Genomic DNA, 66,231 nt, shown 5'->3' on the forward strand with positions numbered 1-66,231 from the left:
ATCCTCTCATGGGGATTGTCATCTCTGAGAAACTCTCCAAGACCAACCATTCCATGTGGAAGGCGCAGATCCTCGCCGCCGTCAGAGGGTCGTGTCTGGTCGGCTATCTGACTGGTGCCAATGCCGCACCTCCCGAATAGATCGATGGGAAGGATGCCAGCGGCAAGGACACCAAGGTCGTCAACCCAGCGTACGACGTCTGGTTCGCCACCGACCAACAAGTCCTGAGCTTCGTCCTGGGATCCCTGGGACGTGAAGTTCTCACTCAAGTCGATGCCAAGGAGACGGCAGCAGAGCTTTGGTCTGCGATCGAGGCAATGTACTCATCGCAGAACTGTGCGCGGGTCGTCAACACTCGACTCGCCCTCTCCACGGCTCAGAAAGGGAGCCAATCTATCACGGAGTACGTCGGCAAGATGCGCACACTCGGAGATGAGATGGCCGCTACCGGCTGACCTATCGAAGATGAAGAATTGGTCGAGTACATCCTCACCGGACTTGACATGGAGTACAACCCCGTCGTCACCTCCATCCTTTCCAGGAAGGATTATGTCTCGGTAAATGACGCCTACCAACAGCTTCTTGCTTTCGAAACTCGTATGGAACTCATGACAGGAGGCAATGGATCCTCGGCCAATATGGCCAATTGAGGACGTGGCAATGGTCATGGTCGTGGCGGTGGCCGCGGCCGTGGCTCTAGACGTGGTGGCGGCTACAGCAACACTGCATCCAACAATTAGCGCCAAGGCAATGGAAGCGGTGCTGGTCGTGGCAACTTTGGCCGCGGCAACTACTCCAACAAGGGCGGCAACTCCAGCAGTCGTCCTCTGTGTCAGGTGTGCCTGAAGATAGGACACACTGCCGACCGGTGCTGGCATCGGTTTGATGAGAACTACGTCCCCGAAGAGCGTCATGTGGCTGCTGCTGCCGCTGCCTACAACATCGACACCAATTGGTACACAGACACAGGAGCCACCGATCATGTCACCGGCGAGCTAGAGAAGCTGACGACTCGGGAGAAATATCATGGCTCGGAACAGATCCACACCGCTAGCGGTGCAGGTATGCAAATTAAACATACTGGTCAATCTACAATTTGTACCCCAAATCGTAATCTCCATCTTACCAATATTCTACATGTTCCCGATGCCAAAAAGAACCTTGTTTCAGTTCATCGTCTTGCCTCAGATAACAATGTCTTTTTGGAATTCCATCCTAATTTCTTTCTTGTAAAGGATCGGGACACGAGGAGCACTCTGCTTAAAGGGCCATGCCGCAAGGGGTTTTATCCCATTCCATCCTCGTCAGCGTCTAAGCAAGTTTTTGGAGTCAATAAACTGTCCATCGATAGGTGGCATAGTCGATTAGGACATCCTGCTAGTCCCATTGTTGAGAAAGTTCTTAAGAATAGTGAACTTTCCTATTTATTTGATTCAAACAATAATTCAGTGTGTAATGCTTGTCAACAAGCAAAAAGGCATCAGCTTCCATATCCTAAGTCTACCAGCATATCTACTCAGCCTTTGCAACTTATATTCTCCGATGTTTGGGGTGCTGCACCAGAATCTGTTGGTAGATATAAATATTATGTGAGTTTCGTTGATGATTTTAGTAAATTCACGTGGATCTATCTTCTGAAATTTAAATCTGAGGTCATTCAAAAATTTCGAGACTTCCAACACTTGGTTGAGAGGCTCTTTGATAGAAAAATTATAGCTGTCCAATCAGATTGGGGGGGTGAGTATGAGAAACTTAATTCCTTTTTCACTAACATTGGCATCTCTCATCAAGTCTCCTGTCCACATGCCCATCAACAAAATGGTTCTGCCGAGCGCAAACACAGACATATCGTGGAGGTTGGCTTATCCCTCTTAGCGCATGCTCACATGCCCATAAAATTCTGGGATGAAGCTTTCTTGACTGCCACATATCTTATAAACCGAACTCCTAGTAAGATCCTTGATTACTAAACTCCCCTTGAGCGCCTCTTTCATGTGAAACCTGAGTATACCTCTCTGCGTGTTTTTGGATGTTCTTGCTGGCCGAATTTGCGCCCATATAATCAGCACAAGCTTGTCTTCCGATCTAAATAATGTGCTTTCCTTGGATATAGCAATCTCCATAAAGGATTCAAATGTTTGGACATATCCACTGGAAGAGTTTATATCTCTCGTGATGTTGTCTTTGATGAGAATGTTTTTCCTTTTTCAAAACTGCATTCGAATGCAGGAGCTCGCTTGCGCTCAGAAATTCTCTTGCTTCCTCCATCTTTGCTTAATTCATCAGTTGAGGAACAAACTGTAGATGATCATATGTTTAATGATGCTTGTAACAATGTTTCTGGTACACAAAGTGGTGCTATGCAGCAAAATGCAGGATCCGGTGCTCACAGCGAAGGAGATTTGCCTGGTTTTCTGCGCACATCTACATCGGGATCAGTTCCTACCGGTGATTCTATTGATCCTAACACGCCTGAGATGCTTCCGACCGACCAGCACCCTGCGCCTGTCAATCCTCCTCCGGCCCAGTTAGGCGGCGCCACGCCAGGGGGGACAACAACAACGCCAATAATGATGCCTGCGCCGGAGACGTCTGCGACGCCGGTCGAACCGGCAGGATCCTCATTGGGATCGGCGCCTGATGCTTCTGGTGCACTGGATCCTGCCGTGGGATCTTCTACGCCACCATCGTCTGCACTTCAGAACAAGCTGGTCGCCCTCGGACACGACTACAAGCAGGGATTCGCAAACCCAAGGTAATCACTGACAGACGAATTCGTTATGGATGTTCTACGTCTACTGGTGAACCACAGTGTGTTGAGGAAGCTCTGGGCAGCAAGGATTGGAAGGAAGCGATGGATGTAGAGTACAATGCCTTGATGAGAAATAAAACTTGGCATCTGGTTCCTCCAAAGAAGGGAAGTAATGTCATTGACTGCAAATGGGTCTTTAAAACCAAGTTAAAGGCAGATGGAAGTCTTGACAGGTACAAGGCCAGACTTGTAGCAAAGGGGTTCAAATAGAGGTATGGCATTGACTATGAGGATACATTTAGTCCAGTAATTAAGATGTCAACTATTAGAACTATCCTTTCTATAGCAGTGTCAAGAGGTTGGTCCTTGAGACAACTTGATGTTCAAAATGCTTTTCTTCATGGTATATTAGAAGAAGAAGTTTACATGAGGCAGCCACCAGGTTATGAGGATGTGACTAAACCTAGTTTTGTTTGTAAGTTGGATAAAGCTCTCTATGGCCTGAAACAGGCGCCTCGAGCTTGGTATGCTTGTCTCAGTACTAAGTTGATTAATCTTGGCTTCAATGCGTCCAAGGCTGACACATCACTGTTCTATTTTAACAAAGGTGGGGTTACTATATTTGTGTTGATTTATGTTGATGATATTATTGTAGCTAGCTCGACATCAGAAGCTACTACATGTTTACTTCATGATTTGAGGACAGAGTTTGCACTTTAAGATTTGGGAGTATTGCATTATTTTCTTGGTATTGAAGTAAGCAAAATACAGGATGGTATTCTCTTGACTCAAGATAAATATGCTTCAGATTTGTTGAAACGAGTAAATATGGCAAGCTGCAAACCTGTGAGTACTCCACTTTCCACTAGTGAGAAATTGTCAGCCTATGAAGGAGTTCCTTTACATTCAGAAGATGCTACACGGTATAGAAGCATTGTGGGTGCCCTTCAATATCTTACTCTTACTAGACCTGATATTGCATTTTCTGTTAATAAAGTATGTCAGTTTCTTCATTCGCCAACTGATATTCATTGGGCTGCTGTGAAGCGAATACTAAGATATCTGAAACAAGATACAAAGGTTGGCCTCAAGGTTGTTAAGTCTGCATCAATGCTGATTAGTGGTTTTTTAGATGCTGATTGGGCAGGTTCCCTAGATGACAGAAGGTCTACAGGGGGCTATGCAATTTTTCTTGGGTCAAATCTTGTTTCATGGAGTGCAAGAAAACAAGCTACTGTGTCTAGATCGAGCACTGAGGCTGAATACAAAGCTGTTGCTAATGCTACGGCTGAGATAATGTGGATTCAGACTCTCTTGAGGGAGATCGGCATCTCAAGTCCTTGCATGGCAAAGCTATGGTGTGATAATATGGGAGCTAAGTATCTATCTTCTAACCCGGTGTTTCATGCTAGAACCAAGCATATTGAAATTGATTTTCATTTTGTTAGAGAAAGGGTTGTGAAAAAATTATTGGAGATCGATTACATCCCTACAGGTGATCAAATAGCCGACGGCTTTACAAAAGCTTTGTCAGTGCGGCAACTAGAGAATTTCAAGCACAATCTCAACCTAGGACGGTTGTGATTGAGGGGGGCTGTTAGATAAACAAGATCTGTTATGTAACTATGCGCATAATATTTGGGAGACCGGCTGTTAGTCAATGTTGCTGTTTGTTGTAGATTAGTTAGATAAGGTTGTTGTAGTTATCTTGTTGTGTTGCAACAACCAACAGCCGGCTCCTAATCTTATGCGTCAAGATGTAATCCACGCATGGGGAGATTCCATGCCTATATAACACGAAGCCGCCGCAGCCTAGGAGGCACGGCGTTCCACCCATCTTCCGTTCCTCTGATTTTCACATAGTACGCATGGTTGATTAAAGCCTTTTTTCCCATGATATTTAGAATTTGAAGGTTCATGAAAATAGAAGGCAGATGTTCTCCTCGTCAGCTGGAAAGGACGCGTCAAATCCATTCATTCGTCAACGTCCCCTTGTTGCTAGGGACCCATCTGAGTCCTCTGTGCCCCCACCACCATGGGCCAGTGACTGCATCTACCCCATTGTTCCAGAGGTACTGTTTCCCATACAAAACTTGATAGTTTTGTACTTTTATATTTCAGCAGCCACCTTATTTTAGTTCTATCACATGCTATGCTAGCTGTAGGTTAGCAACAAGGCTTCTAACATCACACTTGAGTCCATTCACAATCATCTTAGTTTCCCTCTATTTCACTTGGTATTTACATTGTAGTGTCTTCTACCTTGGGAGTAATATGGTACAAAAGAGATACTTTTCTATAGAAGTCCTCACATCTGTCAAGTACATAGCACCACTAGCAACTGGTCAGGAAACTTTAGAAAACCAATCTGGCTTGGACAACTATTTTGTGCCTGCAAATGTAAACAACCAACAAGCAGATCCCCATCCCAACCCAATCCATGCACATCCCTACCCATCACTTCCAGACGCATAGCAGCCTTTGCATTAGCCCTGTTTACACAATTCAATGTTATCAGATGCATATACTTGAGGTGAGTATTTTCTATGTTGCCATTGTGATGGAACAGCCTCAATGCTTACTCACAAAATTTATCAAATAACATTATGCCAGACACGGGCTAGTCCAATGGGGGTTCATCTTACTGTCTGTATTGTTGTTTTGGCACAAATGTTTATGTTGAGACAAACTATTTCTTTTCAATTTGTTCTCTACGGCCGTGCTAATGTCGCTCTCAAGGTCTCGAAATTCTCACGTTATTAAAGAAAAATAGAAAAATAAAAATTATCAACCACTGCCATTACAATAAATAGCCTAAAATACCCGTGTGTCTAATTAAAAATTACCCACCAATATCATTATAAAAAATTAAATATAAAATATCATTTAGCTATGTATCAGTTACAAATATATTATTAATAAAAACTAAAGCCAAATACAATCAATCAATATAAAAAGAAAATAAGAATAATTATATGTATAATATTATTAAAGCTCAACAAATCAAATTGTTATTATAAGTAGATCATATTTGAATTGTTTTAACCAACAATAAGACATAATTTACGATAATGAACAGGATGATGTATGATAACAAATAGTATAATCTTTAAAAAATAGTAAGGATATAACGACATGCAAATTTTTGAATTTTCAATCCTAACCGTACAAATACGCGGGCCATAAAAAAATAGTATAATATTTAAATAAGAATAAAACAATATGCAAATTTTTGAATTTTCAATGCTAGCCGCGCAAATGCGCGGGCTATCCCACGTTAACCGGAGAAAAATAAAAATTACCCACCACTGCCATTATAATAAAATTAACCTAAAATACCTTTATACCTGATTCAAAATTACCCACTAATATCATTATGAAAAATTAAAAGTAAAATAACATTTAGCTATGATCAGTTACAAACATATCCTATTAATGAAAACTAAAGCTAACAACCATCAATTAAAATAAAACAAAAATAAAAATAATTTTATACATAATATTATTAAAGCTCAACAAATCAAATTGTTATTATTGGCGGATCATATTTGAATTGTTTTAACCAACAATAAGACATAATTTACAATAATAAACATGGTGATATATAGTAAAAAATAGTATAATCTTTAAATAAGGATATAATGACGATGATCGGTAACTTGCTTCGTTCATGGTCGATTTGATTTCAAGACCATCGCCAACAAACGGAGTCTCCACGTTCGCTCTCAAGGTCTAGAAATTCTCAAATTATTAAAGAAAAATAGAAAAATAAAAATTATCCACCACTGCCATTACAATAAATAGTCTAAAATAATCATGTGTCTAATTAAAAATTACCCACCAATACCATTATAAAAAATTAAATATAAAATATCATTTAGCTATGTATTAATTACAAATATACTATTAATAAAAACTAAAGCCGAATACAATGAATCAATATAAAAAATAAGAATAATTATATGCATAATATTATTAAAGCTCAACAAATCAAATTGTTATTATAGGTAGATCATATTTGAATTTTTTTAATCAACAATAAGACATAATTTACGATAATGAACAGGACGATGTATGATAATAAATAGTATAATCTTTAAAAATAGTAAGAAAACAACGACCTGCAAATTTTTGAATTTTCAATCCTAACCGCGCAAATACGCGGGCCATAAAAAATAAAATAATTTTTAAATAAGGATAAAATGACATGCAAATTTTTGAATTTTCAATACTAGCTGCGCAAATGCGCGGGCTATCCCACGTTAATCGGAGAAAAATAAAAAAATAAAAATTACCCACCACTGCCATTATAATAAAATTAACCTAAATACGCTTATACCTAATTCAAAATTACCCACTAATACCATTATGAAAAATTAAATATAAAATAACATTTAGCTATGATAAGTTACAAACATATCCTATTAATGAAAACTAAAGCTAACAACCATCAATTAAAATAAAACAAAACAAAAATAATTTTATGCATAATATTATTAAAGCTCAACAAATCAAATTGTTATTATTGGCGGATCATATTTGAATTGTTTTAACCAACAATAAGACATAATTTACAATAATGAACATGGTGATATATAGTAAAAGAATAGTATAATCTTTAAATAAGGATATAACGACATGCAAATTTTTAAATTTTAAATACTAGCCGCGCAAATACGCGGGCTATACACCTAGTATTAACTATTGACATATCTCATATGCAAGTAGTGAAGATTCGATTAAAATATATTAATCCAAATATCGAACCAATCCATGATAACTGACACATAGTAGCATGCACGATAGTATGGCACAAAGTTGCACACAATATACGTGACATAGTCATACATGATAATTAACTAAACTCAAAGAGAGGCTAGGGTTAGGGTCAGCTTGAAAGGCTCGGCCAGCCAGGAAGCCCGCGAGCTGTTGGGCCCGGAAAGCATGTGTTGAGCTGGGTTTCAAATATAGTAATACCAGCGGTAAATTACCGGATAAATACGGTAATTTTCGAAAACGGTCGGTAGAGGCTGAAATCGTTTTCGCTTTCAGTTTCGGATAAAAATATCATTTTCATTTTCGTATTTTCGGTAGCCATTTTCATTTTTGTTTACACCAAAATATCGGTAAAATCTCGAAAACGGGTTCCCGGTAGCCGAAAATTTTCGTTGTCGTTTTCAACCCTAAGTGCTGGGAAGGGTTCTGTACTGTACTACTATTTGATTAGAACGTGGGACCCACTTCTATTCCTAACCCACACGTGACATATCCAAAGAATGAATGGGTTGGGTTTCAAATTTTATTTCCCACTTCATTAATCCATCCCTCCGTATCCCATCACATATTCCTTTCCCTTCCCAACACACCATCCAAATGCCACCTCATCGACTATGTGACTATACGCAACACGCAAATTTTCTATTTGTTTTCAGAGATTTTTTTAATCCCTATCACATCAAAATAAATTTTGCCATTTAGAACTATCAAATAAAATCTGTTTATAACACTTTTTGCACAGATGGATGCTAATTAGCGAGACTAATCTAATGAGTCTAATTAATCCATAATTTGCTACAGTAACCATTTGATAATTTTGGATAATATACCTTATTAGATTTTTCTCGGGGTTTAGATTTAAGGTTCTGCAATTAGTTTGGTAATTAGACTCAATCTAATACTTCTAAATACCAAAATTTTCTTTGATGTAATATGGTCTGTACGCATGCAACCCATAGATCTTGCTGGCTTGCTCAACTCCGCGCTAGCTAAGCGCCGCTCCACAAGCGATTTGACGTTCGTGCCGGCACCACACCTACATATAGATAATATGTCTGTTATCCTCTTACCATATTTTTAAAAATTATTCTATTTTATTCAAAAATTATATGCCCATAATATTGCACGGGCTTTTACCTAGTGCCTAATAATATCGATATGGCTATTGTCTGTTGCTCATGCTACTTGAGAAGATCTTTTGGACTATCCATACAACATTCGTATGGAAAAATTTGACCACAACATGAGAACTTTCAAAACGTCAGATAATAAACCAAAGATGAAAATATTCGCATGAATTTTTTTTGACATATCATTCAAATTTTAAAAAACATCTAATTATAGATCAAATGTAAAGATCAATTGGACGATTTTATGAGAATATGAGACTTACAGCTAAATTATACTGGTTTTACACAAAAAAAACTAACAAAAAGTACAAAATTAAATACATGTACAAACTATGTGCACAAACCGTAAAGATACACCATTGTTCAAAATTAAAAGTTCACAGTTAGTGTTGTATCTTATCATTAAACTTAAAGTTGAATGTTCTACACAAAAACTAACATCATTTATAGTTTTTTTTAAAAAAACAAACATGGTTTACTTACAAACTACATAGGTTGTACAAATAAATAATATAGCAAAGTGTGCAATTAAGCATGGTGGGTTGTACAAAAATTTGGTTAAATGGCAATTTTTTTCAAACTCGACTCCATGTCTTATTAGATTAAAGCAGGCTATTTAACCTAAGCATCAGACTTAATTTTAAAAAGCCTATGGATGTATCAAGCTAGCTTCAGAGATATCCCAACTAGAGCATACAAAAAGAGACATAGGAAGCATCAACTTGTATGATCAAGCCATAGTCATATTGAGATAAGCATGAGTGCAGGAGTGGTGAACCTCTAGTTACCTGAGTGTACTTATCGCCAACGTGGTGGGTGCCCAGGCACTCGTCCTGGAGCGTGCTGCGTCCCGCATCCCTAGCTGGCTCTACGTCTGCCAAAGGAAGTCTTCCCTTTACCTATCTTGGCCTACCGTTGGAATAACCAAACCAAAAGTAGAGGATTTTCTACCTCTAGTTTCCAATGTTTCTAATGGGGACTTTCCTCCTACCCAAAATAGTGATCAAACAGATTGAAAAATACAGGAAACAATGCCTTTGGAAGGGGTTCAGACATCAATGCAAAGGGACCACCAAAAGCAGCATGGCATATGGTATGTTTACCCAAAGATGAAGATGGTATAGGAGTGATTAATCTGAAAATACACAATCAAGCTCTCTTGCCGAAAAATCTGCACAAATTCTTCAATAAAGTTGATACTCATTGGGTACACCTAGTATGGGAGGAACATTACAGAAATGGCAGGCTTCCAAATCATATCAAAAAGGGTTCTTTCTGGTGGAGAGACAATCTTAAACTCTTGGATACTTATAAACGAATTGCATAGGTCAATATCCATAATGGATCAGGCTGCTTGTTTTGGTTTGATATGTGCGGGTGGGGTGGGATGGGGGGGGGGGGGGACAGGTGCACACCAACAATACCCAGAGCTATTCTCCTTTGTAAAAAAACAAACTTCTATCTTTCCAAACAGTCTCCCAAACTGAACCATTTCACAGACTTTTCCATCTACACTCTCTGAAAAAGCCTTTGCACAAATGGAAATTCTGCATCAATTGTTAAATAACCAACCACTTTCAGAGACTAGTGGCAATATATTTGGGGCAATAGTCAATTTTCCTCCAAAAAAGTCTATCTTCATCTCACTGATCATGCTCAAATTGCTCCGGTTTTTAATGGCTATAGAACTCCAGTTGTCAAAACAAGGGCTAAGTATTTTTCTGGCTGCTTCTTAAAGATCGCCTAAGCACCAGAAATCTACTTAGAAGAAAAACTATGATACTTAACTCTTATGTTTGCCCCTTTGCAATTACTTGCTGGAGCCTCATTAATTTGCATATCTCTTCTCAATTTTCAGTGTTTGAAGCAATCGACAGCTTTAGAGTTCAGCTGCACACTGGACTTAATTTTCCTACTTTGCTGGACTATCTGGACCTGCAGAAACGATGTCATCTTCCAACATCAGCTTGTGTCTCTCTTATCATGCAGAGTTAAATTCAAGATAGAACTCACTGCTTTTGCACCATGTGAAGCCAAACAATAAAGAATGCTTAGCAAAATGGATAAACAACATTGGATAATCTTCCTACTTAGTTTAATTTTCTTTCTTTCTTTGTATCTTGACTTCTTGAGTCCTGTTTGTAAAGACTTTTTGTTCTTTTCCTTTTTAATATATTTATAATCAGGAGGGGACGCTCATCCCCTCCTATTGCTTCAAAACGAAAAGAGAGTGCAACGTGAGGCCATACAAGATATCCCAAAATTCTCAACACAAGTTCATGGTATACTGGGTCAACAAAGACACAAGTAGCATGGAACTCTTCCATAAACACCACAAATGAAACCCTAAACAGTTCCGCCTCCGCCAAACGAAGCCTCACTCGAAGCATTTTGCATCAAGTAGGGTGTCACCCTCCAAGGGCTCCTGGTCCTCGATCATGGCTTTGACACGCTCCTTCTGGGCCACATCAGAGAGGTCAATCTTGGTCCACTCGTACAGCTCTATGTCATAGACCACATCCATGACAAACTTAGGTTATATTTAGTTCCCAGAAATTTTCCTATGGTACCCATCAGGCTGTTTGCAGCGGTAGACTCCAAAATTCACCCCCTAAAACAATATTTAGAGGCTCTTTCAAAAAAATTCACCCTCCAAATAACATTCTACTGCAACAATGGCCTCTAAATTTCCACCCAAAAAGAATATTCCAACTCCTCCCACCCATCCCCGCGGCCGCACCCTGAAATTTTCCACCGGGCTGCCTCCGCCCCGCCGCCCCGCCGCCTCCACCTCGCCGAGCTGCCACCACCGGGCCGCCGCTGCGTCGCCGAGCCCTCGCTGTGGAGACAGAGCGACGCTAGCGGGTCGTCGTTCGCCGGGTCGCCGTCGCGTCCAAATCCGCCTCGGAGGAGGCGCCGACGGTGGAGGAGATGGCCGACGGCGCGCGGTTGGGCGGGGAGGAGGCCGCGGTGGGCTGGCGGTGCGCGGCTAGGGCGAAGAGGAGGCCGCGAAGTGGCCGACGGGGTGCGCCTGAGCGGGGAGGTGGCCGCTGCCTCGCGCCTTGCTGTGGCTGCCAGAGAGAGGGAAAGGACAGGACGCGCGGGAAGGGGAGGACGCGCGACGCGCGTCGATTTGGAGGAGCCTGCGCGAGCTTGGAGATTTGGGGGAGACAGAATGCGGACCCTATTTTGGAGGATCGATTGGAGGGTACCTGTCACACCCGGTTTTAAGGACAAAACTGAATGCATATCTATATGTATGCCAGGATCAAGTTTCATACATATAGAGACATTATAAGTGAATAATCAGTAACAGTATCACGAAAAAGAGAAAATAAAATAATTAAAAGACTATCAGAGTTATCCAGCTTATCCTGGAAATGAAGGCTCCAAACTTCACAGGCAATCGACTGGGGGTTGTGTACGCCTAGAACTCAGCAACATCTTCAAAAGACTTCACCACAACTTTCTCCTTCTGAACAGCAGTAAGCAAGGGTGAGTACACTTATGGTTGGTACTCAGCAAGGCCACAAGAAATAACCAGAATGTGATTTATATCCATCTTTAAGTTTATTAATCATGTGAGGGTCCAAGCCGCTCTTGACCATGAGCTCTGCTAACTGGTTAGATTTAACTCTGCAGAGGTTGTACACTTTCACCATAATTCGCGTAAAAGTTCTGAAGAAGTTTGAACCCAACCACGCAATGTGCTAGCTAGGCACAATACCACACTTCCGAGGTGTGATTGCATAGGGACGCTACGAGGCCTTTACAAAGATTCCCTAACCCATGACAATCCGCTAAGGTTTCAAGCCAAAGCGGTCATAACACTGCCCTAATGAGGTGGTACCTTGCCAAAGTACCATTAAACAATACCAATTGCCCCAAGAGGACCGAGCTATACCCCGTCGATGCATCCCTTCTTGCCCTTTCGGTAAGATTGTCACAAGCTAGAGTCTCTAATTAATCAGCCAAGACCAGAGCCATATAGTATTGTGGTTGTACTGTTTTCTTGGGTAGTTCTCCATGTTCCAATTAAATCATATCATCTTGTAAATAAAAGCATAGATAGAAGTATGGTTAGGGTCACTTGCCTTTTTCCAACGAAAAGCTACTCTTACTGCTCTTCAGCTTTTGCTCACTTGGAACTCTTGATTCTTCAACCTTCGAACGGAGGTCCTTCTACTCGGAGCAATCATGGGCAAACATACAAAGCAAATAACAAGATACAACTAAGAACATTACACCAAACAAAAGAAAAGCTTTAAAAGATCGCACTAAAAGATAGGGCTCGTTGCTATGGTTACGAGAACACAAGAAACGCAGAAAATGGAGCTACGGTTGAAAAGATACAACTACTGAAAGATTTGTGTTATAAAAGAAACAAAAGAACTTTACTTTATTTATTTTAATTAGAAACCACATGTGAAGGACATTCAAAAGAATTATCCTTGATTATAATTAACTCACATTATATTTGAATTTATAAAGATAAAGTAAAACTTAGTCAAATTTTATTTAAGTATCTATGTATAAATTACTATTTTAAACAATTAATTAGAAAGAAACTGGTGAGAACATCTAAACGCATAACTTTATATGAGTGGTGTCGAACTAAACTAATTAAATTACAAACACATTTGAGTTGATATTTAATCAAGTTAACATAAATTATGAAAACTGGAGTAGAACTCTAATTTGCTTTTAATTAGAAAAGCTAAATGAGAAATCATTATTCAAATCAAATTTATATTTATTTTTAAAACAAGAACTACGACACAACGACGCTGCAACACGATAGCTTACGCTAAAACAAAGCTAACGCAGCAAGAATGGATCGAAACGGATCTAAAACGGCGATTCTACGCAAGAAACCAGCTGCAGGGATCTAATCGCGATTAAACGTAGACTACGAGGGTTAGCTGCTGATTTTTACAAGACACAAAAAATAGTGCTCGCAAATTCAGCAAAGGTTAGGATTGGATCTGAAAAAAAATAGGGATCGGCCTTGGCTCAAAAGACCTAATAGATCTAGGGGGTTATTGATAAAATTTACAGGACACATGAATTAAGTAAAAGATTATAGGCTTCTCTAGGGGGTTTCGTGCAAAAGCTTGTGGATCTCAAGGCCATGGCGTACACGTTTCTGGTGGTTCCCGTCGCTGGTGTTTTGGGGTTGGGAGGCTATGGGGAGGAGGGGGAAAGAGAGAGGAGGAGGAGAGGAACTCGTTCTGGTGCTCACCCATTGCAGAGAGGTGTCGTGGTGGCCGGATTTTGTCCGGGACGGAGTAGACGGCGCACTGCATCACGGCGAGCTCCTGGAACCGGTGCTGCTGGGCATCAGGGGATGTGCGCAGGGGGAAAAGGTCGGGGCGACATTCTGCAGGGGCAAGGCGTGGCAGGCAGCATTCATGGCAGGGAGCGGCAGGACAGGGGCTGCACAGCATGGCGCATGCAAGGGGATGGAGGAACAGAGCAGGCAGGGCACAGGGAGGGGAGCAGGTGGCGCAGGTCAGGAGGAAAAGAAAAGGGAGGCGCAGGAGATCAGGAGGGGTTCGGGTGTTTATATAGGGGTGGTCGAGAGTTCTTGGCTTGCGTGTCAAGGGAAGAGTTCGGGTCGGACTCCAGGTGGGAGACGCGGGACTGGTTTGACTGCGGAAAAAAGAAAAAGAGAAACGGACCGGACTGCTGGTTTGGGCCAAAAAGGTTTTTTTTCCTATTTTACTTTTTACAAAAAAAATTTTACAAATTTGATTTGAATTTAAACTCCATGAATCCAAATTCAAATCAAACCACAAACAATAAAACAATGCAAAGCTGCATGAATGCAAACAAACAGCCTCATTTAGATTTAGAAAAACAACCAATTTATTATTTATTTTTACTAAATTCCTTGTGAAGAAAAATAAATGTTGCGAAAATTTTAAAATTATGAGAAAATTGTTGTTTTATTTTTAATTTTAATCACATCCTGAAATCCAAAAATTTCAGGGTGTGACAGAATTACCCCCTTAAAAGAAATCTCGTCCCGAGATTCACAAGGCTAGCAAGAGACAAAGGTTTCGGTGGATAGCATCCAACACATATTAAATTTTCTTCTTGGTCTTTTCATCTTACAATACCTCTGCAGATATGCTTCTATATTCTCTGCAACTCACATCAAACACTTTATGGATACTCAGTCTAACTTCTACTTTAACCATCCATTCTTTCCTCGGCTTCGTTGGCCCATCTGTTGAAGTAGTTCCCTTGTATCTTGATAAAGTGATTTGAATAGAGCTTGGTTGTTTTTTTCTGGCTTGGAGTCTTGTATCACCTCTCAAGTCTTCATGTACTTCTGTCATTAATTATCATTTTCTTTTTCACACCAACTGGCGAGGTGTCCATCTTCTCCACACTTGAGGCAATATAATCGAGTATTGCGGGACCTGGTCTTCTTATGCTTTGTTGGACAGCTATCGGCATAATGCCCTTCTTTACCACATCCAAAACACACTCTTTTAGCATACCCATTTCGACTTTCTCATTTTGTGGGACATCTATTGGCATAGTGGCCTTTTTCACCACATTTATAGCACATTACTCTTTTAATACGTCCATCCCGACTACTTTTCTGCTCCTCCACAACTCTTGGTGGAATGGCTTGTACATCAGGATACTTTTTGGCAGAGGGGTCACATGGAGGTTGAACAACTTTTGGCTGTGGTTGATTGAAACTAAGTTGAGTACCGTTATCTGCTAATGGTTGTGGTAACTCCTTATTCTCTTGGCTTGTTTTACTAATTTGTTTCACAGGCTGCTTGCTTCTTTTAGGCTGATATTCTTTGAAAGTGATAGTCCAGTCCTCGAGATTTATAGTCGGATTTCTATCTTCAGCTTGAGTAACTCCTTCTAGGTTTGGAACGTGCATAGATAACTTTCTATGATAACGTTGCCTTGCTTCTGCTGTCATTAAGCTATCTTCTTGTAGACACCGACGACCATAATGCTCACAACATTGGCACTTTTCTGAAATCTTACTAATCTCATGTTGTTCCTCCTTCTGTGGCTTTGGTGCTTCATATTTTCTCTTACGCTTTTCATTGTTCCATACTTCAGCTACTTGCCTCTTCACTGGTCCGGTGGGGAATTCTGCCTTGGTCATCTCCATGTCACCTGAGGTTGGTGTTTTAGACTGCAACCTTCCTTGTAAGTCACGAGCTTGCATAGCTAACAGCTTCTCTTTATCAAACGGTGGCAGACCGGTTGGGACTTGATTATCACTGCTAACAGGGTTGTGGCTCCTAGGAAATGAGGCTTGCTCTGTAACATGTTGTTGGATATTGACCCTGGTTGGAACCATTGCTTGTACTCCCTGAGTTTGTGCTGGGATGTTGAGGTCTTCTTTCTCCTTTCTGCTGGGACTCACCATCTAGTTGCGTGGTAAGGATAAGGTAAGTAGAGAGAATGAAAAAGAAAGATCGAATTAACAAGGCAAAATCCATGATATCCTCTTCAACTCTTGGTGGTCGCAACTTAAAGAAATCAAGGTGGAGGGGAGAAAGACATGGGGGTAACAAAAAGGAAAAGAGAGCATTCTTGTCTTCAGTTTCTTTCATTTGCCGATCATTGTAGACGCTTGAAGACTTCTACTATTACTGTCAGTGTTGTCATGAACTTCTTTCTTGACATCCTTTAAAGGATTAGGTAGAAAGATAAAGATAACAAGGAGGTGGGAGGTACATAAGAACCCATCTAGGCAACCGATGTCATTGTAGGTAGAAGACCCACAATACACCAACAATCATTACAAAGATACGAATCAGACAAGGCCATAAAGTCAAGCATCATCATGCAAACACTGAATTTCACCGGTCAACATAGTCAAAGACGATGCTAAACGTTGTTAGAGTTAGAAGGGGTTCTCCTAAGCATGGTTATATCTTCCAGCTTCTCGTTGTTGACGACACGTGTATCCTTCAGCTTGTCCAGTATTGACTCCACCTTCGTGATTGTAGTGGTAGTGAGAGTGTCACAATCGTGCTCATGCTTGATTCTTTGGTGGTGCTCTGAATTCTTCGTCCAACATGAGCAAAAATGTTAGCAGGTGGTACAGTTTCCAACTGCTTCGACTTGACTCCTCATGATGAACTAGTAAACTCCATTCTTCAGACGACTTGGACTGGCATTAGGATATGTGGCACGAATAATCTAAACAACTTTGAATCAGAAGAGATATTTTGAAATCCAAGTCAAGAGATGAATTCAAAATGATATTTATTTGGAAGAAGAGGAGAGGCTCAACGGAGAAAGCTAGATAAAATAAAGAATAGAAAGATATATCAACAAAGATAAATTTATAAGAAAATCAAGGAGTGTCCAGGAGAGAGAAATATAAACGGAAGGATTGAGGGTGTTAAGAAACAACAAAGGGTAATTGACCAAGAATTGATTATCAAAAAGAAAATTTATCAAGAGGACAATGGGTCAATAGAAAGTTTAAGATTTTTTTTACATTTGCAAACGAGAAAGTGCAAATGATAAGATAGATAGGTGAGAAAAAAGATTGTCAAGGTTGATTGAGAAAAGAAAATAGTTAGGGAGAGAGAATATTCAATGGAGGGGGTCAAAGAACAAGCAGGAATAGATTTGATATCAAAAGAAACCTTAGAACATGGCTATTGCTATCTAGGCTTACGTCCTACAGTCGATACAGCTCTGATATCACTTCTGTCACACCCGGTTTTAAGGACAAAACCGAATGCATATCTATACGTATGTCAGGATCAAGCTTCATACATATAGAGACATTATAAGTGAATAATCAGTAACAGTATCACGAAAAAGAGAAAATAAAATAATTAAAAGACTATCAGAGTTATCCAGCTTATCCTGGAAACGAAGGCTCCAAACTTCACAGGCAATCGACTGGGGGTTGTGTACGCCTAGAACTCAGCAACATCTTCAAAAGACTTCACTACAACTTTCTCCTTCTGGACAGCAGTAAGCAAGGGTGAGTACACTTATGGTTGGTACTCAGCAAGGCCACAAGAAATAACCAGAATGTGATTTATATCCATCTTTAAGTTTATTAATCATGTGAGGGTCCAAGCCGCTCTTGACCGTGAGCTCTGCTAACTGGTTAGTTTTAACTCTGCAGAGGTTGTACACTTTCACCACAATTCGCGTAAAAGTTCTGAAGAAGTTTGAACCCAACCACGCAATGTGCTAGCTAGACACAATACCACACTTCCGAGGTGTGATTGCATAGGGACGCTACGAGACCTTTACAAAGATTCCCTAACCCATGACAATCTGCTAAGGTTTCAAGCCAAAGCGGTCATAACACTGCCCTAATGAGGTGGTACCTTGCCAAAGGACCATTAAACAATACCAATTGCCCCAAGAGGACCGAGTTATACCCCGTCGATGCATCCCTTCTTGCCCTTTCGGTAAGATTGTCATAAGCTAGAGTCTCTAATTAATCAGCCAAGACCAGAGCCATATAGTATTGTGGTTGTACTGTTTTCTTGGGTAGTTCTCCATGTTCCAATTAAATCATATCATCTTGTAAATAAAAGTATAGATAGAAGTATGGTTAGGGTCACTTGCATTTTTCCAACGAAAAGCTACTCTTACTGCTCTTCAGCTTTTGCTCACTTGGAACTCTTGATTCTTCAACCTTCGAACGGAGGTCCTTCTACTCGGAGCAATCATGGGCAAACATACAAAGCAAACAACAAGATACAACTAAGAACATTACACCAAACAAAAGAAAAGCTTTAAAAGATCGCACTAAAAGATAGGGCTCGTTGCTATGGTTACGAGAACTCAAGAAACGCAGAAAACGGAGCTACGGTTGAAAAGATGCAACTACCGAAAGATTTGTGTTATAAAAGAAACAAAAGAACTTTACTTTATTTATTTTAATTAGAAACCACATGTGAAGGACATTCAAAAGAATTATCCTTGATTATAATTAACTCACATTATATTTGAATTTATAAAAATAAAGTAAAACTTAGTCAAATTTTATTTAAGTATCTATGTATAAATTACTATTTTAAACAATTAATTAGAAAGAAACTGGTGAGAACATCTAAACGCATAACTTTATATGAGTGGTGTCGAACTAAACAAATTAAATTACAAACACATTTGAGTTGATATTTAATCAAGTTAACATAAATTATGAAAACTGGAGTAGAACTCTAATTTGCTTTTAATTAGAAAAGCTAAATGAGAGATCATTATTCAAATCAAATTTATATTTATTTTTAAAACAAGAACTACGACACAACGACACTGCAACATGATAGCTTACGCTAAAACAAAGCTAACGCAGCAAGAATGGATCGAAACGGATCTAAAACGGCGATTCTACACAAGAAACAAGCTGCAGGGATCTAATCGCGATTAAACGTAAACTACGAGGGTTAGCTGCTGATTTTTACAAGACACAGAAAATAGTGCTCGCAAATTCAGCAAAGGTTAGGATTGGATCTGAAAAAAAATTAGGGATGGGCCTTGGCTCAAAAGACCTAATAGATCTAGGGGGTTGTTGATAAAATTTACAAGACACATGAATTAAGTTAAAGATTATAGGCTTCTCTAGGGGGTTTCGTGCAAAAGCTTGTGGATCTCAAGGCCATGGCGTACACGTTTCTGCTGGTTCCCGTCGCTAGTGTTTTGGGGTTGGGAGGCTATGGGGAGGAGGGGAAAAGAGAGAGGAGGAGGAAAGGAACTCGTTCTGGTGCTCACCCATTGAGAGAGGTGTCGTGGTGGCCGGATTTTGTCAGGGACGGAGAAGACGGCGCACTGCGTCACGGCGAGCTCCTGGAACCGGTGCTGCTGGGCATCACGGGGATGTGCGCAGGGGGAAAAGGTCGGGGCGACCTTCTGCAGGGGCAAGGCGTGGCAGGCAGCATGCATGGCACGGAGCGGCAGGACATGGGCTGCACAGCATGGCGCATGCAAGGGGATGGAGGAACAGAGCAGGCAGGGCTAAGGGAGGGGAGCAGGCGGCGCAGGTCAGGAGGAAAAGAAAAGGGAGGCGCAGGAGATCAGGAGGGGTTCGGGTGTTTATATAGGGGTGGTCGAGAGTTCTTAGCTTGCGTGTCAAGGGAAGAGTTCGGATCGGACTCCAGGTGGGAGACGCGGGACTGGTTTGTGCGGATCGAACTGCGGAAAAAAGAAAAAGAGAAACGGGCCGGACTGCTGGTTTGGGCTGAAAAAGTTTTTTTTTATTTTCCTTTTTACAAAAAAAATTCTACAAATTCGATTTGAATTTAAACTCCATGAATTCAAATTCAAATCAAACCACAAACAATAAAACAATGCAAGCATGAATGCAAACAAACAGCCTCATTTAGATTTAGAAAAACAACCAATTTATTATTTATTTTTACTAAATTCCCTGTGACGAAAAATAAATATTGCAAAAATTTTAAAATTATGAGAAAATTGTTATTTTATTTTTAATTTTAATCACATCCTGAAATTCAAAAATTTCAGAGTGTGACAGTGCCGCTGCAGCTCACCGGTAGGCTGAAAACCGGTATTTTGGAGGAGGGTCCTTTACAGGGTAACCGTTGCAAATAGCCTTACATCAAATTTTTAGACACATACATGAAGCATTAAATACAGTTAAAAAATAACTAATTATATAATTTAACTGTAAACGACGAGATGAATTTTTTAAACCCCATTAGTTCATTATTAGATATTAATCGTTAAATAACGAAGAAAGCGCTACAGTACCAAAACCCAAACAACACTCATCCGCCCTTAACAACGAAAGCAGCGACCTATGACACTGACAGGCGGAGCCCCCATGTCAATAATGCTCTGCTGACTCCGTTTTCTATTTTCCCCACACGAGAAAACTGGGACGTTGCCACGTTGGGGAACCGACCAAAACAGATTTCTGATAAGTGGGCCCACCTCGCGACCTATAAAACCTCCTCCTCCTCTCCCTTTCCAACTCCACCATTTTCCTCGTACGAAAAAATTGGAAAAAAAAAACTCCTTCCATTTCCTTTTCCGGAAAGCGTAACGAACTCCGGCGACCGCAGCCGCCTGCCCGTCATGGTGGAGACTCGCCGGGGCTCCGCCGCCGCGGCGAACCCGGGCGGTGGTGGAGGCGGCGGAGGAGGACGCGGCGGAGGGAACGCCGGCCGCGGCAGGAGCAAGCGCCCGGCGCCGTCGGCCTCCCCGGTGGCCTCGCCGACCAAGCACGGAAAGGTGAGCACGAGCTCCTCGCGTCCTCCTCCCCTCAGCTCCTCTCGGTTGGTGCTGATGCGGGTTAAATGGATGACGTAGGCTGGCGCGGAGGATGAGGCGCCCGAGCCGAAGGAGGCGTCAGCCACGGCCGCGGCTGCGGCTGCGGCGGGGAAGAGTTCGGGGCCCTCGGAGGTGAATGGGACGGGGAAGCCGTTGCCGCAGAAGCAGGGGCAGCAGCCGCAGCCGCGGCGCCCGTTGGCGAGGTTGCTCGCGCAGTACCCGCAGGTGCGTGCCTCGTGCGTGGGTGTTTGACTTCTTTGGTGATTCTGCTTTTGCTTCTCGATGGTTCTTCGGGGGGTTTCCTGGGGGGTTTGCGTGTTCTTCGGCGTGGTAAAGTACTCCAAAGTCCAAACACAGCGACGTTTGCGCAATTTCTTGATGGTTCTTTGGGGTTTGCCTATTTGCAGTTCTTGTGCTATGCTAGATGTTGCTTCCGGTAACTGCACGTGCTCTTGAGGTTTGTCAAGGACAATGTGTCAATGTGTCGCTCTGTGCAGTTTCTTGCATGTTCTTGCAGTTGTTCAGCTGTTAGGAATTTCGTTGAGTTTTTGAGGGAATTAGGCTGTACACTGTAGTATAACTTTTAGTTCTTCCGCAATGGTAGATGTAGTTGCATTTGTGAGCATGTCCCTTCCGATTCATGACTTGCTTTTGACATGTGTTTTTGTAGTTGAAGGAGATGCAACTCTCGGCTGAAAATACTGATAGTGTAAATGCAGATTACTCTTCGTTCTTGATACTTGCAGTTTAGTTTGCAACTAAATTTTATAGTTCTCTGTGCATCACTTAACGATTTTGACTTTGTATGTCTGCTGCACGGTCGCTTTTGTGTGGCCATAATTATTAACATCATTGACCGTTGGAACTCTTAAAATTATCACTTGTGATTCATATGAGGCTTCCAGTAGAAAGTCAATTCTCCGTGCGAAGACCAGAAGCAACTCTCTATTTTTCTTGTAAAAAAATTTGGACAAAATATCTTCATGGGCTTCTCTGCATTTCAAGTGTGAATTAACCTGTAAGTTCTTAATCAAGGTTCAGAAATCTTGAGCTACCCTTTTGCGGTTAATAATCAGCTAAAAGTTTCTCACCCTTTTAGCATTTTGTGCCTTTCCTTATCCAGTCATAATGCTCAAATTGTTCTTTAACTGATATTGGATATCAAGCATATATGATTGCAGACTGCTCATGTTCCTATCTGGGATGACAACTGTTGTCTTTGTTTCGATGACCAAGCTGTTACCGGAAATCATTGCATGTTGCGACATCTTCAGGTTTTAAATGCTTCTGTAGATTACATTGTTTTGTTTCTTCGTTTGCATAAATACTATTGTTTTTTGTTTCAGCAAGAAGGTCCTTGTGAGTTAGAGGTCACAGGCCAAAATGTTTTGGTTGTTGTAAATGGAGCAGACATCATCCCAGGTACCAAAGTTCCCCCCAGAGGAGGGGATGAGGTTATGTTCGGTCGAGGTGCCAAGCATGCCTATGTATCCTTATTAATTATTATCAAATTTGGCACTATACAAGTCTGTCTCATTCATCTGTCCTTTCTTCATATATTTGATTGCTGATGGGTACTTCAGCAACTCTAGAATGAGCCAGATTTGTTAGTTTAATTTGCTATCCTGTAGTGATCCATAACCTGTGGGCAGATTTTTGAGCATCCTCTGAGGGATACTGAAGTTACTAATGCAGCGCTGATTGGTACTCAAAATTCAGCTGACACTGGGCCCACTATATTAGCATCAGGGTGTAGCAATCTGAAGGGAGCGTTAGTAGAATCTGGTAAGTTTACAATTAATAAGGTACAACCAGTTATGATATTGTAGGACCAACTTTATCTGAGGTCTGACTTAACTGGTGAATTCTGAAGCTCCAGAAAATCAGAGCAATTTCAGGTGTCCTAATCCACCAGTCACTTTACCTCCCAGCGGATGGCAAACTTTTAAGGATGGGCTGAAACAAGGAATTCTTAACCCAAATGATATTGATGTAACCCTTGATCATTTCCCGTATTATCTCAGGTCATATTCTAATTCTGGATAAATGTTTTGTGGATTCACTTTTACAGCTACCTGCTATCTGCCAGTCTTTCCTCTTCATGCTACACTCCTACATCTGAGCATTTTCCTGTTCAGATTTTTTGGTCAGATCTCAATATTTTTGGGCAAAATACTAGGACCAAGCAATTTGTCTGTATATCTTTGGTGCTAAATTGTTCAGCTTCTGTTTTCTACTCATTAATCTGCGCTCATTTTTTGCAGTGAGAGTACAAAGGAGATACTCTTGTCATCTGCATTCCTACACTTAGAGAAGAAGTTCGGGAAATCCTTACCAGAAATTCGATCTCTAAATCAGCGAATTCTATTATCTGGTCCGTCAGGTAGTTTTTGCATTTGTTTATTTTATTACTCGATTGTGACAAATTAATGTCCTGTAGTTTTGTTAAGCTGTTATGCCTGTCGGGCAATTATTTGGTGTTTTCATTTCTGTACATCTCTAACTATTTGGCTCAAACATGCTTCTAGGGTCTGAAATTTACCAGGAAAAACTGATAATGGTGCTTGCAAAGAATCTTGATACTAGACTTCTCATACTTGATTCTCTTACGCTGGTTAGTATAAGTCGCACATGAGTTCCCTTACTGATATGAAGTCAAAGTTTTCACAATACCTTTCAACTTCTCAGTACATCAGAAGAAATATATAGATTATTGATTGATAGATAATTCTAGCAGACATCTTCCAACAATGCCAAGATGGATGATGCACACCTTGTAGTTCAAGAGATACTGAGGGGACATCCAACATAAACACTTTCAGAGAAGGTTACAATGACCTTTTTTCTCGTTTTTGTTTATTTTCTATTTATATTTTACTCACACTTTAATTTACCTTTACATCTATGTTCTTATGCAGGGGATAGGGTCGAGTATATTTGTAATGGTTCCTTAAATTTGATACCAAGGTATTTTATTGAGAACTATGCTTTCTTGTTCCATTTAACCTAGCAATGATGTGTCTTAGATCCCTGTTTATTATTTGTGATTTCTATTTAATTGTGTGTGTTCTGAAGGCGGGGTTCATTTGTATCATGTAGATAACAAACACTGGAAGCTCTTGTCTTCTTGACCTTTGACACTCTCGAAATCGGAATACCTTTGAATCTTTTTCTAATATAAGTCAAAGCATTTGGAAACTCATCACAAATGGGGTTTCTGCTGACTATCTTTTGAGATCATACTATTTCAGAAGTCATGTTGCATGAACTTAAATCGACATCATAGTGGATTTGATATGTTAGACACTGAAGATTGATATACCTTCTTGTGGCGGTCATACGATTATATTGTTACTAAAACAGTTATTTTCACATTCTTATAATTGTTTGGTTGATTCACAGGGGCCCTGCTTATGGTTCTCGAGGCAAAGTTGTGCTTGCGTTTGAAAAAAACCGGTTGTCTAAAGTTGGAGTTAGATTCGACTTTCCTATCACTTAAGGTAATGATCTTGGAGGTTTGTGTGAGGAAAATCACGGCTTCTATTGTCATGGTTAGCCTGAACTTCTTAAGCATGTGTACTTTAGTGACTTATTGATGCTCTTCTCGTCTTATATGTGATTTATCGTTTAACATTTCTGCAGCTTTTCAACTCCGTCCAGATTCTTCGGGTGGTGAAGAAGTTGATAGTGTTGCTTTGGGGAAGTTAATTGAGGTAGAGGTTGTTATAGATGATCAGTGTGTCTACAATTTATTTTCTTGCTGCTGGCAACAATATGGTTCTTGGATGCCTTTCAGGTCATTTCAGAAGAAAGTGAAAGCAGTAATTTGATTGTGTTACTCAAGGATGTAGAGTCATTAGCCAAATCTAGTGAATTACATGCATCATTGAGAAGTGAACTTCCACATGGTGTTCTGATAATTGGGTCTCACACTCAGGCAGATAGCCGCAATGATCAGGTATAGCTGTGCACTTATTAGGAACAAAATGAATTTTATACCACAAGTTGTTAAGACAGGATAACGTCGGACAAAATGCTTACATAAGTTGCAATCTTAAAGGTTATTTGGGATTGTATAATTTTTGAATTCACAAGTTGGTGTAAAGATATATTCCCACGCTTTCCTCTTTCTGTCAAAAATGCTAACATAGTGCTCTGGACTGTTTTTAGTCACATCCTAGAGGACTTCATGTTCCACGGATACTTAGTGGCAACCAGGCACTACTTAACATTGCCCAGGTAACATTATCACCCATTTGCATTATTCTGTGGGTATATAACGTTTCATGACATTATTAAGACTTTTAGGCCTGTTATAGTATTTGCATTTGTAGTACTATCACTATCAATTAATATTTTTTTTCTCAAAAGCGCAGGAGAACTGCACATCATTATATTAAGAAGATTATCAATTAATATTTGATCCATCTTTTGAACGTATGTTTCAAAAATGCAGGAAATCTTGGGAACTGAATTGCATGAGATAAGCAGGAGTGCTACAAATTCAGAGGAGCATCTAAATAATCTGTTCCCTAATAAAATTTGCATTAAACTTCCCCAGGTATTGTCATCCATAAGCACTTCAGTTATCCATCGTGCTTGTACATAGTACATTATCTAACCTGGACGTTTTTTCGTATGCTTTTCTGGCAGGATGAAGCACAGCTACCAGATTTGAAGAACACAACTACAACATGACACTGAAACCCTTAAAGCTAAAACCAATGTTCTTAATATTCGTAAGGTAAGATGCAAGTAAGGCATTTCTTTATACATATTGACTGGAACATTTTGTTGGAGCTATCAGCTAGGCACGTGCAAAATCTTGACACCGTACACAGGGAATGTCGTTAGGTTGCTATAATTTTCTAAAAATATAAATGTTTCCATTGTATGTTGAGTTGTGAAACTAATTTTCCTCCAAATGGCCTTCCAACTCTAGTCATGTTTTTTAATTCCTTTTTAAATTGTTATTAATGGCCTTCCAAATCAGGTCATGGTTTCTTTAAATATAATGAATGGTTAGCCATCAACTATCAGATTAATCCTGGACCATTTGATTAGATTTGGATCACTGGATGGATGAGATTAAAATGGACCTGCCACAGAAAATTAAATGGTGCCTTTATAGTTTAGATTAGATGTAGACTAGGTCTATCATGACCCCCACACTTAGTAGTTTTAAAAGAATTTTGTGATACTTCATACTGTATCAAACTAATATATTCCTTTTGTTACTAACATATGTTCTTGAAATTGTTGGAATTATGGGCTTGGCCCATTTATTCTAATCAATACAATAAAAGAATTTAAAGCCCACTATTAAATACTAGGGAATCAATTGCTTAATTCCGTACCGAGATTTGAGGAGGATCTCAACCGACTTAAAGGGTGGACTTCGTGTACACCACTTGTGAAGCCGGTAAGAGGAGGTCGGTGAACCACACGCGCGCGCGCTCGCTCGCCTCGCCGGGCCGGGCCGAGGCCGTGGGCATGGGCGCGGCCGGACGGGCGGTGCGGTGCGCGTACGCGTACGGACATGACGTGTAGGTGCGGTGCGGTACGGTGCGGTGTGATGTGCTGTGCTGAGATGAGAAGAACGTTTTGCTGTTAAGAACATTAAAACAGAGAATAAATGTTGACAGTAATGACTGGAGAATCACACCAGTAACTTGCCGCTCATCAAAGCTCTTTACGACGTCCAGGTTCGTTGAACCTGAGGCACCTCCACGCCTATATAAACCACCCCTTCCTCCTCTCATCCTCACACACTTCAGCACTTGCTTCAGGTACTCCTGCTTAGGAGACCTCTCCCTTCTCCTTCTGCTGCTTTCTGCCGTTCCCATCGCTAGCGCTGCGCGCACAGCTCTAGCGAGAGCAGGCCTCCGGAACCTCTGCTCGCTGAAGGTCCTGCACGGGACGCGGGCAATCAAGTTTTTGGGTAGCGTCTTGACGCGACTGCTCGCTCCCTGAACGACTACTTCATCTGCTTCCTGGTGATCGTTCGTGGGACTGCACTGCGAACCTCTTCCTGCATCGACATCGTTCGGCTACTTCAGGCAAGGCCAGTCGAATAGCATGTCTATTCCAACTGGTAACGGCGCAACCAGTGCCTCCGGCACTGGTCCCGTCTTGGGGTACACTCTAAACCTATTCTGGTTTAACTTTTTGTTCATGCTTATTAGTGAGAATAACATGAACACATGCACATATCTTATTCACACATTATCACTCATTAGTAATATTTGGAATTAAAATATACCGAAAATTGGCTAAATTGGCTAGTTTTCTAACAATCCAAAAACCTGATCTTGTTAATAGGCTTTCGGTATCTAGCTTTGCTGCATCAATCAAACCACCACCTTTTGATGGTTCAAATTACAAACGTTGGCAAGAGCGGCTTATACTATGGTTAACAATATCGAGAGTGATCCATGTAAAAGAGGGTAAGCCTAAACAGTTCACTCCAGAGGAAGGGAGTGCGTTCGATGAGGTTGATACCCTCTTTCGAGACTTGGTCATTAGTGTTCTCGGTGAAAACCTGGTGGATTCCTATGTCCGGCTGCCAACTGGCAAAGCGTTGTGGGATACTCTTGAGGCTCAATATGGAGTGTCTGACGCCGGCAGTGAGTTGTATACAATGGAGCAGTTCCTTGAATATAGGATGGTCGAAGACTGTTCTGTGGTGGAACAGGCTCATGAAATACATACTCTGGCAAAAGATCACAAAAATTGTAGCAAAGAGTCCTCATGTGTGTTACTCAATAAATTTGTGGCCGGAGGTATTATCTCTAAGCTGCCACTTTTTTGGAGGGACTTTGCTACTTCTCTAAAACACTAAAACACAAGAGACAGGACTTCACCATAGATGGACTTATTGGGACTCTTGATGTTGAGGAGAAGGCGAGAGCAAAGGACATACGTGGGAAAGGAGTTGTTGGTGCTTCTAGCGTCAATCTTGTTCAGAAGAAAAACTCTCATAAGAACAAGAAAAAGCCACCGCAGAACCAACCAAAGACTAAGCAGACAACCACCTTCAAGAAGAAGAAGAAGAAGGGAGCTTGCTATGTGTGCGCTAGTATGGAACACTTTGCTGCAAAGTGTCCGAACCGCAAAGGCAACGACTCCGCCAATATGGTCATTAGCGAGCCTGGAGGAACATCGAGGTACGGTAATTTATTACCTACAGTTCTTTCAGTTTTTTGTTCACCCGAATGGTGGGTTGACACTGGTACTAATATTCATGTTTATGCTGATGCTTCTTTATTTTTTCTTACCAGGACGGCGAGACTTCCTCCTTACTGATGGGGAACGGATTGCATGCGCGTGTTCTTGGTGTTGGTACGGTAAATCTGAAGTTTACTTCGGGGAAGACCGTGCAGCTGAAGAACGTGCAGCATGTCCCCATCATCAAGAAGAATCTAGTCAGCGGCTCTCTACTGTGTAGAGATGGTTTTAAATTAGTCTTTGAGTCCAATAAATGTATCTTGTCTAAGTTTGGTACTTTTGTTAGAAAAAGTTATGAAAGCGGAGGCTTGTTCCGTCTTTCTTTGTCAGATGTTTGTAATAAAGTTGCATACAATGTTATTAACGTTGATGAAACAAATGTTTGGCATTCGAGGCTTTGTCACGTTAATTTTGGTTGTATGATGCGCTTAGCTAATTTGAGTTTAATTCCAAAGTTTACTTTTGTCAAAAATTCTAAGTGCCATGTATGTGTTGAATCAAAACAAACTCGCAAGACTCATAAGGCCGAGGAGGCGAGGAGCTTGGCACCCTTAGAATTAATTCATTCCGATTTGTGCGAAATGAATGGAGTGTTGACAAAAGGTGGTAAAAGATATTTCATGACTTTGATTGATGACAATACTAGATTTTGTTACATCTATTTGTTGAAGTCAAAAGATGAAGCTTTACACTACTTTAAAATCTATAAAGCTGAAGTAGAAAACCAACTTGAGAGAAAGATCAAAAGAGTTAGGTCAGATCGTGGTGGCGAGTACTTCTCAAATTTATTTACTTTATTTTGCGAGGAACATGGTATTATTCATGAGAGGACGCCTTTCTATTCACCTTAGTCAAATGGGGTTGCCGAAAGAAAGAACCGCACTCTAACGGATTTGGTTAACGCCATGTTAGATACAGCGGGACTTTCCAAGGAATGGTGGGGTGAGGCTATATTGACTGCATGTCATGTCCTAAACCGTGTTCCTACAAAGAATAAAAAGATAACATCATTCGAGGAATGGGAGAAGAAAAGGCCAACACTTTCATACTTACGTACATGGGGTTGTTTGACAAAAATGAGTGTGCCAATAACCAAGAAATGTAAGCTTTGACCTAAAACTGTGGATTGTATCTTTCTAGGTTATGCTATTCACAACGTTGATTATAGATTTTTAATAGTGAAATCTGGAGTACCTAACATGCATGTTGGTACTATAACGGAGTCCAGAGATGCTATATTTTTTTAAAACATTTTTCCTATGAGAGATGAAACAAGTTCATCTAGGCAAGAGTTCATCGATGATGATAGTTCTGCTGAGCCGATAGAACACAATGAACATACACTTGTGGAAAATCCTGATGAGGATAACAATGATGCTCCGAGAAAGAGCAAGAAACAAAGGACTGTAAAGTCTTTTGGTGATGATTTCATTGTATACCTCATAGATGATACACCCAGAACCATTGAAGAGGCATATTCATCTCCTGATGCTGACTATTGGAAAGAAGCAGTGAGGAGTGAGATGGATTCTATTATGTCTAAAGGAACCTGGGAGGTCGTTGAACGTCCTTATGGATGTAAACCGGTTGGATGCAAGTGGGTGTTCAAGAAAAAGCTTAGGCCAGATGGTACTATTGAAAAATACAAGGCTAGGCTTGTGGCCAAGGGTTATACCCAAAAAGAAGGAGAAGATTTCTTTGACACTTATTCACCAGTTGCCCGATTGACCACAATTCGAGTGTTACTTTCCCTGGCAGCCTCTTATGGTCTTCTCGTTCATCAGATGGACGTTAAGACGGCTTTCCTCAATGGAGAGTTAGAATAGGAGATCTATATGGATCAGCCGGATGGGTTTGTATCAAAGGATCAAGAAGGAATGGTTTGTAAGTTGTTGAAATCTTTATATGGTCTCAAGCAAGCGCCTAAGCAGTGGCATGAAAAGCTCGACAGAACTTTGACGTCTACTGGCTTTGTTGTGAACGAAGCTGACAAATGTGCGTACTATTGTAAGCATCTAGGCCCTCAAGGTATGTTTCGGTGATTAATGACAACCTATTATTGTGACTAATGAGTTTGTGCAGCTTAATAGATCATTATCGCTCATTTGGTCATATGTCAAAAGAGGCCCCTCAATTTCATTATCCAAAAAGGCGATCTCGGTATTCAACTCATATATATGTCAAGACAAAGGATCTTTCTAGTCCTAAGTGTCATAAGATTGAGAAGAACACTTAAGTTAGTATAGGTTTTATAGTTTTGTAGTGATCGCACTATTAAGAGGGGTTAAGACCAAGTAACTTGAGCATGGACATGGTCAATCAAAAATGGATGCACACTATGGTCACTCAGGTTCCTAGAAGTTCAAATAAGTGGTTCTCAACTTATATGTCAAGAATATTTGGATTTCATTCAAGACTCAAATCAGAAAAAGTCTTTAACACCGGTTTAACCGACGCTTTCATTTTTCTATACGTCGGTTAAACGAAGTCAGCAGAGTCTGGACAAGTCAATACACCGGTTAAACCGACGCGTTTGAATTGAACGTCGGTGCATTAGTCCAGAGTTGGTTTTTCCAGGGTGTTTCAAGGTTCTATACACCGGTTAAACCGACGATGTTTGAATTGAGACGTCGGTGCAATTGACCAGTGAGATGGTTTTTCCAGGGATTTCTGAAGTTGTACTCACCGGTTAAACCGACGATGGTTTTTGAGTTAACATCGGTGCAGTTGTCCAGAGACTTGCTTTTCCAGTTGATCAGTGGACAACTACACTCACCGGTTAAACCGATGATACGTCGGTTAATCTGCCCAAGTTGTAACGGCTAGTTTTCAGAAGGGGCAGTTTACATTCATCGGTTAAACCGACGCTGGCTATTGGAGGATCGTCGGATTAACCGGCGCTACGCAGTTTTCTGGCAGCTTTTCTCCAACGGCTCTATTCGTGTGAGCTGCCTATATATACCCCTCCAATGGGCCATTTTGCCACTCTTGACACCAGGCAACATCCATACACTTATACAATAGTCAAGAGCCACCTTGAGCTTCATCTTCCATCAAATTGATCATTCAATCATTCAAGAAGCAAGGCTAAGGACTTGAGTAGAGAGAAGCTTGTGTGCATCCGTTCTTGGTGATCGGTTCTTGCTCAAGTGAAGGCCCTAACTTGTTACTCTTGGTGATTGGCATCACCTAGGCGATCTTGGTGATCGAGGTGTCTCTCGCGGAGCTTGCCAAGGATTGTGGGCGCCCGGAGAAGAAGATTGTACGTGGCTTGATCTCCACCACGCCGGGATGGTGAATGGAGACTCTTAGTGAGCGTCCTCGTCTCGGTGACTTGGGAGGTGACAAGACTCTTTGTGAGTATCACAACGTGGATTAGGGGTGTGTGCCAACACATCGATACCACGGAAAAAATCCGATCGTCTCTTGTCCACTCTCTTTATTCAAGCATTTTCTTTATGCAATTTATTCATGTGCTTGACTTAGAGATCATAACTTAGCTCTACCTTGCTAGGCTTTACTTCTCTTTATATCTCTCTTAGCTTGTGTAGGTAGCTTAGTTATCCGGTTGGTGAATTGGTGCCTTACTAGCATTGCATAGGTTAAGGTTGCTTTATTGTGTTTTAGAAATTGAAAAAGGCCCAATTCACCCCCCCCTCTTGGTCCATCGATCCTTTCAACTATCGCTATGGTGGGGCTGAAGGAGTGATTTTGTGCTTGTATGTGGATGACATACTGATCTTTGGCACTAGCCTTAATGTGATTAAGAAAGCCAAAGATTTTTTATCTCAAAGTTTTGAGATGAAGGATCTGGGAGAAGCTGATGTTATCTTTAATATAAAGCTAGTAAAAGAGAGCAATGGTGGGGTGATTCTTACACAGTCTCACTATGTGGAGAAGGTGTTAAGTCGCTTTGGTTATAGCGACTATAAACCTGTCTCAACGCTATATGATGCCAGTTTAATTCATAGGAAGAACAAAAGGATAATGCGAGATCAGCTGAGATATTCTCAGATCATTGGTTCATTGATGTATTTAGCTAGTGATACAAGACCTGACATCTCGTTTGCTGTAATCAAACTGAGCCGGTTTGTTTCAAACCCGGGAGATGATCATTGGAAGGCTCTTGAAAGAGTAATGCACTATCTAAAAGGGACAATGAACTATGGAATTCACTACACCGGGTACCCAAGGGTACTAGAAGGGTATAATGATTCAAACTGGATTTCTGATGCTGATGAGATAAAGGCCACAAGTGGATATGTGTTTACACTTGGTGGTGGAGCTGTTTCCTGAAAGTCTTGCAAGCAGATCATCTTAACGAGGTCAACTATGGAAGCAGAACTCACAGCATTAGATACCGCCATTGTTGAGGCTGAGTGGCTTCGTGAGCTCCTTATGGACTTGCCGATAGTTCAAAAACCGATACCGGGAATTCTAATGAACTGTGACAATCAAACGGTGATTGTCAAGGTGAACAGTTCAAAGGATCATATGAAGTCATCTAGACATGTGAAAAGGCGGTTGAAATCTATCAGAAAATTGAGAAACTCCGGAGTTATAGCCCTGGACTATGTTCATACGGCTAAAAATCTGGCAGATCAGTTTACAAAGGGTCTTTCACGAAATGTGATAGACAATGCATCTATGGAATTGGACTTGAGACCCACGTGAGTCATTCTATAGTGAAAACCTGTCATATGTGATTGGAGATCCCGTGAATTAGGATGGTGAAACAAACTAAAGTCTGACTGAGAAAAGAGAACCTTTGTGAAAAAGGCTCATTCCGTGTATAAGGTGCATTTCTCTTCTAATCTGTATGGCAGGTTGGTCTATACCTTAATGTGTTCCAGGTGGTTTCTTTAAAACAAATGAGTTGTTTTCTTGAAACAAAGATGTTGTCCTACAGAACATCTGAAAGGAACACACCTATATGAGTCTGACTACTGGTCATGGTCTATGAGAATTGGGTATTCTCTAAAAACTCATGAAGAGCCTAGAGTATGACTTATAAGCTCTAAACCGCAAGGATGCTTTTGCAGCCTAGTACCAGTGTAGGGCTCTGGTCAAACTTGTTTGCACAAGACTGGCAACTCAAGGCATATTCCATTGTACAGTTGTGAATAAGTATAGTTTTTGTCTTAGATGGAAGTTCAACTTAACAGTCTTTGTCAAATACTGGTATATCAATGAGGGAATGAGGGCATTTCTAGTGTGGCTTAAATTTTTTGGTGGGGATTGTTGGAATTATGGGTTTGGCCCATTTATTCTAATCAATACAATAAAAAAATTTAAATCCCACAATTAAATGCTAGAGAATCAATTGCTTAATTCTGTACCGGGATTTGAGGATCTCAACCGACTTAAAGGGTGGACATCATATACATAACTTGTGAAGCCGGTAAGAAGAGGTCGGTGAACCACACGTGCGCGCACTCGCCTCGCCGGGCCGGGCCGAGGCCGAGGCCGTGGGCGTGGGCGTGGGCGAGGCGAGGCGCGGCGCGGCCGGACGGACGGTGCGGTGCGCGTGCGCGGCCGGACGTGACGTGCAGGTGCGGTGCGACGTGATGTGCTCAGATGAGAAGAACGTTTTGCTGTTAAGAGCATTAAAACAGAGAATAAACGTTGACAGTAATGACTGGAGAATCACACCAGTAACTGCCGCTCATCAAAGCTCTTTACGACGTCCAGGTTTGTTGAACCTGAGGCACCTCCACGCCTATATAAACCACCCCTTCCTCCTCTCATCCTCACATACTTCAGCACTTGCTTCAGGTACTCCTGCTTAGGAGACCTCTCCCTTCTCCCTCTGCTGCTTTCTGTCGTTCCCATCGCTAGCGCTGCGCGCACAGCTCTAGCGAGAGCAGGCCTCCGGAACCTCTGCTCGCTGAAGGTCCTGCACGGGACGCGGGCAATCAGGTTTTTGGGGAGCGTCTTGACGCGACTGCTCGCTCCCTGAACGACTACTTCGTCTACTTCCCGGTGCGAACGAACGACTACTTCGTCTGCTTCCTGGTGACCATTTATGGGACTGCACTGCGAACCTCTTCCTGCATTGACATCGTTCGGCTACTTCAGGCAAGGCCAGTCGAATAGCATGTCTATTCCAGCTGGTAACGGCGCAACCAGTGCCTCCGGCACTGGTCCCGCCTTGGGGTACACTCTAAACCTATTCTGGTTTAACTTTTTGTTCATGCTTATTAGTGAGAATAACATGAACACATGCACATATCTTATTCACACATTATCACTCATTTATACCATGAAATTGCTAGTAATATTTGAAATTAAAATATACCGAAAATTGTCTAGTTTTCTAATAGAAAGCTATTTCGTTGTAAGCCATGTTCTGTAATATCACGATGAACTGGCCTTGGAATTTGAAGAAACACATGCTAGAATATTACTAGTCCCTGATAAGCTGATACCTTTTGGTCACATCTTTCAGCTGTTCTTTCCATCCCTGCTCAGAAGTTTGGACCTTGTGAGCTGTTTAATACTGATATGGCCCTCACAATGTTTTTTCATTGTAGTTTCTGACCAGCAGAGACATTGGATGCAATGATCTTGAAGAATTATCTATCAAAGATCGATTACTAACTAATGAAGGTAAGCTGTTTCTTCCAATGTTGCTCGTGGACCCATGTTTTTGTACAATGATATAGAAAAATTTTACATTGTTCCAATTTATTTTAGATGTGGATAAGATTGCCGGATCTGCTACTAGTCATCACCTTCAGCACAATAAACCCCCAACTGATGGCAAAATGATATTTCAGATCGAAAGGTAAAATACAATGCTAATGTTGTATCACACCCCAATATAAACATCAATAGGTCCTTTCTGTGGAATGCTAAATTAGTGTCGTGGATACAGCCTCAAGCATGGATTGAATATGTTACAGAACACACATAGGGGAAGTAAGAGGTCAAACAATACACTAAAGGTGACTTCTCCATTCCTCTATCTAGCTTGTTAAAATTCCCTGATACTCAAATACAGTTTTTTTTTTCAGGATGTAGTCACAGAGAATGACTTTGAACAAGTCCTTTCAAATGTTCTGTCACCTAATGACACTGGAATTACCTTTGAGGACATTGGAGCCCTGGACAATGTGAAAGAGACACTGAGGGAATTGGTTATGCTCCCTCTACAAAGGCCTGAACTGTTCAGCAAAGGGCAGCTAAGAAAGGTGTTTGCCTAATTTCGAAAGGGCAAAGCTGGTCTGACATATTTGTCTGCTAGTTATTGGTTACATTTGGAAGTGCTACCAACACATTTCTTTCTGGCAGCCTGTGAAGGGAATACTGCTCTTTGGACCTCCTGGAACAGGTAAAACAATGCTTGCAAAAGCGGTAGCTACTGAGTCGGGTGCAAACTTTATCAGTGTATCAATGTCAATCATTACCTCAAAGGTACTGTTCAACAAAAACAACAGTTAGTGTTCAGTTTTCACACCTTTTGTCAGATGCGCGATTAACTCTGATGCAATTTATTTTATTTTCCTTCAGAAGTTTGGAGAATCAGAGAAATATGTGAAGGCTGTTTTCTCTTTGGTTAGCAAAATATCTCCTGCAGTAATATTTGTCGATGAGGTGTGATGAGAAACCGAGAAGATGGGTTGTTCATTATTTAATATTGTTTAAGTGTGTTGTGCACTTAGTATAACACTTGTGACAGGTTGACAGTATGCTAGCAAAAAGAGGAAGCCAAGGAGAGCACGAAGCGATGCGCAAGATTAAAAATGAATTTATGGTAAATTGGGATGGTCTGCGCACTAAAGAGCAAGAACGCATACTTGTTCTTGGAGCCACAAATAAGCCATATGAGCTTGATGATGCTGTTATTCGAAGGTTTCCTCGCAGGTAAGCTTCTAGATCCCCTGAACTAGATATATTTATGTCCTCTGCTTAACTCTTGGCACTGATTCTTACTGACAGAATAATGGTGAGCCTTCCTGATGCATTGAATAGAGAAAAGATTTTGAAAGTCCTACTATCCAAAGAAACGTTGGCACCAGATGTGGATCCTAAGTCAGTTTCCAATATGACTGAAGGATATTCAGGGAGTGATTTGAAGGTATATTGGTGTGTACTCTTGAGTAATTTGAAGGAGTTGGAAACTTATATCCCCTCTTCCCCGCAGAATCTCTGTGTAACTGCAGCGTATTGCCCATTCGTGAAATTCTTGAGAAGGAAAAGAAGGTGCACATAATCTCCATCCTTTTTATGCATGCGCCCCCCACCCCACCCCCTTTTGTACAGGAGAAGAGCTCGGCGATAGCTGAAGGTAAAGGTAGGCCTGAGCCTCCGTTGTATGGAAAGGAGGACGTTCGGCCACTTCGAATGGATGACTTGAGATTTGCGCTTGGCCAGGTGAAGGAATAATGTTTTTACCTATTTCTGCCATTATATTGAACACTTTTGTTACCCTACTAAGTTTCTTTTTTCCCTTAACTGCATGTTGGGCGCATGATAACCAGTTGATCGTTTCACTGTAGGTGTGTGCTAGCTTGCCACCTGGTTCAGTATCCATAAACCAAATCGTACAGTGGAATAACAAGTTTGGAGACGGTGGATCAAGAAAGAAGGAAACACTGTCCTACTTCATGTAGTTGAACATAGAGAACAAACAGCATGTGTACAGTTGCTACTTGCTATACCTCCCAATGCAAGTCGCCATGCCCCGAAGCAGTCAGGGTTTTTCTCTGCTAGATACAGCAGCAGCTGCCTCTGACACTACCCTGTAATTAGCTTGATTAGCCTACTGAAGTACTCGTATCTGAGTGTCAGGATTGATATGATTTTTTGATGTATCATTGCCCCCTATACCTCCCTTCCTTCTTTTTTACAACCTTTCTACTGCTGTTCTGCGAATTGGCTTAGGCGCCCTTGTACATGTAAAGAACAGAAACAATGGAAATGTATAAGAGATCACAGCCAAACGGTTTCAGATTGATTGATTGTTGCAGTGATCGCCTTCACATATGTAATGGTCATGCCCATTATATTACAGACAAATTTATAATTCATTTAATTTTTATATCATATCACATGACACGCACTAGTTGAGATTGTACTGATCTTATTATGATGGAGGATTACCACCTGCCATGCTGTGACAAGAATGCTGGGGGCAAACGAAGAACAGGTCGGGAACCTGAGTAGTAAAAGGAAGCACTAACATCCTCACTCCCCAGGGCTGTAGGAGGCGGCGTATGCTCTTCTTGCTGGAGGAAGATGGCCCTTCAGTGGAGGATAAACTCCCAGGAGTTGGGGTCGGGGATCCTGCACATCATCTCCACCACGCACCGGCTGGCCCGCCGCCGCCGCCGCCGCCGCCGCCGGGAGTCCTACCGGTAGCAGCAGGAGAAGGAGAAGGGCCGCCGCCATGGCAGAGGCAGAAGCACCGGTGTTGTTTTGTCGTCCGGCCATGGCTGTTCTTGGTTTGAATCAGTTCTCCATTCTCACTCATCTGTGCTGCAATATATACACACACACAGGACAGGGCTCGTGATGTGCTTCGAGCTGGTGGTGGGTGGACGATCGAGCTGGCAAAATTTAAATCCTGGAGGATGGATTCCAATTGATATGTGATGACGACTGTGCTGACCTGGTTTGGGGAATGGCTAAAAATAGACTTCAATTACTTGCAGTTGCAAAGGGAAAGAGATTATTACGTTGACAATGGAAGGATAATCTAGCATGATATGATTATTTACCGGACAATAGATGCATGTAATTGCTGCACCTGTAAATAAGGCCTAGGAGTATTTGCTTTCTTGCAAAGAGAGAGAGAGAGAGAGAGAGAGAGAGAGAGAGAGAGAGAGAGAGAGAGAGAGAGGTGCGTTTGGTTTCTGAGGTGAACCTTATCAGTTTTCAGCCTCAGGTTGGACAGAACATTTGTTTGCTGGTTGGCACCGAAGGAGTTAATACAAAATTCCCTTAAAAAAAGGAGTCAAAAAACACCTGTAATAATAATAAGGGAACAGAAATTGCGATTGTTTCAATTTCTTACTAACATGATTACAACAACAACATAGCCTTTTTATCTCAAGCGAGTTGAGATAGGCTCTTACTAACATGATTGCAGCCTAAAAATATGTACAATAATAATCTGTGAAAACAAAACCCTCATTGAGATGATGAGGTCGGTAAATACCATACTAATCAGGTAAGCAGGTTAGCATCATACTAAAACGACCATCAGACAACCTAAGCTCATCAGCCAAAACGAGCTGCCATGAGTGAACAGGCTAATTCTCATCGTCCGACTCAAACCGCTGAAGCCGCCGGACTGACTCCAGAACACCCGGAAGGCGAGAGCCAGGACCAGCAGTGCCCAAAATCGACTTCACCTTAGGCACGCTCATGGAATGCAGAGGCGGTGTCGGTGTGTTCCGGTTCACCTCCTTCAGCACCGACCTGACAGTGGCTCTCGCAGATGCTTCGACCTCTGCTGCAGCCGCACCGACTGGCGTCTGCCTGGCCGGGGACCTGGCGGTGCCGCTGGGGCCGGCCTCAAACTTGGCGGCCGCCTTGCCCTTCCCTTTGCCGGCCTCGTACTTCTGCATGTCGTACAGGAGCTCCCGCTGGAGCTGCTTGTCGGCCACCAGGATCTCCTCAATCTCGTTCTTGTAGTCTTTGAGCAGGGCACGCAGGCACTCCATCAGGCATCCTGTCAGCGGGCTGTTCTTGCTCTCCAGCAGCCGCTTCAGCTCGATGAAGATTGGGACCGCAATCTGTATCAGGTTCTTCTTCGCGACCTGGGTCACCACCCTTCCCTTGGCCGCCAGGAGCGCGTTGGCTGTCCCTCCACCTTCGCCACCCTCCTCGTCCATCTCGGAATTATCTGTGCAGATGTTGGGGTGGATGCGCATCTCCTTGCAGGCCAGTATTTGCAGAGCATCCTGTTGACAAATGGAAAAGTAGCAAAATGTAAAGCTATCTAGCTCTCGGAGACATCTAACAACATACTAAGCATATACCACAAGAGTGAATCTAAAACCCAGGATGCATTTGCATATTGCATGTCGGTCAAGTGCCAAGCATGCCATAAGCAGTTCTCATCATGTCAAAGATTGCATCTAGGTATTTGATTTTTTCAAAAAAAATAATTAGGTACTTGCTCTCCGCGATATTTTCTCAGTTCATCATAACTTCATATTGGCATGAAATCATGTGATCCCAACCTGAAGTACAGCCCTTCCACTAGCATCATCAACACTGAGTAAGCCATCACAAACAGCTGCCAAGATCTCAGCACATAATTTGGCTGAGGTGGCTAATAGGTGCTCTGGTGCCATTTGTTTCAGCAAAGAAGCATAAATGTGCATTCGTTTTGACCTCGATCTTTCATCAGTGCCACTGCAACAAAAATGAGCATTAGAAAATTCAGCTAGGGATGAAGCATTGTTCCTGCAAGTACAGTTTAGCTTGTCTCACCGAATTGCGAAAAGGGCAGGTCTTCTGTCTGAACTTCCTTGAGACTCGCTATAAGCACCATGTTCAGTGCAGTCATTTAGGACATATATAGCTTCAATAAAACTATTATATGCAAGGAGTGGCGCTTTAGCTGCAAAATTTACATAGATGTTAGGCAGTGACTTGAAACAAGAAAAGGTTAGTATAAATAGTAAATACCTTTTAAGATGTTGCCAAAAAGGTAGTCAGCCAAATGCCTTATCTTCTCCGACTCATCAACTAAACATGGCAGAAACCGAAGGAAGAGAACTCCTCTCCACTTTACATAGTCCCTCTGGATAAAAATAGTAGTCTCAATAACCATGACCTAATATTCAGATCAATACGATAAAGGAGTGATTAGCACCTGCAGCAACTTGGAGAGTAGAATAAATGTTTGCCTCCGTACTACTTCACAGGGGTCACGAAGTGATTTTGTTATTTTTGATATATAACTGCAGAAACATCATAAAAGAAAGCTCGGTTAGAGTTCACGTCCAAAGAAGGCTTTATCTTTTCGAAAACTAAATACATGAAATATCTTCTTTATTCATCTGCCAAAGTAGCTCATAGGATAGCGTTGACAAAACTCATTTACTAATGATGGACAGTATTACTCCATTAACATTGATACCTTTTTGCAATACCATCTGACATAAGTTCAAGCATGTTGCTAGAATTTTGAAAATATGGGGGGAGTTTTTTCAATTTTCTTTTAAATAACAGGCACGATGGGAGTTACAGAAACTAATATATGATCATTCATTGAGACCATAACTTACAGAATGGTCGAATACAACAATAAGAAAACACAGGGAAACAAATGAGCCATGTTTCATTCACCAAAGATTTGTAAGAATCATCTGATTGTCTGAACATTGTAATGGTGGGGAAGTTTAAATTATAATTATAATGTTTTGTAAAGTGTGATTGTGAAAGGAACCTTCTTTTTTATTGAGAGAGAAAGTGAGTATAAAAAGGCACATTATGATTTATGATATACAGAAACATGCATATCTACTTGCAAGAAACAGTAACAAATTCTGGAAGGATAGTGATATTAGTATCAATGGTTACTTGAATATAAAAAACGAAAAGTAAGCTCACCAGTCAACCAATGCGGTATAGCGGACATAGAAGTCTGCCATTGCAACCATGATGTTATTCCGAAGGGTAGCCATATCACTCCTTTCGAGCTCCTGATTCATCAATGCAACATTGACTGTCTATCTGTTACGAGTAGTCATAACTCATACAATAAGCACCGAATACATACCTGAACAAAAATTGGAATGTATCGTTTGGCCACTTTGTCATCTACAAGGCAAATTTTTGCCAATGTAACCCACGATTGTATATATAACGATGGAACTAACTCTTTAAATGAAATTGTCCCACCAACAAGATCTTTTGGCCTAGGCTCAGAGTTTCCAGAAGTTATGATTGTGTGCAGCAAAGGAGTGATCTCTTTCACATTGGCAGTGGGGCAAGCTAGGATCAGTGATCCAACAGTGAACACAGCAATAACTGCTTCTGATGTTGACTTTGATGCGGATGTCTGCTTCTTTCCCCTGCTTTTGCTACTCATAGGAGTAACGAAACTGTGACCCCTGGCTGATTCTGATGTCTCTCTTATGTATTGGTCAAGGATGTCAACAGCACTACGGATTAGTTGCTGTGCCCACTTTAGGATCAGTGCAGCACCCTCCTTTGTTGTTTTTGCTTTCCTTTTACATAAAATTTTCAGCGATTTTACATGGGCATCAACCTGTTTATTTATACATAAAAAGTATGAAGATATGGACATGAATTAATTCTGTTAAGAGTGACTTTGGTGCAGAAATTTGTAGACACTTACACAACACCACAGAAAAATTTGTATCAAGGAAAAAGACAATATGAATGCGTGATGAACATTGATGCAGAACTATGGTCTATGGACAGGAAACAAGTGGATAATCAATGACCGAAACAGCGAAGGTTCTGGATAATCTTGTATTCTTGTCATTAGATTGCAAACAGGTAACAAGCAAGCTTTCCAGCAATATATTGTGATTGCAGTAAGGTTTCAGCCAAGCTAGAAGGATCTCCCTTCCAGAAAATATCATTGATTATTATAATACCCACACTGGCAAGCACAGTAGATCTAAAGTTATGCCTTTTTACAACCATGTGGAATCCTGATCTACGTTCAAGACCATACCAAATGTCATAATTTACCAAAAAGTCTTCAGAACAGTACATGTTGCCAAGTCCCAACAGAGTGGGCAAAACGATTAGGGCACACTTCATAAATCCTAGCAGATTTAATCTTGTTTCACATGGCAGATTAAGTGAGATCTGAAGTTGTTAAAACATAATACCATGCTAGTCTAAAATTTAACTGTAGCAAAAGCACATTAATTTGTACTAGCCAGCAATATTGTTTGAATCGACTAACTGATTACCTCACTCAGGTTCATATCGAAATTCTCAATCCTTGTGAGCAAGCTGTGTGCCAATTCTGCTGCAGGTTCCACAGGTAGCTCCATGGAGACATTTGAAATAGTTTGTAAGAGTGACACACGATTAACTGCCCAGAATGCAGAGTTTGGTTCCACTTGAGAACAAGCTTTACCTCCGTTATCTTGTCCAACATTGTCAAGGAGTTTCCAGTGGTGGGACAGGAACTTCCAATTAACTGATTTTGGTGCAAATGATGAGACCTCAGAAAGAAGCCACCAAGACCCTAAAGGTGCAGTCCAATTCTCAATCGGCTTACAACTTCTCAACCACAAGGATTCGGATATTGTTATTATGTTCTGCAGTGAACTAGCAAGCACTGGTTTCAGCTTCTTCTTCTTCCCAAGGCTTGCACATATCTTCTTTATGCACGGAGCAACCTCTCCATCGCAGATGCTTTTCAGCAAATCCAGTGTCCCTTCAGGAAAAACTTCCTCCAGCTTAATGGAATCATCGTCTAGGTTCAAATTGGCAGCTTGGCAGATCCTGTTAAGTACCAGTTCGAGAAAGAGGTTTTCACATTCCTCCTGGATGCTTGTCTCACTATCAATCACCAGAGGAGGCACAGCCTGAAGCCACTCTTTCATCACTTTCTCATCTGGGAATTTCCTAAACACCTCCGAGATGGCTGTAAGAGCAGCCTTGCGGATGCTGACTAATGAATCAGAGCATGCGGCTCCCATTGCACAAAGTAGAGACTCATCAACAGGTCTCCCAATCAGACCGATTGCCTTTGTGATGAGCACAAGCGCAGCCTTCCTCACAGCAGCCTTATCATCGGTGCAGCGTTGTCTCAGCAATTCCCCAAGCCCCATGTTCCCAATCCTCATCACCTCCTGCAACCGATCAACCTCTACACCTCTCTCAGACAAAACAACAAGCGCCTGAGCTGCATTTGTTAACGCCCGAGCTCGCACCCCTCCCACGCTATCAGAGCACCTCTCCACCAACACCCGGAGAAACTTCAGCCCCCATGAGCCCTCCTCCAGATCACAGTCATCCCCATGAGATGGCAACAGGACCGGTAACATAGCAAGGACCAAATCCACAGCAAGCAGCCGCCCCTTAGCCTTGCCCTTTGACATGTCCACCACGTACCCAGCAAACCCATCCCTTTCCTCTGACCCCAATGCCCGCACCACCTCGAGTATGGCCTCCACTGCCAGTGCCCTGGCCTCTGCCTTGTCCGGCGCCATCCCAGCCAAGTACCTTGGCAGGTACCCCACAGACTTCCTCACCACGTCCTCCCCTTCTTCAGCACCCAAAGGCACCAACTTCGTCACAAGGAACTGCACCGCGCCCACCCGTGCCGCAGATTTCGCCCCTGACAGTACCACCGGCGCCAGCGCACGCACCACATCCTGCACCGTCTCGGCGTGGTAGTCGGATCCAAGGACGGCGGCGAGGACATCGAACGCCGCGAGCTCCGCGGCGGTGTCGACGAGTGAGCGCCGCGCGTCCGGGTGGGCCCGGAGCGGCAGGCGCCCCGCGGCGTCGGCGAGCAGGGAGAGCGCCCGCGGGAGCAGCGACAGCGCCGCCTGTGGGGCCGCAGCCGGCTGGTGGCGCTCTTTCTTGCGCTTCCGGGGATTGCCCCGGCCGCCGCCGGAACCGGAGCTAGGGTTGGCGGCGCCGGCGGCGGAGGCGGCGGCGGTGGCGGCCTTGCGGATGGCCAGGAGGAGGGAGAGGAATGGGAGCGGGGAGAAAAGCGTGAGGAGCGGGGAGGCCGGCGCGAGGAGGAGGCGGAGGTACGCGACCGCGGCGGGGAGCGGGTGCGCGGAGAGGGAGGCCTCGAGCGGGGGGAGCAACGAGGACGCCGGGATGCCGGCCTCGGCGAGGCGGGGGAAGAGGGATGCGACGGCAGCCGGGGCGGAGGAGAGGTAGGTGATGGAGGCAAGGGACAGGGACGGGGAGGTGGCGGAGGAGGAGGAGGCGCGGCGGTGGAGGGCGGCGAGCTCGGAGAGGACGGCCGGGAGAGAGCCGGAGGCGGAGGGGGCGGACAGGGGGGAATCGATGTAGGCCCCGGCGCCGGCGCCGTCGAGGTCGATGTCCATCTCGTCGGCGTCCATGGCGGCGACGGCGAGATGGGGGTGGGGGTGGGGACTGCGAGTCTTCGAGGGAGGAGGGAATTTTGAAACAGAGTCGGATCCAACACGATTCACATTCAACGGTACACGCTAGGAGCTGTTGGAGAGGTCGCCGTTGCGGCCAAAAGGGAATTTTGAAATTTGCTTATCCAACTTCTCATGCGGTCCCGGTACTCTTGGACATGCTTTCTGTTGTTTGACCAGATGTTGAGAGGGATTTCGGATATTAATTAAAAAACTAATTTCAAAATTTAACTCGTGAGACGAATTTTTTGAGTGTAGCACTTATGGCTAATCATTCACTAATTAGGCTCAAAAGATTTGTCTCGTTTTGTACATCCAAACTATGCATTAATTTTATTGTTTATCTATATTTAATGCTCCATGCATATGTCTAAAGGGGAGGCAAAAAGTTTTGGCCAAAAAATTCCCGGCCACTTGGGCTCCGGTGGGGAGCAGGCGGTGACGGCGAGCCCCGGCAGCCCAGTAGCGAGGCAACGCCACCACCGGCCCCCGCCGAGGACGGCCTGGGCGCGAGGGCCATTGGCGACCGCTGAGGACAGCCGAGCACGGCAAGCCACACACTGGAGCTAAGGGGCAGCGCAGCGCAGCGCCCTCGCCAGAGCCCGTAGAGGACGACCGCGATGGAGGACGAGCACCCGCCCCGGGAGGAGACGACACAGCACCACCACCGGCGTCCGCCTAGGATGGCCGAAGCACGAGGCGCGGCCGAGCACCGCAAGCCATGCCCCCGCGCAGGCCGGAGCGGCGAAGCACCACCGCGCCCTGGGGAGGGAATGTTAACGGCGGCACAGGTCGCCCCCCGAGTCGCTAGGGGAGCGACGCCTTAAAAGCTTTTCTAACTAGTTTGGAAGTTTATGGACGTGTTTGAGAGTGGATATGTGCATTTTGATGATGTGAGGACTGTGATGAGAACTCAGGACAAGTTAAAGGATTAAGATGAGAGTGTGAGATAAGTTTAAGGACTATTATGTGTAATTTAAGAGTACAGGAATCGGGATGAGAACTCGAGACAAATTTAAGGACCGCCGGTGAAATTTACTCATAAATAAATGTAAGATGAAGTCGTTTATATAGTCTGAGATAATCTGATACAACGGATGTTTTATTTTGAGCGGCTAATAACATGATGAAAATCCCCACAGAAAGTGGTACTAGTTGCAGCATCTCGATAATCTTCGCTGTGTTCGTTTGGCTGTGGCTGATGTCTGTTGCTGATTTGTTATAAGAGAATAGTACTGCTAACTGGCTGGTAGCTAGTGCCGATTTAGTATGAGAGAACAATACCGCTGGCTGGCTGACAAGCCAAGCAAACACAGCGCTTGTCTAGATGCTCGAACAACAAAGCCGCTGACGATGGCACATGGATAATGGGTTTTCGAACAGAGCAAATATGAATAACGGGTTTTCGAAAAAGGCTAGAATAAGAGCTGAGGTGGAGGATAGTTTGGCAGGTATCCACAACCTTCCGAAACTATTTGACCGTTTGTATCCTTCACATGGGTGCACATTGTTTGTATATAATTTGCATTGAACGCATAACCAAGCAGATGAAGCGTTTCGATCCTGTTCTGTAACCAAGGACAATGTTGGAGAACCCATTAGGATTCTTTAAAAAACATCCCACACGGAAAAACATTTGTTCCCCATTGAACGCAGAAGAATCCAAGCAATCAAAACTCCAGATCAATTTTATACAAAATCACACAGCAGTCAGAGGACTGAGCTCCACCGGGTTCCAGAAATCGACTACGGACAAGATGAACCAAAACTTAACACAGTACCCATGGCACCAGACAAGTAACATTCATGACCATAAGTAAAACCAGCTCTCCATGGTAATTAAACCCTGTACCTAATCCAAAATCACAACACTGGCCTCAACACGCCCCGCACCCAATCTGCCGGCACATACAGCCTAGGATAAATAGTACAAAACAGGGCACTAATATACACCTACTGGATGAGGTCCAGCTAGGGCCGCCGCCGCTGTGAGATGTAATTGAATCAACACATACAAATGGGAAGGAAAATTGGGGGTACTAAAAACAAGCAATGGTGATTACAATAACTACAGCTATAGTTGAGGTTTTGCTTAGTCTGCTTCACGCTTTCCCCCTATCGTCTGCAAGCCACTCCAGCTTGGGTGTTTCTTCTTGAGTAACCTTGTGCAGGTGCTGATGGGTATGTTCATTCATGGCTTGTTAGAAGAGCTCTTCAGAGTTGAATTTGTTCCATGCCTCCTGTTTGATTTAAAGTACAGAGGAGAATTATTAAAGTTGGATATGCCAAGTACGGAAACACAGAATATCATCTAAGAAACTTCAGAGTTACTAAAATGAACATAATTGTTACTGCAAAACCACAGAAATAATACCTCCTAATACTTGCCAAACACCCTTTCAACCAATAGATAAGCATATTGAGTAAATGGAAATCAAACAAACAGTGCAAATATTTAATTCGCAGTAATCAGCACAGTGCATTAAAATTACTCAACCAGTAGGTGTTGTAACTTCTAAAGACTATTTTTTTTACGAATTTCTAAGACTACTATGAAGAAGGCTAACAGGTCATTATGATTAGCATTGATTTGGCTGTAGGCAGAACAGTACATACACATCAGGTACTTTCCCACGCACCAGATGGTGGTCCAGGCTGACAAAGACACAAACCATTGCTGCAATAAACGTTCTATTGTGCCAGGTGACACAGATAACATCAAACTATAAAGGCTCAGTACTTTCCATGTATGATTATCCAGGCACCCCATCTTTTGTTTCCATGGACCAGTGGACCAAAGTCACCACACATCTAATAATTGTAAATACTTATTGAAAGTGAACATTAAATGAGAAAAGAGTAATTTTTGTGTTCAGCAAAACAGCTGGCACCTCTTATAGAGTGCAAGTTTTCTTCACCTCCGGAAATATAAAATAACCAATCAAGGGCACAAATTTTCTTCACATTGAAAAAAAGGGCACTAGTTTTTTAATGCCTTGACAGTTGACCCCATGGTGCATGGGTTCAGAAAAACAAGGATAAACAATATTATCATATTGGTGTGAAAATAGTAAGCTGCATATGTTTCGAGGCAATACACACCTTAAGGAGATCAAAAACCTTCTCAGCAATATATTTCTGCTGGAGATTTGCACCCTTTTGTTGCACCTTGTCAGGATGGATACACAATGTTGCTTTTCTGTACACTTTTTTAACAGCGGCGGCTGTGATCAAATCAGTAAGGGATACAGGTTGCCACCCACATTCTGGCCAAAGAACCTGTTCAGAAAGAATACACGAATTAATAACTGAAAACTATTGGACATCTTTTTAACTAATTGTGCACAAGAATCATTCCAAAGATTACAAATGTAAAGCAATGGCATTGTGCACATTACTGTTTCAAGTATTGCTCACAACAAAACATTTTGATGGTATGGGAGGGGCAAACGTTATTTCTGTCAATGTTCCATAACATTGCATGAAACCTTCAGAAATGCTACCAGTGGATCTGAATGCTTATATCATAACTAAAGAGCCTCAAGGCCAACATGGTGATCATGGTGCACAACACAATAAGAAACAAACTGCATTTGTAAAATCACAAACAGGATGGAAAAAAATCATAGATTACAGTTGGAAAGACCCAAATGCATAATTTTTATCTAAGAAGAATAACACCCACATAATGAACAGAGAAATTAATAAAAATGAGGAAGAGAGAATTGCATCAATCTAGATGTTTCAACTCACATATTGTAAAGTTGACAGCAATGCACGCAAATTGCCTTCTTTTCCAGCAGCCCACCGCTTAATCTCAAAGTCCAGTGTTTCCGCAATCCTCTGGATTAATCAGACAACACAATTTGAATGAAATGAGGAATAAGTCACTAGCAGCCAATAAAGTGCATCTAAAAGGACAACATAAAAGTTTATGATGTAGATTCAGCATTGCAATGTATTTACGAGTTAATGACAAAAGTACTTACATGTCTTTCAGCCTGCTCTCGTTGTTGCTGCATGTCACGTTCATTCTTCTCAGCCAAAGCCTTTGCCTGTAACATAGAAAACTAATAAAAACCAAGCATTGCAATATGTTTATCCAAAAAAATATGCTTAAAACAAAGTCCAAACAGGAATATACAAAGTATCCAAAACCTTATGAACAACCCACATCATTATCATCAACAACCACCTAGTCCCAAGCAAGTTGGGCTAGGCAACCAAGAACAAACAAGTATCCACAGTATAAATTGTACAGCGGGCTATAAGAGATAACTATTCTAATTCTTCAGAAAGAAACTGTTCTATTAAAGTTAACATTACCGCTCGTTCACGAGTTCTTTGATGCCGTTCCAATCTAGCACGCCTTCTTTCTTCACTCTCCCCATCAATTTCTTGAAATTCATCTGATGATGTAGGAGCTAAAATAACAAATAAATCAAAGCACTATTACTGTCATGTGTCAAGGAATATTGGCATATTAAGATTATCAGTACCACTACTCGAATGATTAGTACCTCCTCCAAATATTGCAGACAAGTCATCAGCAATATTTGTTGTTGATGATGCCTTTTTCATTGATGCTGAAGTGGAAGTCCCTCTATTTTGCGTTTGAGTATCGAACATTGAATCCTGATATTTCCACAATCAGAAAAACATTGAGAAATTTGAAACAAATACAGATCTGGAATGATTTTTTGGCAGAGTAATCACCACTGTTGGAGCCCTTTGCTTCGGAGCACTATTAGCTCGGGCACCCATACCGAAGAATGACTCAAGATCATCTGGTTTACTCTGTTTTTCTCTTGCAGCTGCAGCCGCTGTGGCTGCAGCCTGTCTTTCCCGAGCCTCAGCAGCCTGCCTTTCCCGAGCCTCAGCAGCAGCCCTTTCCACTGCAGCTCGTTCAGCTCTCTTCCTGGCTTCTTGCTGAGCTCTCTCCACAGCAGCTCTTTCTGCTGCAGCCCTATCCCTGGCTTGACTAGTGGCTTTCTCCTTAGCTTCAGCAGCAGCCCTTTCCTTTGCTTCTGCAGTAGCTCTCTCTGCTCGCTCTTTAGCCTCCACTGCAGCCCTCTCACGTGCTTCCTGTTGAGCTCTCTGCACTGCAGCACGTTCCGCACGTTGGCGTGCCTCCCTTTCTGCTTTTGCACGAGCCTCAGCAGCTGCTCTTTCCCTTGCCTCCTTTGTAGCTCTCTCCACTGCTTGCCTAGCTCTTTCTCTTTCTCTCTGTCGCTCAAGTTCTCTCTCTTCTTCAAGTCTTCTTTGCTCTCTTTCCTTTTCCTCTTTTTGCCCCATCTCTCTTTCTTGTTCTAGTCTTTCCTTTCTCTCCTTGTCCTCACGATCCTGGGCATACGACCTTGCTTCATTATCTTGTTCCTGATGTTCTCTATTTCTAAGCTTTGCATCACGTTCTCTCTCTCGTACTTCCTTGGCATGTTTGAACTTTGCCTCAGCTTTATCCATGGCCTCTTTCATAGCAGCTGCAGATGCTGCTGCTGCTGTGCTTCTCTCAAATTCTTCCTCATTAAAAGCATGTGCATTCTGAGACTTGCCCATTGCAAAATCTTCTAGTTCATCTACTGAAGAAACACCAGCCCTATTTGATGAACTTCTTTGATGATCATAGTTTTTCCTAGACCGCCGCAGATACTCATCATCTTTTCTTTTAGATTTCGATCCATGCTGTTTTTGCTTAATTGCAAGAGGTGGCGGTGGTCTTGAAGGTGGTGGGGCACTAGTTGGCTGTGTGAAGAGGGGAATCTCAGAAACTGTAAGCCATATCTCATCTTCAGATTCATCAGATCTTGGTGACTGATCATTTACACCATTCCCACTGTATTTCCCAGTGCCAATGTCAACATGGACATCAGAATATCTGGCAGATTGTGACTTGGGAAAGATATTTTCAAAATCCTCTACAGAATGCTGTTGGGCAGGGTTCCTTTTGGGGAAATTTTGTACAGGATTTGAGTCTCGGGCTCTGCTCGAGTCATTCCTATCTTTCGGTACATTGTTCACCTCTGAGGCAAACAAAGGTTCTGATTTTGAAGTCTGGTTGAAAGTGCTTGGATCCTCAAACAAGCTGCTGTCAGTGGCAGTACTTTCATGGCTTTTCCCTTGATATTTTGCAGGTTTACCCAATTCATCCAAGGGATCAGTGAATGGATGAGATGATGAAGAAGTTGCTTCAAAAACAACAAAGGGGTCACTTGCCATGCTAGCAGTTGGCTTAGATGTTGACATGGAAACCTTCTTTTCTTTTGCACCAACAGTCTCCCTGAAGTTAAGAAAGAGATAGAAGTTAACATGTGAACATGTTTAGAAGCAAGTGAACATGAAATTGCACAAAAGGGCAGCCATTGTCATAAACACAGCATGCTATGTCTCCCTCATTTTTCCACATGCATAACAATAAATATCTGTTAGCCCATTACTTCCTACGCATGTCTGGGACTCAAATGTCAAAACTCGTAATAACAAAAAAAATGGACAGTATGGAGCACTTGAAAGTTGAAACCACGGCATTTGCAATAACATTATCATGTCAGGTGGTTCTATTCAAGAAATGTAATATGGAAAAAAGAGTTAAACTGTTTAATAACATATGGGCTGTGGATGCCCAGCACACCATCTCAGTTGTATGTGTACCTTACTAAAGATGAAAAATCTAAACAAATTGGCACATAAGCATCAAAGCAAATTGCAACTAAAAAATAATTCATTATGTGAGCAGTATACAATATAATTCCTTTTCCCAGGGAAAAAGTTTCAATGTATTAAATCGCCCAAACTTATATTTTGTATGGGGTATCACCTCCACTGAACATGTATGCAATTTCTTTGAGAAGGTTGGTAGTCAAAACGTTCAAGGAATATGACACATGGCTCAGAAATGTATACTTAAATGCACTTAAATTCAAAGCAATCTTCAAATTCGATTTTATTATATAACAATGAATACGTTACTCCAGCAACACTATACATATCGATCAAGCCTGATAGCATTATTTAAATCTACTCAGCAGTTCCGCATTTGAATGAGCCTTTGTAGACCATGTTTCATCTTTAAATCATAAAACATAACCCCTACAGTGGTAAATTTGAGATTTCAGACACGAAAAAACAAGTAGAAGACAAGCTGGTTTTGCTGTCTGAAATGTCGAGTAAACTTTACTGGAGCTAGTAACTTCCTAATTAATCCATCACAGTAGGCACACAAAAGTACAAAACTCATGGCACCAATTCAATACGTCTCCACAAACAATCTGACATTAACTACAATCTCTCAATCAATTAAAATTATGCCGACATCATGACAGTATGATCCAATTCTCAAATCAAATTTGTACTTGACCTAGCACATGTATTAGAATCAACACAAGTAACTAAATTAAACCTAAGATACATTATATGTACTAGCAAATACGCTCGTGCGTTGCTACAGGCAGTGTTCTAAAAAACGTTTTTAAACATCGTTTAATCTTGATTAAACGCTGAACAGTGGCCAAGCGTTGCGTTTAATCACAGTGTCGTTTAATCACAACACACGTTTAATCATGTTCAATCTACGTTTAATCACAAAAAACTCTAAACCATAGACAAGCGTTCGCCTAGCGTCTAGCGTTTTTTAGAACCTTGGCTACAGGGAAGCTATATAAATATATTAATTAGCATACAGTAATTCTATAAAAAAAAAGTGATATATTATACAATACGGCAATGCTATTGTACACCCTAGGTGTAGAATATTATTCTACACCCACCTTCTATTACTAGCAAAAAAATCGTCAAAATACTGAACTAAATTTACCAAGTTACTAAACAATGTTCAGTAATAGCTCACCGACTACTGACTACTGAAAATTTGTTCAGTAATTCTGCTCAATCTAGCTATTGGTGTAGAATAAACTACTACACCTAAGGTGTAGAATAGCACATGTAATTTACAATTGGATTTTTTATTATAGTTAAAAGAGTAATAACCTAGTACGTGCGTTTAAGGACTTAGTCTTTCCCTGTTTTACCCACCAAGCGCTAATTCTATATGGTTTCGGACTCTTAGCTCAACATACGGTTTGGTTTTCGATTGTGATTCAATCTTTTTTCATCCATGGACCGACCACCGTTATGGACCGATCAAGATGGAGGAAAGTCAATAACAGACCAAGGAAACGGTCTTCTCTTTAGAAATATATAAAGGTAGAGATATCAGTAAGGTCCAAGCAAACCAACACCGTAAAAGATTGTATGAGAGGGTGCACCGACATCCAGTAATCTAATATGTTATTGAATTGCACATTATGATCAATATTAAATGCGTATCATAACCAAGGAAACTGACACTTGAGTCGAACTTCCTAAACAGTTTTGAGATAATTTATGCAGCATAGAACTCTACGTATATCATAAATGCTTCGCTTACCTCGCCTGTACAGATTACCAAATCAAAATGAGGACACAACAGCAAGCTTGAATCTACTTGACAACACATCCAATAAATGAGGCAGCACAATTTGTCCAGCTCGGCAAAGTTGACATGATCAAGTCATTACCGAATACCGACAATAGTTTCCGTTTCAGTTGATTGAACTAACAAACATAAGCGCACTGGCACACATAGACCGTGCATATAGACAATTTAACGCCCAACGATCCCATGCACTTTGAATTGCACATAAAGCACTCACCTTTGCCGCGGCGAGCTTCTCCCGCCAAATCCTGGGATCAAATCATCGAACCCAGTGGACGCAGCAGCAGGCTTGGGCTTCCTCTTCTCCTCCGCCTCTTCCCTCCCCTGTGACTTCTTCCCGAACCCACCAAGCAGATCATCGAAAGCCGGAGGCGGCGCATGGTCCTGGCTGCCCCCGAACACGTCGTCGTACCGCGCCGAGGAGCTCTTAATCCCAGGGACCCCGTCGAAGATGTCATCGTCGTAGACCGGCTTGTCGTACACCGGCATGGACGAGTGCTTCGGCTTGGGCGGCGTCGCGGCGGGCGAGGGCTCCTTGTACGAGTCGAAGATGGAGTCAAAGGAGGCCGACGGCGTCGGGGCGGGCTTGGTCGGCGGCGGGGCCGACGCAGCAGGCCCGAAGAGGTCGTCGTACGAGGGCGCGGCGGGGGCTGCGGACGCCGAGGCGGATCTGGTGCTGGCCCAGGCGGATCCGGAAGGCCCCGAGGACCGGGTGGCCGACATGGGCGCGTCCTTCCCTTGCGGGCGGAGACCGAAGTCCCGGGCCAGCAGGCCCTGGAAGTCGTCCATGCCGGGCCCGGCGGAAGGCGGATCGCTGGATCTGGCGCTCGAGCGCGCGGCCACGGGGCCTCCCCTGCCCGCCGATCGGCGCGTGGGGAGCGCCGAGGACACTGGGTGGATGGATCTCGGCAGGGGCAGCCGCGCGGGGTCAAGGCGGGGGGTACCGTGCTTGATGCGGCGATCGGAGAAATGGGGAGCGGTGGCGGCGGGGGTCGCCGGAGACGCAGCGCCGCCGGAGATGTCACCGGCGATAGAGGGCAGGAGATGTTGAGAGAGAGAGAGAGAAGAGGAAGAAGGGTGGTGTTCGTCTCTCTTCTCTCTCTGACGCGGGTGTCTGGCGAGCGGGCCCGGGGGCGCATGCGATATCATATCATCGCTGCGCGTGGGGTCCACCCCGTGTGGGGCCCGGAGAAAAGTGAGAGGGGAAGTCACGAGGAAGCGGACCCAACCGACTCGCGCGACTGACATGCGGGACCAAACACCAGCGGGACCCACCGTCGGTGAGGGTAGAGCTGCGCGGGGCCGTGGCTTCCCCGACGGTCGGTGGCGTCTGCGCTCGCTACGGGGACACGCGTGGGACCAGTGGCCGGCGGGGCCGCGTGGCGACGCGCCATTGGTCGAAGCGGCGCTCCCTGTTGTGTGCCGCGCGGCGAAGGCGAGGTGCTGCACGCCGCCGCGGGCCCACACCCTCCCACTCGTCCTCCCACGTGCGCCGAACCGGTCAGAAGACGTAAACACGTTTGCTCGCCGCAACGACTCCACATCCAGCTTTGAATGCGGAAAACAGTAAAATACGTAAACGTCGAAGCGAAGCGGAATCGTTGCTGGGCTTATACGAAAACAGTAAAATACGTAAACGCCTTCTGCTCTTGCTGCTGGTTAACTGCTCCTAAAGTCCTAATCCGAAAGGCCGCGTGCTCTGCACGGGGCTGGTGGCAAGGATGGAGACGACGATGGCCGTGGTCGCGAGGGCGGCGGCGCCGCTCGCCGGGACCGGCCGCAGGCCCTCCGGTTCGGTGCGGGAGCGGGAGGGCGGCCGGGGCGCGTCGCGCCGTCCCGCGCGGCATCGTCGCATCCGCGGTTGGTTCCCTATGCGTTCTTTTTTGGGTTCTATTGCATTTGCTACGAAGTGGTTGAAAATTGAAATATGGCTAGGAGACGGTTCTCGACTTCTTCTTTTTTTTTCATGTTCCTTTGGTTGGCGGATTAGGACCTGCTATGGGAGTGATTGAGCTAGTTTTTGTTAGTATTACTTTAAATTTGTAGTGACTTGGCTCGATTATGGAGAGGGGAAACTTGGAAGGGTAAAGGAAACGATAGGCTAATTTATAATTCTCTCAACCTTTTGATTGCAAGCCTAGTGGCCAGTGGGTGGGTTATCCAGAACAGCACAACTGAAGAAAATGCACCGCGAAACGTGTCAATTTTGTTTATTTCACCTACTGTAGCCTGAAACATTTGTGCCCGTTCATAGATTCTCCGCGATTGTTGTGGCAGGAAGGATATTGGAGTGAAATTAAGTTTTCGGTCTTCCTGTCAGCACTCAATGCTGAGTTGCTGACAACATACTATACATATTGTTAATTATCAAGGGGCACTTACCTTTTTGTTCCGCTTGGTACATAGTCACAGCATGTCTTCCCTTTCGATTTTACTAATATGACTTTCAATAGGTTTGTTGTCTGCGTTATGTTCTCCCTGTTCCCATTCAAAGTTTGACCTTGATTTCTTCAAAGTTTGAGTCCCTGTTTCCAACCATGTGTTGCACAATTGCAGTACTTTTACATTGAATGGATGCAACTTTTCAGTGACAACGTTGTTCTCACTGAAGCATGAGATCAGCTTCTAGGTTTTACATCAGTGTTTTTAAGGCGTCCTTAAGGCGTCGCCTAGGCGACAACGCGGTGGTGGCTCGCCTTGTCTAAGGTGTCGCCGACAACGCGGTGGTGGCTCGCCTTGCCTAAGGTGTCGCCTTAGTCCGCCTTATCCCGCCTTAGCCCGCCTAGGCGTCGCCTAGACAATAAGGCGGTGGCGGCTCCCCTCGCCTCGCCTTAACGCTTGAAAAACCATGTTTTACATGTCTTAAGGCGTGCTTTGTGGAATACGAAATTATGTTGAAATTATTTAATTTGTTGTTTTAGCAGTTCCCAATACAGAGTCAAGGCAGTCGGGCAGCTGAGTTATTTTTGAAATATTTAAACATAACTTATTCCTTCCACAAATTTCCATGGGCACAATAGAACATTTTCTGTACACACAGGTACATGTTACTAGGTAAATAGTGCTTAGTAATATCATCCATTGATCCCCTGAAAATCCTCGTTAAGGTCATCTATAATTCATGTGGGCCAGCTAATTCAGTTTTGCTATGGAACTCTAGCTAGGGAAACAAATACCCCTGAACATGCTTCGTTTCCCACAAACATAGTCCTACACCACAATCCTTGTCATAACCGTTGTTTCCTAGCAGCTTTATCATGAACCTGCCAAATTTTTAATTTCTGTAGTCCTACGCCAGAGGCTTGAATGCGTCACACTTACCCTTCTTTAATGAAACTCAGTCATCTTTTCTATTTTCATCAAAGAAGTTTAGAATTGATGCAATGTCAGAATTTTTTAATTATTTCAATATCCCTTGACCTCAGCTAGAGGAGTTGAGAATTCTACGTTCATCTAGTCCCTTACACAAAATGAATTCTTTCTTGACAAGAAATTTATCTGCAGGAGGTTGAGCAAACCTACATTATGATAAAACCTGATGGAGTTCAGCGTGGCTTGGTATGCCTTATTTTTTCCTACCTTTTCCAACTGTTAATTTCTTTCTTTCTTTCAAGTTTGATCTCAGATAAAACACATATCTGGTGCATATAGGTTGGGGAGATCATTTCTCGCTTTGAGAAGAAAGGCTTTTTGTTGAAGGGGTTGAAGCTTTATCAGTGCTCCAAGGACTTGGCTCAGGTTTGCCTCTCAAAATGTACTGAACATGGGGAAGCTATTGTGGTTCTAGCAAAGTTATTGTGGTTCTAGCAACACCATTCTTAAGGAACATGTCTTTTTTGCATCTGCATCTGTTTCTTTATTACTTGAAATGGTCAAATTATCACCTTTTATTGTCAAATATACCTTCCACTACCCCACATTTAGCTTATGTACTTATGATCCTTATGTTTATCCTTTCTGAATAAAATGCTGCTCAATTTCTATTCTGCTATTCGTCTGCACTTATTCTCTCCTTGACTACCAGAAAGATTTTATTCCTCATCCATCTCATTCTTATATGAATTATTTAAGTGACTGAAAGATTTATTGTCTCAACCATCTCATTATTACATCAAAATATCTACCTATTTTAGTGACTGTGTTTTTTTTTGTGTGTTCTTTTTGCACTAATCATTGATAAAGACACTACTCACATTTCATCTTTTACTCGCTTGCTTCCTTCTTAAATGCATCGGCAGCGCACCTGCCAAACTTTCAAAAAAAAACATTTCATCTTTTTCTTGACATTTGTGGAAACATCAAAGAATTCTAGTTTAGTTTTCGGCATGTTGAATCAACTAGCTGTTAATATTCTTCATATATATATATATATATATATATATATATATATATATATATATATACTGTCTTATTTGCCATTCCCTTTCTCTCAGGAACATTACAAGGATTTGAAGGACAAACCATTCTTTCCCAGACTGGTTGATTACATAACTTCTGGCCCTGTTGTTTGCATGGTATATTTTCGTTGTGAATAGACATACCTGCAGCTCTATGCTTTGTCCAAATACATAGTTCACAGCTACAATTTTTGTTATCCTTCTTAATAAGGCCTGGGAGGGTGATGGTGTTGTTGCATCAGCTCGCAAATTAATCGGAGCTACTAATCCCCTTCAAGCTGAACCAGGAACCATAAGGGGTGATCTTGCAGTTCGAACAGGAAGGTCGGCACCAACCCTCTTTCATGTCTTATATATGTGATTATGTACCATGTCTCTGATATTCAGTTGTGCACCTCCTTTAAAACAATATATCAAACAAATTATGATGGAATATGCATTTCAGGAATGTTGTCCATGGAAGTGATAGTCCTGATAACGGCAAGCGTGAAATATGTAAGTCCAGCGATAATTTAGTATGGATCTATGTTGCTGTTAGGTGATTTTCTGAGTCAATAATCATTTTAAACAATTGACAAGCTACATGGAATGGCAAACTAATTTTATCTTCGAACTTTGTACGCTGAGGACAGGAGTAGTTAACATGGCAATCAGGAGCAGATTAAATTCTCTTAAGACAAATGGTCTCATTTACTTAGTGATATGACATGCCTATTGACTTGGACCTAAATTTGTTTACGCCTGCTAGCTATTATAATTGGTAAGATGACAAGCTAAAGATACACTCCTATTTGCAGCTCTGTGGTTCAAAGAAGGTGAGCTCTGCCAGTGGGAATCAGTTCAAATACCTTGGCTTGTAGAGTAATCTCAACCAATTGCTGTGAGATCTGTGTTGAATTTGTGCCTGTTCAACTTTACTCATGGGGCCATGTATGAGTGTACGAGTTCAGTGCGGCTAGTAAAATAGCTCACCGGGTCCACCTTTTCAGTATGAATTACCTTTACAGGTATGCTCATTTTGTAATACTGAGCATCTGGGCAACAGAAAACATTTCGTCGGTTGTTCTGGAGAGATTTCTCCAGACATTTGCATGTAACGCCTTGGACTAAATACAGGCATTGGTTGTACTGTATTTCGGATGCTGCGAGTATGAGGAGAATCGAGACAAACTATTCACCTTTTGCTGTGTGCGGAGCTAAAAGAAGCTTGTTATACTGATAGTGAAAGTGCAATGTTTTCTTTTTTTTTGGTCCAGGAAAATGCAATGGTTGACACAGACTGGGCGATGAGTGCATCTGTTTGCGCATTTATGCCGTGGAAATTCGGAGTTGGTTAAGCAGGTCTCTGACTCTGATTGGGCCTCTCTGATTCCGCCGTGTTGGGCCTGGGCAATGGCACGTTGCAGGACTGCCGGAGTCGGCCCAAAGATCAGGTGAGTTGTGGGATTGGTGATGGGCCGTTAAACAGAGGGAAAAGGTTTTAGACCGATTGTACGAAGTCTGTGCTTTTGGGTGGTTCGCCAATTGACCGTTGGAGGAAGGTTTGCTGTAGATTTTTTTCTTTCTTTCTTATCCTCCCTCAACTATTATATTATTATGCGAGCCTATGAGGGTCGGCCAAGCGGCAAGCTCGGAGGCAGCCGGCGGGGATTCAAACACCCGCACCGCACCTAGCCAGAATTTTTTCAGATTTTTCTCTTGAGGAGTCTGAAGCGACTCTAGACTATAATGAGATGAGATGAGATGTCACGCCTGTCATTTTGGACTCAGTTGGCGGATGATATACCCGTCACTTTGGATTATTTTGGACTCAGTTGGCGGATGATATACCCGTCACTTTGGATTTAGTAGACGTGTGTGTATAAGTTGTAGTTTTTTTATTACCCATCATTTTGGACTAAGTAGACATGTATATAAGTTGTTATTTCTGATTAGACATATGGAAGGGTATGTCCTTTTGTGAGGAGCGCGTGCGACTTGCATAAGGAATGGATAGGAAGAATGTGTTCCCCCCATCATGACACCAACCGATCAAAAGGAGCACAGGAATGTGATGATGTCCTTCTTCTGCATGCAAGTAACGGAGCAAGTCTAGAGTCTTTTGATTTAGGGAGTAAAATTAAAGAGGAGAAATTGAGTAAATTCAGTAGGATTGAAAATCTCCAAATTTTGAAACTCCTAGAACCTGGAAATTTACTTTTCCCAAAGTGAAACTCATGATTCCCCATTTGGATCATCTCATTATGGTAAATCGGCGCTTCCGTTTCGTGCTGTGTTTAACTAAACTAGAGTGTTTTCTGTATTGCTTCCTGAAAGTGATCGGGTGCTCTAGCCTAAGAGGGGGAGGGGGTGAATTAGGCACTAATAAAAATTTAGACCTATGGCTCCAACTAGTTTGCACAAAACTTAAACTAAAACATGCTATCTAGATGTGCAAATAGATTGTTCTAGTGTGAAACCCATATCTCAAAAGAGTTTAGCAACCTATAGCCTTTCTTATGAAGAAACTATTTTATGAAAGAAGGCACACAAATTGTTAGTATGAAATGCGGAAGCTTAAAGAGCGGGATAGGAGATAGCAAACTCTTGACGCGGGTGTTTATCCCGTGGTTCGGTTAGCCACAAAGGCACACCTACATCCACATTGTTGTAGCACTCACTAAGAGTATTGCTACTCGGCCACCAAGTCTCTTCCGTGAACACAATCACGATCACCTTGGCTCCGGGGTTCCACTAAGGAGCTTCTCCACAAAGGATAGGGGTCTCCACGTCCCCCGCACAAAGATGTCGTCGCCGCTCCACACCAAGTCGGAGGGTCGATGACGTTACCGGCGAGCTTCACGCTCCAAGGTGCTGGCGCACCACGCTCTTGTTTTGGTTCGCTAATGAACCACAGCACAAAGACTCGAAGCCTTGCAATCTCACTCACTAAGAGCTAATCCTTTACACAACACTCTCAAAGTGTGCTAAGGGCTAAGGATATAATCTTGATGCTTTTGTATGGCTTGGAGATGTTCTTGGGTGTGTGTGGGATGTTCAGCAACTCCAGCAAGCTTCAAATGGCCGGGGTGAGGCATATATATAGGCCACCAAGTCTTGTAGTTGTTGCTCCAATGGTCAGCAGAAAATCTGCGTATCATCGGATGAACCGATGCCTCTGGCAGGGGTAGCGTCGGTTCATCCGGTCACTCTAAGACACAAAGTAGCCGTTGAACTTCTGACTGCTGACATAGTGACCACCGGTTGAACCGATGCTTGCCCGTCGGTTAAATCGGTCACTCACAGCCTTCTTCTCTTCTGCTGACGTCAATGCACCGACGCAATACTCCGATGCACCGTCGGTTGAACCAGTGCTGAAGAACCTTCTCCTGGGCACTTGACATCGTCTCTGGTACACAGTACGCCCAATGCACCGATGCCCTTTCTTGGCTTGTCGGAAGAACCGGTGCCTATTGGCTGACTTGGCTTCGATTCCTTCCTGCACCAAACATCATAGCGTCGGTTCTTCCGGTGCTCCTGATCCGAAGAGCTTTCAGGACGCTGCCCTGAGACCCGCGAGGGGCGGCTCCCCCTCGACCCCCGTCCGCTATGATGTTTGGTGCAGGAAGGAATCCCCGTAGGGGCGGTCCTTTGGGCCTAGCTATGCCTATCTTCTCTTGTCTTTTGTCATCACTTGAACCTAAACGTCTGAGAATGGTCATCTTAACAATCATATTAATCCAAGTGTTGTGTTGTCATTCGATCACCAAAATCACTCGAAATGGCATAAATGGTGCCATGTTCGTTTCACTTCCGCTTTGTGTTAAAGATTTCTAATCATTTCTAGAATGAGCATGTCATTAGTTGACTCATGTCATCTTGGAAATTTGAAAAGAGGTATTTTGGGCAGTAAATTGGAGTCAGCTTTTTCTTAGAGAATTTTTATCGTTTCCATTCATCCCCTCTGGTCGTCCGTCCCGATCCCACAAGCATTGACGACAACATTTAGGTTTTACCCCTCCAACTAAACTTTAGCATGCTAAAGTTTGAAACTTTTTTTTAGCAAACTAAAGTTTAGGTTGCTAAACTTTAGCGGGAGCTGTTTGGATCCCTTGCTAAACTCTCCTAAGTGACCATGGTACCCTGCGTTTAATGCACCAACCCCACCAAGACCCACTTTGTTCCGATATGGTGGGCTGGCGGGCTATTAATTGTGAAGGTAATATTGACTTTCATCACTTTTAGCAGGTTTTTTCATCTCTTGGCTTGCTAAAGGCCAGGGGCGTCCTTGGGCCCGTGCGGGCTGTGCGACCGCACAGGGCCCCCAAATTTGAAAGGCCCCCAAAATATTAAGTACATCTTACTCTATAGTAGTATAGAAGGCTTCAATTCTATGAGTTTGCAGTCCATTTTATAGGAAACGAGACCCAAATTGATAGAAGTTGAACCGATTGGCAGCACTCTAATTCTCTCGACGCACACACGACGCGAAACCCTAAAGCTTCGGCTTCCTCGCCCATCGGCATCGCCATCGCGGCAGGCATCACCCCTGCCCCCTGCATGTGCGTCCAAAGCAAGCAGGCAAGCAACATGGCGGCCGGCGGCGTCGGTGACAGGTGAGTACTGAGTAGGACTCGTGTCTCGTCCAGAGCCCAAACCGCCCAACGCCCATCTGCATTCAAATCCAATTCCATCGCAGGTGTGTTCCATCCTGATCGTTGCTTGCATTTGCAATTGGCTGCACCTGCAGAGGCACTCGCCAAGGCGGAAGGCCAGCCCAAGAGTAAGATTTAATTCAGTGTTATTTTCTTCATTCCTCGTTTAATTATGTTGATGTCTTGATGATTAAAATACATCTATTAATTTTGTTCTTTCCATTGCAAATGCAAGTCATATATCGTCAGCAAAACAACATAGGAAATATGATTCTATCAAAAGCGTAGAAAGAAACAAATATGATTCTTGTGCGCATCATTGAAGATTTTATTTCAAAGAGTTACCGAAAAATAAAGTTCTTCAAGTGAAAAATAGCTACGACAATTTTTGAAATATCCTATTTATATGTTACTTATTACTGTTGTTTGATTTTACTAGACCATTAGGGCCTCATCTTAGCATTTCGCACTGGGCCCCCATTTTGGTCGGGACGCCCCTGCTAAAGGCTAAAGCACTTTTTGGGCTCCAACTAAAGTTTATCAAAAATTTTGGATCCAAAGTTGCTAAACTTCAGCAAGGGGATCCAACACAGGGTTCTGTGTGGGCCAATATCGTGCACCTTAATGTCATTCTCTATGATAAACTGCATTGTCTGCATATATAATTGGAACTAAATACTTAAAAATCCATCACAACTTTCAGGTTTAGAGTCATTCCAAACTACCATTTGCTGAAGTTGTGCTGGGAACCACCACTGCTGACATACTTTGTTTCACTAGGGGCTGTACGTGTGCTTTACCAGGTGACTGAAGATCAATCAGAAAAAAGAACGAACATGAGATGCTACTCAAGAGATGCAACTAAAAGTAAGAGATGTTGTATGATGGGGTCCAGTGTATGGCATCGACCATGTGAGCGGTGTCATGGAGACGGCCGACATGTGGTTAGCCCATGGACTGACCCAGGACACACTTACACAGTCTATACAACTATCCTGATGACATTCCTGAGTCCTGACTACAGCGAGTACTCGTGCGTGAGGAGATAGAGCAGAGTGAAGATGTCATCACCTCCACATGTTTAGTTCTCAAAAAATTTCCTACAGTACCCGTCACATCGAATCTTCAAACACATGCATAGAGTATTAAATGCAGTTAAAAAAATAACTAATTACGCAGTTCAACTGTAAATAAGCCTAATTAGTCTATGATTGGACATTAATTGTCAAATAACAACGAAATTGCTACAGTGCCCAAATCCAAAAATTTCCGGGGACTAAACACAGTAGATAACCTTGTTCAGTTGGCTGCTGGCCAAGTCGTCGCCACACTGAATAGTGAATAGTACAGTCTCCAGTAGATAATTTGTGTACCAGCTGAGCCTACAATAATCCTGACAGTCCCAAGACACAGTCTACAACATGTGTAGTCTACCATAATCCTGACAGTCCAGACTGCAGCGAATGCATCCACACTCTCCTTTATCACGCGGGAGCTTTGGGAATCCCAGCGTCCGAGGGTGGAGCTTAATCCTCGATAGCAACAGCATTTATCAACTATCATTTTGTTAACTAATAGCTACTCATCAAACCTCGGCAAAGCATGTTGTATGCGCAATTGCATAAAACCACTTGACCCATATCTTTAAACCCGTATTTGAACTTTTATGTACCGTGTATGATTTTTTTAAAGTAAAGCCGTATATGATTTTAGCACGTCGGAACCTTCGTTATGAACTATATAGTACAGTTTTGGTTCATGGGAAAGCCTGTACCGCTGTACACGGTGCCACAGTCACTTTTTTACTTTCGCATCCATTCAGCCTCGTCAGAGTGTGCACATGCTGCCCACTGCCCAACGTATAATTTATTCAGTGTGAATAATGTGCTGAACAGAGTGGAACATAAATTACCAGGAACATTACACTGTTGTGTATTAGTCATTTTTTATCCTCACACTCGGGATGGTAATGAACCATAATCCTAATATTTTCTTCACAATCCAACTTTTTTTTAATATTTTTATTTCAAAATTGAATAAGATTAGAGCCGGACTCTTTTAGAACCCAGTCCTTAAATTATCTAGACTAAGGCTCTGTTTGGATCCATGACTTAGAGTTAGATTGGGGCACATCTAACCCAGAAGCATCCAAACAGGTGGGTTAGATACATCTAACCCAAACCAAAAAACTATCCCCCTAAGGGGTGCTTATTTGGGTTAGATTGAAGTGGGATCCACATTTATTCCCCTCTCTCCTCTCCTCGGATCCTTCTGCACCCGACCCGCCGCCCTCCACCCCGATCCCCTTCTCCATCCAGGGGGCGCCGCCGCTCCTGCTCGCCCGCGCCCTCCCATCGTCGCCCCTAGTCTGCCGCCCCTGAGTTCGCCACCGGCCGCCGCCCTTGCGAGTCCGCTGCCACCGAGTCCGCCGCCCTCCACCCCGGCCCTCGACGCCGCCACTCCTCGCCCGCCACCACCCCTGTGCGTGGCGGGGTCGTCGGTGGCGCGCTCGACGTGCTTCTGCGCAAGGCACCCCTTGGACACGCTGCCCTCGCCGCCCGTCGTCACTGACGACAGGAACGACATCGATGTCGATGTCATGGATCCGCCCTTGGAGCCTCGCCTCGCCACCCCTGGGAGCTTCGCCGCGGCTTCGGGCCGCCTTGTGCGGGTCGCGGATCTCTGCCGCGGCCGTGGGCGAGTGCTCCTCCATGGCCGCCGCCTCGCGCCGCACGTCGTGGTGGTGACCGCCGCCGCCCTGCTCTCCTCCTCCTGCGTGCGCGCGGGCACGGTAGATGGATGAGACACGGTGGCGGGGGCACAGGCTGGTGGCGGCGCATGCAGTCGGGGGCACGGTCGAGCGGGTGGCGCGGGCCGGCGGCCGGTGGCAGGGCAGGCAGGCGGCACGGGCGGTAGCGGCGCCGAGCTCGGCATCGGCAACATGCGGGAGGAGGTCACAGAAGAGGTGGCCACACCAAATCCAGCTGTAAAGAGTGTTTAAAGGAGTCAAATAATTGGAAAAGTGCATTTAATATCAATCTAATCTTTATATCCAAACACCTCTTTGGCTAGAGTTAGTTGAGAGATACTTTAGAATTAGAAACTAACTCTAACCTCTAACCAAATTAGAGTATCCAAACTGGGCCTAAAATTTAAAACCCTTTACCACCCCTACACTCTTAACTGTCCCCATTCCCCTCCGGCCTTCCCTCCCACCTCTCCCCAGGACGAACTAGCCGGCCATGTTGGTCGAGCGCTCACCTGATTGGATACCAGAATTCACCACACCCATCCCCCGTAGATCCAACTCAGCCTATTCCGCCACCATCCGTTCGGTTTGCTCGGTCATCTTCCATCCATCAAGAATCTGCACATTCAAGTGATGATCAAGGAGATGAAGGTTCTTCGTTCACAGGCGTCACTAACAGATGCTCCCCAAAGGTTGCTCATCATGTTTGTTGTCCAAGGTAGACACAGACGAGAGTTGCGTTGTAGTATATGAGAAGAGATAGTTTTTTTGTTCACGAGAAGGATGTTGGTATTCTTTGGCATCCCTTTCGGTGACCTCGGTGAAATCCCCACCCCCACCCAACAGTTAGCTTTAAGAAGAATGAATTGCGGCATGAGTCCAAAAGAGCCACACACAGTTTAAAGGGTATTGAGAATTTGAGAAGCATTTAGGGTTTATTTGGATCTAAGAGCTAAACTCTCATGTCACATAAAATAGAATATTAACATTTAAAAGTATTAAATAAACTTTAAATACAAAACTAAGTGCAGAGTCCCTAGGTTAAACTGCTAGATGAATCTAATAAAGTATATTAATTCATGATTAACAAATGGATTAATGAGGCTCATTAAATTCATCTAATGAATTAGCACCATCTGTACAAAAAGTTCTATAAACAGATTTTATTTTATACTTCTAAATAAAAAGATGAGTAAACTGCATCGGAGGTCCATCAACTTGTAGGTGGGTGTCACTTAGGTCCATCAACTCCATAAGTGCATTTCTGTGTCACTAAACCTTTTAACTCATTCACCACAAGTCCATACCCCTCCATGTGTGTATCGATGATATGGCATGCTGGCTGGGCAACTTTATCTCTCATACATCACCCTCTCCATCTTTGGTGTGGTCCAGGCGGGGGAGAAGCTCATAGCAGGGTCGAGGAGCGGGGAACGACGGCGAGAGAGCGGCACAATGAGGAGGGGCGGCACCGGCTAGAGGAGCTCGCCGAGGGACACCTGCTCGCTCATTGTTGTCCGCCCGTTCTGCCCCTGCCTCACGGCGGCAGCAGTAGTCTGGTCCCTCGCGCAGCTCAAAATTTGTGGCAAGGGAGTGGCAAGCGTTGGGCTAGAAGGGGTAGATGGGAAGCTAACAGGGTGGAGGTGCCATGGGTGCAAGAGATTGAAAGGAGATGGTCAGAGACTCAGAATTGGCCAGATTTTGAGCTGATGCTCTGGTGGCGGCGGGTGGTCTCCCGAGACATCGCAAAGCAGCGTAGCAG

At 43.1% G+C, this 66,231-nt stretch overlaps 3 protein-coding genes, 1 non-coding gene and 1 pseudogene across 5 annotated transcripts; 3 read left to right on the plus strand and 2 right to left on the minus strand.

The window, feature by feature from the left end:
- The first annotated feature begins 455 nt into the window (after positions 1-455).
- Positions 456-594, plus strand: LOC120668258. Its single transcript, XR_005672354.1, has one exon. It is a non-coding gene; the product is annotated as a small nucleolar RNA Z247 (small nucleolar RNA).
- Positions 595-20,646: 20,052 nt separating this feature from the next.
- LOC120667952 lies at positions 20,647-37,130 on the plus strand (annotated as a pseudogene).
- Positions 37,131-38,104: 974 nt separating this feature from the next.
- Positions 38,105-44,244, minus strand: LOC120666411 (condensin-2 complex subunit D3-like). Of its 2 annotated transcripts, none has more exons than XM_039946255.1 (8): positions 42,057-44,244; positions 40,886-41,377; positions 40,717-40,808; positions 39,977-40,064; positions 39,790-39,904; positions 39,592-39,721; positions 39,339-39,498; positions 38,105-39,056 (listed from the first exon to the last, which is right to left on the minus strand). In XM_039946255.1, the coding sequence occupies exons 1-8, from the start codon at positions 44,175-44,177 to the stop codon at positions 38,403-38,405; spliced, it is 3,852 nt and encodes a 1,283-aa protein (XP_039802189.1). In that variant the 5' UTR covers positions 44,178-44,244; the 3' UTR covers positions 38,105-38,402. The 2 variants fall into 2 exon arrangements, with proteins under 2 accessions (XP_039802189.1, XP_039802188.1); XM_039946254.1 differs by having other exon boundaries at positions 38,122-39,056; positions 39,339-39,513; positions 42,057-44,242.
- Positions 44,245-45,880: 1,636 nt separating this feature from the next.
- Positions 45,881-53,802, minus strand: LOC120666412 (auxilin-related protein 2-like). The gene is made up of 8 exons (XM_039946256.1): positions 52,907-53,802; positions 48,936-50,496; positions 48,740-48,854; positions 48,546-48,643; positions 48,209-48,274; positions 47,973-48,062; positions 47,322-47,498; positions 45,881-46,459 (listed from the first exon to the last, which is right to left on the minus strand). The coding sequence occupies exons 1-8, from the start codon at positions 53,476-53,478 to the stop codon at positions 46,421-46,423; spliced, it is 2,718 nt and encodes a 905-aa protein (XP_039802190.1). The 5' UTR covers positions 53,479-53,802; the 3' UTR covers positions 45,881-46,420.
- A 557-nt stretch (positions 53,803-54,359) lies between these two features.
- On the plus strand, positions 54,360-58,178 carry LOC120666414 (nucleoside diphosphate kinase 2, chloroplastic-like). Its single transcript, XM_039946257.1, has 7 exons — positions 54,360-54,549; positions 56,194-56,247; positions 56,341-56,427; positions 57,123-57,203; positions 57,298-57,410; positions 57,532-57,581; positions 57,884-58,178. The coding sequence occupies exons 2-7, from the start codon at positions 56,215-56,217 to the stop codon at positions 57,949-57,951; spliced, it is 432 nt and encodes a 143-aa protein (XP_039802191.1). The 5' UTR covers positions 54,360-54,549; positions 56,194-56,214; the 3' UTR covers positions 57,952-58,178.
- The last annotated feature ends 8,053 nt before the right edge of the window (positions 58,179-66,231 follow it).

This window comes from Panicum virgatum, chromosome 3N (genome assembly GCF_016808335.1).
Source record: "Panicum virgatum strain AP13 chromosome 3N, P.virgatum_v5, whole genome shotgun sequence".
Lineage (NCBI taxonomy): Eukaryota > Viridiplantae > Streptophyta > Magnoliopsida > Poales > Poaceae > Panicum > Panicum virgatum.

What these genes read in the sequence shown, in the direction of transcription:
- LOC120666414 (XM_039946257.1), top strand. Translation starts at nt 56,215, where the DNA reads ATGATAAAACCTGATGGAGTTCAGCGTGGCTTG. An exon ending in CTGGCCCTGTTGTTTGCATG is followed by an intron (nt 57,204 to 57,297) that starts GTATATTTTCGT and finishes CTTCTTAATAAG; the next exon opens with GCCTGGGAGGGTGATGGTGT. An exon ending in TAACGGCAAGCGTGAAATAT is followed by an intron (nt 57,582 to 57,883) that starts GTAAGTCCAGCG and finishes TCCTATTTGCAG; the next exon opens with CTCTGTGGTTCAAAGAAGGT.
- LOC120666411 (XM_039946254.1), bottom strand. Translation starts at nt 44,177, where the DNA reads ATGGACGCCGACGAGATGGACATCGACCTCGACGGCGCCGGCGCCGGG. An exon ending in TATACCGCATTGGTTGACTG is followed by an intron (nt 40,065 to 40,716) that starts GTGAGCTTACTT and finishes ATGTTTCTGCAG; the next exon opens with TTATATATCAAAAATAACAA. An exon ending in CCTGCCCTTTTCGCAATTCG is followed by an intron (nt 39,514 to 39,591) that starts GTGAGACAAGCT and finishes TTTTTGTTGCAG; the next exon opens with TGGCACTGATGAAAGATCGA.
- LOC120666412 (XM_039946256.1), bottom strand. Translation starts at nt 53,478, where the DNA reads ATGGACGACTTCCAGGGCCTGCTGGCCCGGGACTTCGGTCTCCGCCCG. An exon ending in AGCAAAGGGCTCCAACAGTG is followed by an intron (nt 48,855 to 48,935) that starts GTGATTACTCTG and finishes TGGAAATATCAG; the next exon opens with GATTCAATGTTCGATACTCA. An exon ending in AAAGAACTCGTGAACGAGCG is followed by an intron (nt 48,275 to 48,545) that starts GTAATGTTAACT and finishes TCTATGTTACAG; the next exon opens with GCAAAGGCTTTGGCTGAGAA.